Consider the following 72,089-nt stretch of genomic DNA (forward strand, 5'->3'; position numbering starts at 1 on the left):
ACCACATCTGAGAGGACACCCACTCTGTAAAATCTCGAACCCTCTCATTGTTCCTCTTTCATTTCTTTTCTGCTGTCTTCTCCCTCTTCTCTATTTTTTGTCTCTTCCCCCTCCCAGCTAAAAGCTTTTTTGCCTCAGTCTTTTTCTTTGTCTTTCACTGTATTCCCTTGTTCGCTCTGTATGTTTGTTGTGATTATTTGGGCAGCAGTAATTCACAAACACAGAGGAGATTGGTGCTAAGACCCCTGCTCTGCTGTAATGCTCCTTTTCACATAGTTTTGTAGATTCTCTATCAAATTCTGTCAGGTTTCCTAAGACCCTGGTTCGCCGCACTGCAGATGTGCTTATCACAGGCCTGATCCTGACAGTCATGTGCATTCACTAATTACTACATGCACTTGACCAGGACCAACTTTACTTCTGAAATGTTTTAGTGGCAAGCAAAGATGAAGTGTTGTGCACGTAAAAGAGCTTTTAGCAGGCAAGAAAGTAGCAACATACACACAGTGAGTTGAGAAGGAAGGAGAATGTTAGACATTACAGTTACTAATCCTTTTATATGCACAACACTTTTCAGCCTATTAGACCAATACCAGATCCACTGTCTGCTATACTACACATGTCTTGATCATTCTTTGCTCACTAAATATGGATGACCATTGTTGGTCCCTCCAAGAGGTCCTGAAATTCTTAACTGCCTCTGTGTTTTTTTGCTTATTTTTTCTTGAATAAAACATATTTCTTTTTAAAATAAATTTCTTTTTTAAAGAACCTTTATTTAAACTCATTTCTATTTTACTACTAGTGCTGTTTGATTTCCACTGACAGCTGCATGTTTGCAGTCTTTGCTGAAAACGTATCTTCAGCAAAGTCTTGTCTTTAACAGAAACAGCAGCATTTATTAGACAGTTTGAGGTGACTGAACTGCACCAAGGAGCCTGTTTACTTTCTTCCCGCATGATGGTGTTAATTGTCATAATTAAGTGTAAAGGAGGAGTGTGCCCCACTTTGTAATCTAATGTGGAGTGCCTAGATGTGTCTGAAAAGGAGAGCACTTGATTAAATGTCTCTAATTACCTGAGCATGCAGCCTTATTACCATCTGTAAACAAAAAGATTGCTTAAGATTCCACTGTCTCCGTCGCATGGAGGCCCGAGGTTAGAGCTGCTATTAGTAGGCTTGGTGTTCTATTTACTAGTGGTGAAAATGAGAAAACATCCCTACATGAGTAAATACTTTTAGGCTGCCTATCACTGGTTCAAATGGTCTCTCCTATGTCCCTCAAGATCTCCTCCCTCTACCACCCATCCCCCATAACGCAGCATCCGTTCCTCCATCTTAACCCTAATGAGCTTGCTCCATCTGAGCTCAAAAAGAGACCCGACCGAGTCATATCAAGGAGCCAATTTAAATTAACTGTTTGTGTTTCAATAGGTAGTCAATGGAATGCAAGCCTCCACATTATGAGCCTCCACAGGGTGGTCCTCCTGCCCCTTGAGATTCACTTTAGGGGTCCGACTGGGGCAATGGGGCAGAGGGGGTTGTGGAGTTGTGGAGACTGGTAGTTTAGGGTGAACTCTGAGGCAATTGTCCAGGCTGTCCCTCTTACGTCTAACCACAAGCCAAGGGTAAATTTATCAAATATTGGGCCTGGGGGCTTTTCTTTTTTTTTTTTTTTTTTTTAGCTAACCACAATACCTGGTCTAGAACTTGGAGGAATGTCAGCATCTCTCCCACCCTTGTGTTAAGAAATAAGGGGATTTCGGAAAGCAAAGTGGCATTGCTAATTGCCCCCGCCAGATAGAGCCTGGGAAAGCTGGGATGAAAGGCCGCTCTGTGGTGCTGGTCATTGTATGTACCTGCTTTTGTGATTTAAAGATTTTTTTTTTTGTACGATATTACTAGCTTGCCTTCATTACGTAGCTTGTCTGTTTCTACCAGACAATGAATATTCAGTCACCTAGGTCAACATAAAATTACTTACTAATGGTCATGTGTTGTGAATAGTGTCAGCACGCTGTGTAAAACCTGTCTTATACACAGACACATAACTGCATACACAAACTCACGCATGCTATCACACATGTAAACAGACATTTACATACAAACGCTGCCAAGCAAGTGTAGAGGTATAATGAAACCTCAAATTCAACTTCCCAGGGTGCAGTGCCAAAAAATGAAGCGATTTGCATGTCTGATCTGAAATTCCTAGAGTATGTTTATTCCAAGGCTTAAATATTTTACCGTGCATCGAGAGCACACCCAGATAAAAAGTATCAAAACAGGATACTCTCTAAACCATAGTTTCATATGCAGCTGACGCTTTGTGTTATTGTTGTTGTTGTTGTTGTTGTTTCTTCAGTTGCTATTCAGAGTACAGATTTTCATCTGTTATTCTTCTTTATATGGTTAAAATCACCCCAGTATCGCTGTTCATATCGCAGCACAGTGTACAGAGTGAATCATGGTTCTGCTATTTTCTTATCAAATATGAATGCCTTCAGTGACACTTCAGAATGTACATATAAGGTTTAATATTAACATCAAAAATGATTTAGCACTTAACACAGGATGATTGTCCATTAAAACATCACTCATTCATCCACAACTATTCAGGCAGTATTTGCCAACCCACATAAGCATACATATTTATTCAATAAAAAAGTCTTCTTTTATTCACGGTTCCTCCAGGCTGAAAGGTACAGTGAATGTAGTGATGACATTGAATTCTTTTGTAGGTTTTTTTTTTTTTTAAGCAGCTTGATTTACCACGTTGCACATACACACAAGGTTGTGCAGAAGATGATGTGAACACCATTCTGTGTAATACGCAGCACATCCCGCGACAGGACTGCCAGTAAGAGACATCTGTGGAATTTGCAAAAGCCACCCACTTTGCCAAGGCCTTTCACGCAGTCGCTCTCTCAGTTCTCCTTCAGGTTTTGTGCACGGTGCTGCCGTTCCCTAACTGAGAGGCCCAGGGGAAAGGTACCATTCAGCTCCTAATGAACTACTGAAATTAGGCAAACCACCTCATTAACGGAGTAGGGGTAGGAGGCAGACTCATTTGGAAATACAGTACACATCCTCATTCTTTACCACTCTATTTGCTAAGACAGCCTATCAAATAGTGAAGAGATACAAGGAAATGTCTCAAGATTGTAGTTGGAACAAAGTGATGATTTGGAGAAATGCCAACCTGTTGTGATTTTCCCACAATTATTGACATGACAATTAAAATTCATTTTCTTGTTATCAAAAAAATCTTGCTAGTTGCTATTTTCATATGCCCCATAGTCCTAAATGAAATGCACATGAAATTAAGTGAATGGATTAAATGGAATTAAGCAGGTTAATCATTGTTCTTTGACGGACAGATGTAAGGAAAGGCTGAATAAAACGATTCAGTTTCAAGTTTCAAGTTTTATTGTCATTTACTAGATAACAATGTGGACATCATTATCAGTAATGAAATTCTTGGGCTTGGGCCCAGCTGAACTTGCACAATGTAGTAAGGTAAGTAGATAATAATAAAAGAACAATAAAAGGTAAATATAAAGGTAATATAAAGAGATATATATAAAAAGGAATATATATATATATATATATATATATATATATATATATATATACACATGTGCAATAGATAGAGGAAAGAAATGTAGAAATATAAAAATATAAGAGTATAAGAATATAAGAATGTGTAGTGGATGTACAGTCCCTGAGTGAAACAATTTTAAAGTGCATGTGCAACAGCATGTGCAACAGCATAGACAGTTGTGGTGTACACAGTAGCGAATAGAGTAGATGAACAGTGCAGTATTGAGTGGGTATGCAGTGCAATGTAATGTATACAGTTATTAGTCTAAGGGTCCAAGCAGTGTGTGCATGTGTAGTGTCAGCGGTTCAGAAGTCTGATTGCTTGGGGGAAAAAGCTGTCTCTGAACCTGCTGGTACGGGTCCCGATGCTCCTGTACCATTTGCCAGATGGCAGGAGCATGAATAGTCTATGGCATGGATGGCTGGGGTCAGCGAGGATCCGCTGTGCCTTCCTCCTGCAGCACTGGCTGTAGAGGTCCTGGATGGCTGGCAGCTCAGTCCTGGTGATGCGCTGTGCTGATCTGACCACCCTCTGCAGAGCTTTGCGGTCGTGAGCAGTGCAGCTGCCATACCAGGCTTGGATGCTACCAGTCAGGATACTCTCTATGGTACACCTGCAGAAGTTGGTGAGTATCCTGGGGTCCATCCCGAACCTTCTCAGTCATCGGAGGAAGAAGAGCCGCTGTCTTGCTGCTTTCACGACCACTCCTGTATGGTGTAACCAGCTTAGATCCTTGCTGATGTTAATCCCCAGGAATCTGAAGCTGCTGACCCTCTCCACTGCTGTTCCCCCGATGTGGATGGAGGTGTGTCCCTCTCCCTGCAGTCTCCTGTAGTCCACGATCAGCTCCTTGGTCTTGCTGACATTGAGCAGGAGGTTGTTGTCCTAACACCACGATGTCAGGGCTCTCACCTCAGCTCTGTAAGCAGACTCATCACCGCCAGTGATGCAGCCGATGATGGTGGTGTCATCTGCGAACTTGATGACAGTGTTGGAGCTTTGTGAGGCCGTGCAGTCGTGGGTGAACAGGGAGAACAGCAGGGGGCTGAGCACATATCCCTGGGGGGCACCTATGCTGAGTGTTAATGTGGAGGAGGTGACGCTGCCGATCCTTACTGCCTGAGGTCTGCCTGTCAGGAAGTCCATGATCCAGCTGCACAGGGAGGGGCTGATGCGCAGGTCTTGGAGCTTGGTGACGAGTCTGGAGGGCACTACAGTGTTGAAGGCGGAGCTGTAGTCAATGAATAGCATCCACATGTAGGTGTTTTTTCGATCCAGGTGTGAGAGGGTGGTGTGCAGTGTGAGTGCTAACGCATCATCTGTGGACCTGTTTGGTCTGTAGGCAAACTGGAGTGAGTGCTATTGGGCGGTGGACGTTAAGGCAACTCACGTTTGTTTTCTTTGGGAGCTCTCAGCACATACACAGCTTCAAATTCTTTGATTTTTTGTATAGAAACTGCATTTCAAGTAGCTAAGTTTATTAGAGGAATGATATCATTTTTAATGGTTTTACATGAGGAAAGGGATCTTGCAAAAGGAGGATGCAAAAGGAGTCTGAGCTGATGAACTGCATGGTTATCTAGTTAGCGTATCTCTGATTACATTTAACTCACATACCATAAAAGACTTACATTAAATGTACATGGACAAAGACTGATACAACAAATGCCTATTGCCTCTTTGCATCTTTAAATAAAATAAGAATATTTCATTAACTAACAAGATTCCTATTTTGGTTAGCAACTTGTTACAGAGAATGACTTTACAAATACATACATTAGTGTGATTTATAGAAATGATGAATGACCATTATAAATGAGCTTTATACGTACTTTACCACGGTGATAAAAGACTAAACTATTAAAATATTTAAAAAGAGCAAAGTAGTCTATTCACAGTTTAAGATTCTTTGCTTTTCTCTGGATTGTAATCTGAGAAACTGATCATTTAGATGATTTAGTCAATGGCATATCGCCCATGTTGATGCTTGAACATCATTATATGAATGAACTATATGAATAAATATCTTTCCCCATCCAAAGGATCCTGTTCCATGAAAATTCTCTGTTCCACATGATTGAATACACCATGCAGGGTGAGGCTAGTTCTCCTGTAACTTGAATTAATAGCCTGCTAAATAGGTTCAGTTCTCTGACCCTTGTCAAACCAGATATCAGAAGAGAGAAAGAGAGAGACTGAAGCCTGTTCACATAGCATATTACGGTGAAATAGTGAGCAGGAGATTTCATCTGCCCACTCATTCTTTCAGACCGTTACCCGTCAGGAAATGACAAGCAGGTGTCTCATAAAACACAGGTCCAACCAGTAGGACAAGGATGCCAAAGCAACACTAATTAGACTTCATAAAGAGTCTACGTGGGTGATGGAGTCGTCATACTGTTTCACACTGGCGGGCTGCTGTTACTACAGGATAATTCCTCCCACGGGAAATTTCAGTGCTTGTGCATGCAAAAGCCATACGATTTTCTGCTGTAGGAAACTGACTCAGGAAACCCAAGACACAAATCCTTAGTTTTACATTCTCTGTCTCAAAACTTTATACTCTAGAAGCTTCCACGAGGGCAGTGAGCAACGAAAGCAGCAGTGAGTCTCATTAGGGGCTCTACACAAGACCCCTCTGTTTGCTTTCTTCCACTGGACCACCTTTCAGCTCTTACCTGTAGCACTATTTTAACAAGGCTCTAGTAAACAATACAATAAATTTCACACTTACAGGCTACAAACATGACTGAATTGTCTCTTTATGTATTATACTGATTTTGAAGTAAAGTCTGAAGTCATTGTATTGCATTTGAAATATGATTATTCAATTTCATCACAAAATGTCACTAATACTTTTGTGCATTCATGTAGCAACCACAGTACAATAAAGCATGTATGCTATTAGATACTAAACATTGCACATACATATTTACATACACAAATGTTCTCTATGCGCCTAGCAACGGATGTTTACCCTGTATTATGGAGTACACCATAACAAAATCAACCCTGTACACAACTTGTACTTCACTTAGATTAAGTATTGGTGAAATTGTAACAGCAAGTCTAAAAGCAAAACCCACAAGGTTTTGCATTTATTGGCCTCCAAGCTTTTTTTTTTTTTTTTAAACTTTGCGGCAATAGGGCAATAGCTCAAACACATTTATTGCATGTATAATGAAGAAATACACCCATAGAGATAATCCCATTACCCAGGTTTTTATCTGTGAAGCCAAGGCCCAGCCCTGAAGCTCCTTGGGAAGTTGAGCGATAAAGGCTCTTCTCAGTAATATATTTTCCACTGAAAAGAAGGCGGGTCTTTAACTGACCCAAATATTTAAAACGCCATCACTGACACAATATTTACTTGTCACTCTTGAGTTTCACAGCATGAAACTATTCCAGTTGGTGACAGTGAGTTGATTTAACTTCAATTATTTACCTTGGAATAGAATCCCTCATTCACTCTTGTGAACAGTGTATGCTCAGTGATACTCTGACATTTAATACCGGTAACTGTAAACAGAACAAGATAAGAAGAGACTATTTTATGCTAATGGTCAAAGCCTCTCTAGGTTGGAAATTCAGCCCAGTATCCTTCTGCACAGACCACATGCGATGGGTTATATTTATGGTCATTTAACTGCTCTTTCCTGTAAGAAGCTGCTTTAAACCCCCTTCAGAAGGAGAGGGAGAGGAAGATGCTTGTGGCTCTCTCTGTAGCTAACTGCATAGTTTCTCAAAAGTGTCACTCTTTCACTACACAGCAATTTTTCATACCGAGGGTAGATAAAACAAGTAAGTTCTTAGTTTCCATGAGTGTATATGAGTCAAGGAAGGTAGTGTGGTTAGTCTTCAGTGAAATGCTGCTGCTTGTAATGTTCCAAGGCAGTTGCTGCACGTGCACTCTATGTGGTCACTGTTTCTTGCTCTAATTGGACAGAGACTAGCCAATGGGAGAGGTCCATTCTGCAGCCATTCATGAAAAACTTTGTGAGCTACAGAATGAGTGACTGAGCAAACAGGATGTACAATGAACGTGAAGGCTATCGCATCCCAGCACGACTTCCTCCACAGGCATTTCATTCAGCTCCTCAGTGCTGGGCTTCCTAGTGTCTCCTGCACAACTTCTGACAGCTTTTCCTTAAGTTTCTTTTTATCTCAGCGTTAAACCAAAAGCAGACAGGCTTCTGTATTTCTCTCTCTCTCTCTCTCTCTCTCTCTCTCTCTCACTTTCTCTCTCACATTCACATAAACTAACGCTTTCTCTCTCCCTCTCTCTCTCTCTCCTTTCTTGTCTTAGCCACAGTGAAGTAATTTTCGCTTCTGATTAAAATCGTCTGTTCACAGCTCCTTGACAAATTAATTGAATTTTTTTTTCTGTTTTATTAGTCTAGGGAGTGGGGTTGTGACTGTTGAACTAGGCTCTGTCTATTTTTCTGCTCTCTCTCTCTCTCTCTCTCTCTCTCTCTCTCTCTCTCTCAGAACTTAATTTAATTTTTTGGGGGTTTGAAAGGAATTTGGATTCCCCTTTAGCTGACTGAATGTAGGCATTTGTTCCACTGATAGCATTCTTTTTTTCTCAGAAAACATTGTGAGACGATTGACATTTGCTCGCATCTTCCACGCTGGTCAGTGCTCCCCATCCTTAGCATACATCTTGGCAAATTTGGAAAAAAAAAAAAAAAACACTATAAGGTGCTTTAAGGATAAAGTAAACTCATATCAGATTTGATAACCTTTGCTTTAGCATGAATCGTGTGGTCATTATTTTCATGTTTTTGAGGACAGATAATTATTTTATTTTAGTATGGAATATAACAGGCCAAAATGTTTTTCTTATTTCTGTTTCTTCATTTTTAACATATAGTTTTCTGCAATGAGGTATTCTGATAGGAGTATTCCAAGAAAAAATTAGCATCAGGTCTATCCAAGAGAGGATTGTGGATATTAATAAACTGGTATAAAGAAATACTCTCTTTCTTTTATTTGTGGTTGGACAAAAATGTCACAGAACATGCCTCTGGAGTCATGAGATTAAAACACGTTCCAGTCTTGGAGGGGGAAAATATTCCAGCTTTATTCAATGACTCAGTTGTCGTATTGAAATCCGGAAATATCTTGTGACTAATATAACATTTCCTATCCGGTATGCACTGATTGCATGTTTGTTATTGTCTTTGTACTCTTCATGACTGTTTATACTTTTCATTTGTGAAGGTTTTCCTTGTTTAGCATTTTATTTCTATTAGCTCCTTTTGCTCCGTCCCACCCATGGAAATCCTGGAGACGTGCAATGGAGGGCAGGACATGGGTTTTATTGAGACTCTATACAAATGTTGTCTGTATGGCTAAAATGACTAATTGTCACCCTTATAAAAACAGATGGAGAAGTCAGAAGGCAGTTTCCTGTAGATAAGATATTCAGTGTGGGGATGTAGCTGTTGGATGTGTGTGGTGTTTTCTAAATGTTGCATGGGCACAAGACATGAAATCTTGTCATGTATTCATGTCAACTCATTGTGTAAATGAAACTACACAGATCTACACCTTTGTGTTTTGTGCCTGGAGTTCATTTGTAATTACTTAGTTAAAGTTTAAAAATGTACTTTTATAATCTGTTTCTTTTTATCCTTGCTCTGTGTTTTCATTGTACTGTGTTTTGATTACAATAGTGTTGGACTCTTACTCTTGCCTGGGTTTGTAAATGGGACAGTTTCGGTATTTGTCAGATCTACACCCTTTTGTGTCATAACCATCAACAAATTATTGCTTCCAGATGGTGCACAAACAGACATTCTTCCGTCTCCTTTTTGAGACCGTGTACGAGATTGAGGAGGCCCAGCATTGTTTAAAAAGATGCAAACATTGTGTTGCATGAAAGAGTGGAAACAGTCTCTCACACTGCTCCTCACTGTTCAGACATAATCAGGCATTAAGTGGATCAATAGAACACCTCCACTGGTCTAACTGTCAGGTCCCAGCATATGACCTAAGAAAGAGGAGCCTCGCCCAAACTGTCCTCATTAACCCTCCCCAACTCCCCCAACCACACAAACTCTTCAGGCCTGTCTGCACCTCCTCAGAACAAGCAACTGGTTGTCTCAGAGAGACGGCATTGCTGCTCACAGCTCAAGTGCTCATTAGGAAGGCTGGCCAGTGACATGGCCACACAGACATGGTTGGCATCCACCTGTCAGTCTGTGTCATTGCACAGCCAGGCTGATGGCAGGAGCGTCGTTCGGTGAGGCAGGGGTCCAGGCATGGAGGGGGGGGGGGTACTCTGAGGAAGACAAGAGGTCAAATTTGGCATTGGGGGATGAATACGAGCGGTCTTCACATGCCGAATGACCTCTTCCCATCTTAGGTGGGGGAGCATGTGCAATATGCTCCTCGATCCATAAATTTTAGATCCTTGTCTATTGTTCGTGAACTAGGTCAAGGGCCTATGCTATCAAAACCAATTTGGGCTGTGGATTGTTTGAAAGGGGGGTTAGACAAATAGGCGGCTGATCACACTCAGAAATAAGAGTCTGAAAATCCCTAGTTGCCATGGATAATCTGCACCATCTCCTCTGTGTGCAGGGCTGTAATTAGTGATGCTGGGCATATGGAGCTGATTATTATGTAACTGTATGGTAACCCCTAGGAAACAATATGGATTTGCCTCAAAACTGCTGTAGATGATACTGATGGTAACTCCCAAAGTGTTGCATGCACAATTTTGTTCTGATTTATGAAAAGGAGATATGAAACAGCAAATCATCAGAGAAAACTGCATGAGGCATGAGTCTAGTGACATGTTTCTATTGCCCTGTATGATGAAATGGTTTCATGCCCTATGTGATTTTAACTTATGGAAGGTGCTGTTTACAAGTGCTCTTCTGAGCCCTTTTTTTCTTTTTTTAAAATTGCTTTTATTCAACAAATTTATATGCACATATATTTTCGGCATGTCAACTGCATATGACAAGGGCCCCTTCCCACCCTCCTCACCCCTTATCCCTTCCTGACCTTCATATTAAACTACATTACATTTTATCTTAAGCCTTGTCAGTTTGTTTCCTCACCTCACCCCATGGACCCCAATTACTTTGACCGAAATCAGGAGTGCGTCCCGCCAGGATATTTGCCAGCTAATTGATAGATGTGTGATAATCAATAGGTGTAGCATCTGTGGTTTAAGGATTAGTTTTAGGGGCCACATTGTAATGATATGGATTACAGTGAGCCAGTTTATGCTTCTGAGCTCCAGTTGATGACAAGTATGGTGATATTTCTAATTAAAAAATCAATGTTACCCTCACAGCCGTGGAGCCTGTGGTGAAATACTTTAATCTCTCCTGCTGAGGACATTAATGGGATTTAATTGATTCCCGCCAATTGACAATTAATTAATCCATGGGTTTTCAGGGAAGCAAAGATAACATTGTTTACCTTCAAGAGATCTACCAACTCATTAAGAAAGAGGGGAATGGTCAGTATTTTAAAAAGGTGCAAAGTTAGGTTTAATGTGTCAGAATATTATAAAATTTCAAAGACTGATTGCTCCACAACTTGCAACAAAAGCTAATGGTTTTGAAAAACAAGCGCTTCCGTTTCACCCATGATTTATATATATATATATATATATATATATATATATATATATATATATATATATATATAACTCAGAAATAATCAAAACGTATCCATCTTTGTTTTTTGTTAACATACAATATTATGTCCTTAATTGTTTTTCCTTTTTTCTACAAACAATGACATACTACTTCGGCATAATCATTGTATTATAAGAATTGTCTGCTGCTACCATTGTTGCACTGTTTAAAAATTAATTAGGATTTGAAATATCTGTATGGCAATAAAGTTTGCCTGCCCTGAGATGATAAAAATAGCCACACAATAGGCCTGAAGTCATAATATTTCAAAACTGGTCTCTGAGTGTTACTGAGAATATATGACTCACTTCAGGTCATGCTGTATACAGTTAATGTTGGTAAAAGTTTTATTGTTGGAAGTATTCTATGGAGTGTAAGCTCGTAGTCTAGTACCAGTAATTTATCTGAACACACCAGTGGTAGCTACCAACACGTTTTCAATTGCTACATTTGTAAAACATGGTTTTGCAAAGTGAGATGTGACTTCCACATGAACAGGTCAGATAAAACATCAGATAAAAAAACACACAGAGCTGTAGGACAGAAGATCAGAACATGGACTAGAGCAAATATTACTTTCTGTGGCTCAAAACATTCTACTCTCAGAGCCACCTGTGTAAACCATAAATGAAGAGAGGAAGCCAAGGGATAAGATCTTTACCCTTCCTTTGATTGTCATCCTCAGGGACCTTGGGTTTTCGTAATGTCAAAAGCACAGGTTCCTCCATAGAGGAGTTAAATTATTGAAACCACAAGGCACTCTGGTCCAGATGACCTCTGGCACTTACATAAGATCTGATGCCATTACATCACCTTCAAGACTGCGATGATTGCTCATGGAGAACTTTTTCCTGGACCGTTACATTGCTGAGTGATCAGAATGGCAGGCACCCATAAAATACAGGTGTATTTTGGAATGCATTTTGGAATTTTCATCTACAAATTTGGTATTTAACGACATAGTTTGCATTGCCTAATTCGTTGTGTAATGGAAATGCAGTCCTTGGGCATTACATTCTGCAATGCTTCCTGTCTCTATGATTTGCTAAGCTGTGATGTGATACAGATGACAGTTGGTAATAACTGACGCACAGCAGTTTTGATTCTTAACATTTACGACATTCTATCGATATGACAGAGGTCTCTCATCACTCTGTCCATGTTCTTGATGAAATGTTCTTTTGCAAATTCCTTCCTGCTGAGTGTATGGTGTCATCATTAACGCAGACTACTCCATTGATGACCACAGCAATTGGGTCTGTAAAAAAGCCATGCATTGTTCGCTCTGGGTGGGGTATGGGAGAAAGGAATGTGGGCTGAACGTGAGTCGCGCAAGGCTGCAGAGAGAGACACCATTGTCCCCTAAGCTACCCCCTCATCCAGAAGAGGAGAACTGAGGCATGGGGTCAACTCCTGCCTCATGGAAGTGCACAAAACTCCCCCGCATAGTCATAAAGTATCCAATGCATATGTCCATTGCCTTGGTACAGGCTGTAGTTTTATCAGTTTATGGTGGTTTCTCTGGTCCAGCAGCCCACACTTTACACAAGCGAAGTGAGATCTCTTAATACCAAAAATTCAGTTTTGGATGACAGTTTAGATATTTCCATTTCTGTCTCTCACTATGAGAAAATAAACCACCACTAGTTATTTTTGAAATGGGATTTATTTGTAATCATTGTTTGTTCAGATGAAAGGACTGTTTAACAATTTGGCTCAAAAGAACTATTTTTTTTTAAATAGTGGTGTTACAATGGACACCTTTGGGACCTAGGAGCAATAACATTGTTGAGTGCAGTTCTTCAAACCGTGAAGCATGTTTGAGTGATAAAAAAGACAGTGCAGGGAGGGAGATGTTTGTTAAGAAAACATCCTCTTAGATACTGTCAGAGAAAAACTGGTCAAACATCCTACCAAGGATCTTGTTATGCCCCAAATATTTGCTTTCAGAAGCATATGCCAGTCTGCATGAGTAATTCATAGACCCTTGCCTTCTATTGTCCCTGGACTGACTAACCTGCTCACATTTTGTATTTGTTTATATTTTGCCCTCATATCCATGTCATGTTTTGTTTTAGTTTTTGCCCCATTTTGATAGTGGGTCTTTGTAAGCGTGGCTTGTGGAAATATGGAAACCCCTGAGGTGGGCTGGCTGCTCTGGGAAACAAGAGAAGGGGGGAAAAAGGAAAAACAGACTGGTGCTTCCATTCTCTTTTATCATCTTCTAGTGGGAAAATATGTGATAAAGAGCAGTGCTAGTTCAGAGGCACTCTGACTATAAACACTGGTCACGGGTACAAAGAGGGAGAGGGTCAGGGGCCACATAGCAGCAGGGCAAAAAAAAAAAAAAGCGTGAAGAAGGAACTTCTAACAATGGCCAGGGATGCAGCTTGACTGACACACTTAGAAAGAAAGACCACATCCATTGCTAACTTTACAATACTCACTCCACATTTTTCCTGACTCTCATACTTTGTTCCTCTCTCACATCACATCTAAAATCAAATTCTGTTCCAGTTATTCATGATATGGATTTTGAATGGTTATGTGACATTCCAAATGATTTAGAGCTGTGCCTTTAACTGTGAGTCCAGGGTAGACATTGATGCTAAAGAGCCCCTTGTAAGGATAAAGACCGCATTTGGCCATACATGTGAATCTAATTTTTAAGGCAGACTTTAAGTGCTAGCTTTCTACAAGTTAGAAACCAGGCCAGAGTCTTTTCAAGCAAAAGTTTATCAGCTTTTCTGACATCAATAAGTATATGGATAATATGTAGATGTTACATGTTAACGGGTTTTGAAAATAATATTCAGTATGTGTGCATCAGTTTAAGTACAATCTTAGAGGAAGAACAGCCTAAGTAAAAATGTCTCGTCACAAATATGACTTGAGTTTAAGTCTTAAATTGCCAGTTCTTAAATGCACCTATTACCAAAAGCAAATCTATGTAACAGCTATTCTCTCATATTAAAATGAAGCCACAAAGCAGGCATGAGGGCATGAGCATTACTTAGCCTACATACGTTAGCTAGCTAGGCTGGAGCATGGTAAGGTTACACTCACTTCAGCGTGCTTTCTGAACTGTTATGGTAATTTTTTTAATGTACATAAAAAGTAGACCCATGGGGGCTAAATTATGTGTGCATCTCTTGTTTTATGACCATTTTGCTCTCTATGCACAGCCAGTGTCTGGCTCTTGAACTTGACCTAATGACCCATTTGACACAAAATATATACATCGCTTACAGACCAAATCTGATTAATCCCATAATTATTTTTCCACAGATTTATACTCTGAGTAACATTAAGCACTGTGTAGCAGAAACTGGGAAAGGTTTGTACCAAATCCGTTTGCGGGAAAGAAATACTTTTATTTTATTCTAGGGTTAGGGTTATGGTTATTAAAATTAAAATGTCTTTACAGAACTAATATGCAACGCACTGATACTGATAATAATATTCAAGTAAAGCAGTAGGCGATTTTCCATCCCTGACTGACACCAAATAATGTATGATGTGTTAAATGTAATGCCTGTTTAAATATTTACTCTCTTTCATTATTTTCATTAGAACAGGTTTGGTCAGTTATTGACAGGTTGAGTAATATTTCAGTGTTCACGTGCTCTCGACACACAAGGAGGATTAACCGAATTGATATATACTACACTCCCCAGATGGTGAGGATAGAGGGGCCAGTCTGAGCTTTTTAGGAAGGGAGGGAGCAGGGTAACCGGTTAATCCACCTGGTGATCTCACCTCAAAAGTAGAGAAGAAATAATGGAAATTAAATCCTGGATCATCAAGTACGGGATTGTATATTGTCCATACCAATCCTCAGAGCAGCAGACATGTTTTCTCGTGTTCACACACATGCAAACACACACACACACACACACACACACACACACACACACTTCCAAGATTTGACACTCACCATCTCCTTTCTTAATCCCCTGTGGGCAGTTCAGACCACAGAGAGAGAGAGGCAGATGGACCGGGTTGGCGCGCTGAAGGCTGAGGACGAAGCACTAATGCCAGAATAAATTTCCTCTGCTGACCTTTGGGTTTGATCCTATTAGGAGCTGGATGGGAAGATGGACATTGGAGTGACAAGAGCCCAGCTCCTCTCACATCCTACCGGTGCTGGGACACTCTGAGGCCTCCGGTTCAGGAGTTGTGGCTGGATGTTGGCCCTGCAGGCCTGTCCCCTCTGACCTTCTTCATTAGCTCCACATATGTTGCCCTGAACCACATGTTGCTCCATATCCCTACATACATCAGCACTATTCACTCATCTGTGTTTGTCTCACCTTTCTCCCATAAACTCAAGAGATTCATCTCATTCCAGAGTTCAGACTGATAATTACACATATTTAAAATTATCTCTAGAGTTTTTCAAAAGCTAAATACATTACGTAGTCACCTAAGCGACACATCTTACATAAAACAAAATATTCCTGTGAATGTGAATATATCATCTCAGGTACTGACTGCCAAAGACAGTTGGGAATACAATACATGATTCACTTACTTACACTACCAGTATGGACTGATTATTGTGCATTGTTTACGTGTACAATAGGAGTCTTTTATTATGACAATTAGTTTTCAACACATGCTGATAATTCAACATTCAGGGTAATACTCCAGATGTTGTTCCCAAACATTAAATATTAATTACTCATCTGATTAATAATTTACACATAAAATTTGAAATTTGTGAAGTCTGACAGTAAATACATACTCCCCTGATCTTTAGCTGCAGGGTTTAACATCCCACAGATTTCCTTGTCTCAGTCCTATCATTCTCTTTTCTCTCTTTTTTGTTCCTTACACACAGACACACACACACATACACAGGAAGGATGAGAGAAAGAAAGAAGCCATTGGACACTCTACATCTGCAGGCCTCGTTTTCACTGCCTGTCTGCTCCTTTGGAGTGTGTGTGTGTGTGTGTGTGTGTGTGTGTGTGTGTGTGTGTGTGTGTGTGCTTGTCTGCATGTGTGTGTAAGAGAGAGAGAGAGAGAGAGTGGGACAGAGAGGTTGGTGTGGAGGGGGTAGGAGTGTGAGTGAGAGTGATGTCACTAGGTCTGACTGCCAAATCTGAGAGTGTGTGTTAGAGGAGCGTGGCGGCTGGCTGGCCCCCCAAGCAGGCTGGGCTGCTGGAAGCAGAACACAAACCTCATTTCCAAAAGAAGGAGAAAAAAAGCAAAAACACACAAGCCTCTCTGATTAGGGCATGAACACAGATGAAAGGCAGCAGGGCCAATCAGTGATGAGTTAGGGGCACCCAGGGAGGAAGTGGGCCCGCCACAGGCATTCTGGGCCGTCTAGATGTTACTATTGAAACAGCTCCCAGAAACAGAAACAAATCATAAAAAATGGAGGGTGGTGATGGTGGGAGGAGAGGAGGAACAGTGCACATTGTGGGAAATGTTATTATAATCAACTCGGCTTTCTTATACTTTAGTCTCTGTGAGGAGCTCAGGGAGATGAGAACTGTTTCTCTTTCTTTCTCAGAGGGCTCAGATCTCTGCAACAGAACAGTTTTCTGTATGATTTGTCTAGATTCTCAAGGCTATTAAGGAAGGTTTCTACACATATATTTCAGTTGCTTGGAACTCAGGCTGGTTATGGGTTTCCAAAATGTCTCAAGCTCAGCAAGTAACATATCAAATGGCTTTTGTGTGAAAGGTAACGCGTTGTCTATATAGTCAACGCAAATTATCCTGAGATGTTGAAAATTATGCAATGCACAACACACTGTGCATTGATCCATTTGACTTATGTCTGTAGAACGAAAAACAGCTAAAAGACGCAGGATTGTTCTTGATGAATTTTAACCGTATATCTGTCTAATTGCTTGCAAAACACTTTCACTTACTAGACAGCTGAGATATGCTCATGAACACTGGCCAGGTATTGTTAGCCTATGTACCTTAACAGGCTAACTGTTAGCTGATATGTGGCCTGTATCCCAGGGACCTCCTCACTGTCCTCTTATTTGTTTGTATGAAGTTGTTTTAGTGAAGAGGACAGTCCAGCAGCATGTAAACACACTCTTGGTTGTTGCAGTGCTCTTGATGTGGTGAGAGCAGAGCAGAGTCAGTTGAATACAGGATAACACACAGACACCAACTCTCCCTCTCACCCGGGCCAGCGCAGGGGAGAGGAAACACAAGTGAAAGAGACACTTTGAACTGTTGCCACCACATAGTTGTGGACGAGTCAGCGGTGCCACTCGTGCTGTTGGATGGAGATGACAAGCTTGGGCTATTATGTTTTCCACTCCTTGGCTTTGCCCGTCTTTCTTAGCCCTCCTTTTTCCCCCACCACCAACCCTGCAATACACTGAGCCGCAGCTGTCTGTTTCGCATTCTGCCACCCTCCCTCTTAAAGCAAGCTCTTAGACCGCCAGTAAAAGCTGAGGATGAAAACTGTGTGAGGCAAATCGTTTTATAGTCAGGGCCCCCCCTCTCTCTTGTCTCTCTCTCTCTCTCTCTCTATCTATCTGTCTCAACCACACTGAACACATAGGCACAGACAGCATGCATAAAACATACACCTCCAAAGAAGCATACCCTGTCCTCTTTCATCTGCTGGTGTTTATTTTTCCTTTTAGGGTGGTAGAAATGGCAGACGAATGATAAGAGGCCTCCATCTGTAAACGTGCTCATTTTGGAGTGGAGAGCCAGGGAAGTCGATATGGATCATGATTCTATGGTTTTTGGTCTAAAGCTATTTGGTCAATAAGAGAAATTGTTACTATCCATACCAACATCAACAGAGAATCAGTGAAGTTCTGCGAACAGAAGGGACCTTGGATTGGTTTGTTATATGTACGTTATATTATGAATTATACATACCTTTCTCTGACTTTATCATAGCAGTTTACAGGAGGTAATGAGGTAAAGAATATCCTTTATGTTCAGTTCTGCTGGGCACAAACACAGAGATCAATGACCTGCCCTGTCCTGTCTTTGCAGTCAATGTTCGCCAGACAAATTTAAGTCAAAGACAATCAATAAGGACAAAGTGACAGCCCCAATTATCCTGATTATGGCTTTGTCTGTGAAGGCAAGGGGCAGCCATGTGCAGATTTGGGGAGACTGCTCTGATAGGCACTGCATGATTACAGATCAATAATGAGTAGACCCAAACATGCAAATGCCATCTGACAGCCAAAACCGTGCTCCCTCCCTCCTTGGGATGGGATGAAACACTTCAACTCTTGCGTTCAAATTGCCCTCCTCCGCCAGTATCTGTTTGCAAGGTATAGATTACATAGGAGACTTTAACATCAAACATATGAGTATCTGTTTGCAATCCAGATGTTTTGATTTGAAAACATGCCATTGCAATTTTTGATAAGCAAACCTATAGCGGCAGCTCCTATTTCACTTGGCCTTGACTCCCCTTTTACTAAATATCTAGTTCAAATGTTATCCACTACCAGGCTGTTTCATTGTGTGGCATCTTCAGGCAGTCATATACACGCTGCATTTAAGGTACCAAATAATATTGTTCAATCAAATCTGCATTTTGTTAAATCTAGAGTGGTTTATGTGAAAACAGGGCAAGCAATACCTCATTACCTCCACTACATCAACTCTATCTCAACCCCCTTAAAGATAATGGAAGTTCAAAGCCAAAGAGCACTCTTGGCAGAGACCCTGTGTGACTGAAGCAGTAACACATGGATATGAGTAGGAGAGCTGACACAGAAGTCTCTGTCTGGGATCCTTAAAGCTTGAACAAAAAGACAGAGGACAGGCCATAGAGAGTGCAGCAGAGCTAAATATGGTCATGTGACATGTGACTTAACTTCACTGCAGCAGTAGCTGCCACACCTCTGCTTCCTGACGACCTGACACACAACATTCAACTGAAGCTCCCTAAGGACAGAAACGCACTGAAACACCGCATTCACTCCCACGGGAAATGAGTGAACGTGATGTCAAATTCACACAGGACAGTGAGATTTTTGTGAGTAGGCAAAGTAGACCAGAAATGTCTACAGAATGTGGGAAAGATAAATTAGTACCAATTGATTTGGGAGAGCTAACTATTTACATACCCCCAGTTGAGCCAAAAACGTCTCTATGTCAAAGAGAGACTGAGATGAACTGAAAAAGACCAGAGTGATGTGTAATACTTAAGTATCATCCTTCCATAATTGCTGACTGGGTTGAAATAATGTAGCTGTAATTGGTTAAGGAGGGCCAAAGCATGGAGTCACAATCTGTGCCATTGAGCCTAATTGGACTCTGCTGGCTGGCACAAATGCTGGCACGAGGTCAAACAGGCTCATTTGGAGTGCATAATGCAAGCTGGAGAAAGTAAGGATGGGTCAGTAGTTCTCTAACCACTTGTCAATGAAAAGCTTATTTGTGCGAGTGTGTGTAGATGTGTGAGTGAGTGAGTAAGGAAGGGAGTGAGTGAGAGAGAGAGACAGAGAGAGAGACAGAGAGAGAGAGAGACAGAGAGACAAAGAGAGGGTGAGAGAGAGTCAGAGACAAAGACCTCAGGCATGTGCAGATGGGCCTCTTCATCATATGCACAACAAATTTCATTACATATGGTGTTGAGTACCTGCAGCCACAAACGGGCGCTGAGTGTATGATAAACACTGAAGCACATTAAAACACTCAGTCGATCTCAGTTCAAGTAAAGGAGTTTGGTGCCGACCAGAACTTTTTCCCCATAAATCAAACCACCAAACTTGAACGAGATTGTGCCCTACACAAGGCGCAGGATCTGAAACCACTTAGAGGGGCTCCAGACAGGACTGAGTGAGTGTGAGAGTGGAGGGGGGAAAGAGAGGGAGAGAGGTTTCCTGAAAATTATAAAAGTCACACTCCCGTCATTAGAAAACCATCAGACTTGGCAGGGGCCATGCGTTTTTGGGGAGTTAGGGGTTCTCGCTACTTTTGCCCCCCATTTGATGTCTTGCAAGGATATTGTAAGATTAATAGTGGCAGCCAAAAATAACAGCATCCCGTTACTCTGGAGATCAGCAACTGTTTGTGCTCACTTCTGAGAGTTCTCCACGTTGATGTCATTGATCTCATTTCAAACACATGAGCGAAAAATGAGAGATGTCTTGCAGACAAGAACACTAGTGAGATCTGGTGTGTGTGTGTGTGCGCGTGTTTGTGTCTGTGTGTGCCTGTGTGTGCCTGTGTGAGTGAGTGAGCGAGCATATATTTGGGACTGCATGTATAGTAGCTACAAGAACTAACCACATGTGCACATATGGATTGAACCAGTGAAAGAGAGAGGGATCTTTTTGTGTTGTCTTCAGAGTTTGGGGTTTTATTGTTAACTGAGTTGGAGTAGTAAAGGTGGCCCATACTCTGAGTTCACAGTAGCCCTGCATAGATGTCCCTGCGGGCCAACATAATCAGAACTTGGGGCCCCTACAGCCGGTGTGCTGTGACCCTCCCCCAGTCACAGCCCAGCTCCTGCCTGTGTGGCATCCGGAGGTCATTCGTCCAAACTCAGACATTTTTGGCAACAGCCCTCCTTCTCGAGGGCCCTTTTCTGGGGAACACCAAGAACACTGGGATAGATCCTCACTAGTGCAGCAACTTTGAAGTTTTAAAGTTTAAAAGGATTTTGAAAGTAGAGTATATGAAAATGCTTGTTTTGAGAGGCAGGCAGACCTTGGCCAAAGGCATTGTGATCGCTATGTCCATCACTCCAGAGTGACTGTACAGCTGTATGTGTACCTTTAGCTGTTTTTTTTTCTTTGTGTGTGTGTGTGTGTGTGTGTGTGTGTACGCTTACTTTTGCAATATGGAGAGCTTATCTCAGCCACAGCATTCCCACTGATTCAGTAAACGAGTAGGTACAGTGCCCTAAATGATTTGTAGTGGGCAAAGGAAAACAACACACCTGATCATGATCAGTTAAAATTACATACATCAAATGCTATCTAGAGGTTACGCTAAAGATTAAATACAGTCATTCTGAGCTTTTCGGTACTCACATATACATGTTTGTTTTTTGCTGGATCGCTGTTACAAATCATATATAGCCTATGATTAATGTCTTGCTCTAAATGAGGCCAAAGCACATAATTAGTGTAATCCGAGGTCATGACAGACTGACCACTGAAGAAAATGTAGATGTTTTCTCTACTGAAAGAACAGTAGACAGGTTGACACAGCAGGGAAATCAAGATCCTGTTTGGGCAATGTGAACCATAGACATAGCCAATCAGGGGAGCTGAAGTGACACGTATCCCAAACCTTCATCATAAAATTTTGGAATGAATAGTGTGCAGCATATTTAATAAAGGTGAAAAAATGTATGTTCTGAGAGTGTATTCAGATGCATTGGGAGGGTAAGAGTATAATTTGTATACAGTCAGTCTAGGATAACTCTTGGACATTACTTGGTGTGCAGTCAAGATCATATAATCCTAGGTTGATAAGAAACATTCATGTGTTGCAACACATGAAGAAGTGTGTTAACTTTGTGCTAGCTTCAGCTGTACTTATTTTGCAAAGAGGTGGTACACACCCGCCTGTCACATTAAAAGTGACCTGGACGACCAGATAGTTTTAGTCCTCATTGTGGTGTGTAAATTTTAGACCATTCAGAATACATGATGAAACAGTAGAGAGTTAAACATTGAATAGTTTACAGTCGAGCTAGATAGCCTGAGAGTCCCTGAGCCACACCAAACTACGCAGAATTACAGGGAACTAATTGAAAAAACTTAAACATACATCCCCCCTTGATTTTTTTTCTCCTACCCACCCTAATGTTTATGGCATCTCAACATCCACAGAGTTTTAGTATTAACTCTATAGTGTTAAGCAGTGACTGGCAGACCGCGGGGTGGACACAAAAAGCGTTCGGGACAGCTTTTTGCCTATGAAAATTTTTTTGCTTTGCAACATGAAAGTGATTAGACCATTCTCGTCCCATGTCTCTGCTGTGGGAGATACTGTAGATTGGTGGTGGGGTGGAGAAAGCTGCAAGCTCATTTCTGTGGGCTCTGGACAGGGTGGAAACCCTCTCCTGGACTCAGATAACATTCACACACCCTTCTGTGGTTTAGATCTGAATGGCAGTGTGCACGTTTCTCTCGTACAAAGGAGAGTGTTACAGTATGTAACAGACATCAGATAGACTATATCAATGCAACGGCGAGAGTCAGACAAAGCGTAACAGCAGGCTTTTTGATTTCAGCAACAATATTACATGACATAGATTTGTTTGATAGTTTACAACAGTAGCGGGTTGCGTTTCACTTGTTTATACATTTAGTATGGAATGTATTCATGTCTTTTTCTGTTTAGTGGCATTGGGATACAGATTGAATAAGAAAAATAGTTATTAAGAACCATTTACGCCTGTCGAATAATATCCTTACCTACTGACTTCCGTCTTAGCTGACTGACTCACAGAAAACTGCAATATTTCTTATTGTAAGAGTTTAATGGTACTGGGTTGCACTGTACATCTACCAACCAATACAAAGTTAAAACTCCAGGTGATTTGAGATTTGCTGCAGGCCAAGGCAAGAATTCTTTCATTATGATTCATCAGTCACACTATGTTTATGAAGACACCGCCTGCTAGACAGCTAGTGGCAAACCTCTGACTGTTTCAGAGAGAGGTGGGACAAGGTGGTTGAAATTGTTTTTCATTCCTGCTGCCCAAGATTTCATGTGAGTGTCTGAGGTTGAAGGCCACAAGAACGACGGCCTTGGTCGGGCCATGATGGTTTTAGCTGCTGGTCTGCCGAGGCTGTTGGTATTGTAACTGTTTGACAGTGTTAACTGTAAAAAAAAACAGCCTGGGGATACAGCTTTGAACACAGGACCTTCTAACACAGGTCAGACTTGGCAGCCTCAATCCAATGGTTTCTCTCAGTCCAGTGCAATGCTCTCTCTAGAAGTTTATTCTTTTCATCAAACTATAAAAAAAGTGAATATGAAACAAAGGGAATACCAAAGGCTGTCTGAGTCATTAAGAGTTTTGCATTTCTTTTTCCCATATATGAACCCTACACTATAATGATACACTTGCATACATGAAGTTTTACCATGAGCTTGTTCTAATGTATTTTCTCTTTTTTTTTTTTTTTAAATGTGGTTAATAAAGAGATTAGAATGTGGTTTCCATGACGGAGAAGCAGGTCACAATGATTGTGATTTCACTTTCACATACAATTTTCACACAGCAAGGCCCACATTCAGTTCCTCCTTTTCTCTGCCCGATCATGCTTATGAATATTAATAAATTTTAGATTATGCAGGTGAGGTACTTATCCAGTAATTCTTACTTAATTCTGTGATTTCTTATGTTAAAAAGTCCTTACAATTGGGGTCAGGTGGTTTTAATGTCCTCCCCTTGAGCTTGTTTTCACTGTCTTTGCATCTGTATGTGAATGACAGTGGAGTCTCATACAGAGTGTCAATAGTCCCCATTAAAGAAGAAAAAGGAAAACAAACAAACAAGCTTTTCATTTGCAAGAGATTTTCTGACACGTCCTGAACCACTGGTCATCCAGTCTTGTTGAATATCAATTACTCTGCATTGCCAATACATCACCCATTGCTTTGTCTGACTCACATGTAAAATGAGTTCTAATGAGAAAGCTAGGCGCACTTTCTGGACTGAGCCTAGGGGTCACTGGTCAGACTGTCCAAAAGAATGATCTGAGAAATGACTTTCAACTGATGCTGACAGTTTCATTTTATATGTGCTGTATAGAGGTATTGAGGTGTTATGGGAGAAGCGCAGGTCCTGGCTTGTGTTTTTATGTATAACTTTAAAGTAGAGTTGAAATGAAAGCTTCATAGATAAAGTTTGTACAAGTCACAGTCATGGGTCATCTTCCCTGTCCATAGGCAGAAATTCATGATAAGTATAATTAGTATTGCTAATAGATGTGAATAGAATTAATAAGCATAATTATTTAGATGTATAAGGATTTAATGACATGTAGCCACTCTAGCTAACGCTGACACAAACAGAAGCATGTACACAAGCACAAAACTCTGAAGTGATAGAACTAGGAGTGTGATGGAGGTCTTTTTCACCTTCTACAAAGCACAATACAGTAAATCAAAAAAAAAAAGACTCTTAAAGGCTATCTATTTTTTTCATCTCATTTTTTTATGCAAATTTTGTTTTAATGTGTAATGTTTTGTGTCTGTTTTGAAAAACAAGATAATTGTTTTGGCTCATACCCATCATCACCGAGTCCATGTTTGAAAGATTTACTTTAAAGAGTAAAGCACAAAACCTGTTTGTCAGCGTTCTGAAATTATTAACATAATTGAGTGTACTGGCGATAAAACCTTCCTCCACTTGCTATTTAATAAACACATTGTGCATGTTATTTGGGGGCATAAAAAAGAAATAGGGCTTTGGAAACCCTGTGGAGCCAAAACGCACATCTCTCCCATTGGAGAAGCCTATAGGCTGCATCACACTGAACAGCACTAACCTGATTAGTGGCACACATTGATCCTCTGCTTTGTGTGTTTGCGCTCCGTTTTGTTCCTGACCTAGGCAGGAGTTCAAATGGGATTAGGGCTCCATGAACAGAGGGAACCACGAGAGTGTGTTCAATGGATCTGCAGCCAATGCACAACGACACCAGAATGAGATAGGAGAGAGAATGAGGGAGAACAGTGCACAAATGCACCACATAATAAAGCCTGTCCGATGTGCTTCTGGTTTTCCTGAAGATGCTCAAACGGACAGGAGCATAGGCTCACAGAGTGGGAACTGATCAGCAGAGAGAGAGAGAGAGAGAGAGAGAGAGAGAGAGAGATTGAAAAAAAGAGGAGAGCAAGCCAAATTCACACATCTAATTCAGTAAAGACTCTCTGATAAAGAAAGAGATCAAACTTTCATGCCCCATTACACCACATAAAAGAGCACATTACAGGAAGGCCATAGCCAGTGCCTGCTTGATTGTCTGTGATGTGCTGTTGATGAGCCTCCAACTCTTTATTATAATGAAGAGTGAAGAAACACTTTCCCATGCCAAACAATGCTGACACCCCCCCAACACAGCCAAGCTCCCAACTCACCACTGTCAGCTCATTTTATTACATAACATTTACCACAACCAGACAGTTAACAGATCTATGCATCGCTCACATGTGCATATGCTACTCATGAACAATGACTTTGCTAGAATTTTAGACTGGCAGATTAGATAAAGCTTGGTTAGTATGTGTGACTGAGTCAAAGCCTGTGTTTTAGCGTGTATACTGTATAGTAGCACAAAACAGGTCTTTTGCTAACCTTTTTGAAATCACTATTATAAAGTGAGATTGTCATTCTTCAAGTCAACATGAGAGATGTACCACCATAGTACTTAAATACACAAAGCAGTCATTCTATTACACATTCATTTGTGATGACAAGCATGCTGAACACAAGATGTGAAAATCAAATGTCTGTCCTTCTTTCACAGACAACCTCATAGATGGTACACTTTCACTGATATGATTCAATAAAAAGAAGTGCTTCATAAAGATCAATAAGTTTGCATTATCTCAAGTTCAACCAGTACATTTAGTTATTTGACTGTGAGATCAATTTTCATTGAATGCAATTGATTTTAAAGGTGAATAGTCATAACTTTCTTCTGCCGTGAGTTCTACTGTGGTTTTATTTCTTGCGCAGATCTTCTCTGACTACTTGAACAACACAAAAAAAATGATCAAAAGGAAGAAAAGGAAGTTTTGACTTGATCGTTATCATTTATTTGGAGTTACTGAGAGGATCTAGTTTTGTTTTGTTTTGTTTTTACATCACAGAATGTGTACATCTATCAAATATGTAAAGAGGATTTAGGATTGCGAGAAGTTTGTTCAAACTGTTTCAGGTTGCATGTTTAACTTGTGTTAGCTTACCACACACACACTGTGCTCTGCGTAATAGACCAACCCATGAGAGCCATTGCCTCAGGTATGCCTCTGCAAAGTTCATAACAGACCACAGGATCCTGTTAGGAAGAAAAATGTATCCCTTATCCTTTCACATCCAGTGTTCAGGCAGAGAGAAGTGGAAGTATGAGTCACAATGTATATTAGCTATTGCTCTCTCTTATCAAGGACACCTGTTCTTGACATATGAGTTATGTGGCTTCAAGCGAAAAACCAATAAAGCTGTTGTCAATAGTTTTAATCTTGGATGGTACAATAGAGGACAGGGTATTTACAACATGCAATGCCTTTTGGTTTATATATATATATAAAAAAAAGAAGTTTTCCTTTGACACTATCCAGGTGGGCACACAGACAATCCTGAACATATACCACATTGTTTTCTATTTATTTTCTATTTATTTCACTTTCACCCTCCAACAAGGAAGCAACGCGGCTTCCAACTCAGGTCCAGAAGGAAATTATACATTGTAATAAGATCATTATTTAAACAGCTATTGTATGTCGTTCACAAGAAGAGGGACGTATCAAATTAGAGCAAATATTTGTCTCTTGCCATTCACAATGAATATTTTTTTAATGTAACCCAGGGTATCCATAGCGATCTTGCGCTGCTTGTGTCTGAGACTAGTTATAGATGATTACATGACACACAAACAGATCATATGTAAAATGAGGCACACATGGTTAGAGAGTGGGATTCCCGGTACTTTTCCAGGTAATTCCCGTGATTATTCCTCAAACATTTGTTATCTGTAAGGGAACAAGCTGCCTTCTCCTCAGAGAGCCAAGGCAAAACTCATGCAAAGTTATGCAAATGACTTGTCTGGAACGTGCCACAACGACATCAACATTTTCATGAGGGGTCAAACAAAAGCCTCGCATGAACATACCGCCCTCTTTTCCCCTTTGCTTTCGTTATGCCTGGGGCATGCCTACTGTATTGCATTTCCCGAGCCACACACTGAAATCCATGCTTAACTGAATCATTACGAGAGAGGCCTATGTTTCATTTGAAGCACTCTCTGTCTGGCCATGTGCTTCCCATGTGAGTTTCTGTGTAAGTTCTTTCAAACCTGCCCACCTAGAACAATAATTCTTAAAAAGCAGTTATAAGAGCTACCTTCTTCCTCCACAGCAAGGTGTTGAGAGCATTCTAGAATATTTAGTGAGGTAGGTTTCTCCAGGTTTCTCTAGACCTATCCAGTCAAAGTACTGAAAGTGCATTATGCAGTAAAATCATTTTATCTCCTGTTGATTTTATTACCAAACCAGCAGGCACCAATAGGTATGCAAGTTTACCATGCAGACAGAGAGGCAAGCATGATATGGGAGACACGCAGACAGAGAGAGTTTTAAAGATTTATCAGGTGACCTAAGGCACAGAGAGAGGTCTGAAAAGGATGGTCAAAAGATTCTGAAGAAAAGGTGCTAGTGATAACATAGCAACTGTCTTCTACCCTCACCCCAAAAAATACACACACAGAAACACAGGCAGTGTGTGTGTGTGTGTGTGTGTGTGTGTGTGTGTGCGTGCTCTTTGTATTTGAATAGTTCAATATAAAATGGGCTGTTAAAGGGGCATTCAGAGGCTAATGAGTTGGGAACTTTTGCAGTTCATCAGAGAAAAAGAAAGACTTCAGGCAGACATCAAAATACATTTGCTCTTAACTTTATATGAAAATGCTGAACCAGTGCACTACAACGTATTGTGTTAATTCAAGTATATATTGCTGTGATCAAGTAAAGTATTGAGGAATTCAGGTTCAGCACAACAGAATTTCAATAATAGTTGGCACAAAGGGAAACCATATTATAACAAGTCAAGGAATGTAAGAAATACTCAGATGGAGTTTTGAGAAAGATGATTTGAGAAAGTAAACAGTAACAGATATTTTTACATCACTCATTACTTTTTGCATAATCAATTTCTCTTTATATTTGAAATAGATTAATATAATGGAAGGGTTTCTTTGCCACGACTCATAAAACCAGTGTGACATCCTTATTTTACAAATTGCAATTCATTTGAGTCTGTGAATGCAAATAAGATTTATTCTATTTAACCCCACCATCTCATTGTCATGATGACTGGAAAACAAGATGGATGAAGGCATTCCTCCATTGTAATTGGCTTTGAATGTTCTAATTCTCCATCTGTCCCTTTCTTTGATGACAGCGTAAACAACATTCCTGAAGGAGAGTGAACAGTGGCACCCCTGCCCAAGAGAAAGGAGCTGCCTTATCAATCAGCCAGCATAGGGCCTTTTCAGCACATGTGTAAATATGGTGTGTGTGTGTGTGTGTGTGTGTGTGTGTGTGTGTGTGTTGCGTGTGTGCGCTTGTATGCACGCATGCATTAATGAATGATATTTTTAACCCATTATACATTTCTCTGTCTTCCATCGGTCCAGCATGGTCAGGGAGTCTGAGTCTACCTAGGAGGTGTTTTCCCCTCCATCCTTTTGGTCCCCTTTTGATCCTCAGTGGCCAGACTCTTCTGACACTATGGGTCTGTGGTTCTGTTGCTTCACTCCAGAAGACCTCCGTTGTGCTCAGGATCTCTTGCTCTCATCAGTGTCCTTGGCCCATCACTGCACCCCCACTCATCAGCAGATTCAGTGAAGGCCTGATCCAGGCCACCCTTGCATAGTGGTGGAACCCTGTCTCTCTCAGTTTGCGGATCACTAAGCAGGACAATCGCTCTATCCATCTTTTCAGGGGCCATTGTGGTGCCACCCTGGCTTGAGAAAAAGGTCTCATTCAGTGAGAAAACTGTCTCTCCCTCTCTCCCTCTCTCTCTCTCTCTCTCTCTCTTTCTCTCTCTCTCTCTATCCCTCTCTCCTCTGTCTCTGCAAAGGTTCTGTGTGTGTGTGTGTGTGTGTGTGTGTGTGTGTGTGTGTGTGTGTGTGTGTGTGTGTGTGTGTGTGTGTTCGCGCGCTCCTCTTTTTGATGGGTTTTGGGGAAGGGGGGTATAAGTTGTGGTAGAGTGTGAAAGAAAAAGCCCCCTGCAAACTTTGTGTCTGTTATTGCAAGCCCCTCTCCCATTTTTTCACACATATCAGGGTTACGAAGAGAAGTCAGCACTTCAAAGCTATGGACATTGTTTGAGAGTAGCCTCCCCTTAACTGAGGGGGCAACACTGGATGGCTGACTGTGCTTAGATACAGAAACAGTTATATTCATATTGTTGCTGTACTTACATTCAGGCAACTTGCGCTGTTTCACTCCAAATAATATGAAGCATGACTCTAACAGTTACTGTACGAGATCAATGGACACATCACTTAAATGTGAATGGAACTGACATTTAACCAAAACTGAAGCATCATTACAATTAAAAAAAAATTGTATGAGTCTCGATTTTAGCATGGCCATTGTTTAATCTCTAAAAATAAAAAAATCATACATATGTGACTAACAGACCTTGAAAACACAAAATCATACTTAATAACTTGACGACTTAAAGACTGCAAAGACACTAAGCGGCAACACTCAATATTTGTTTCATGCAAGCTCAGGTAGACAGATTTGACTGGAAATACAAATCAAACCTGCTGTTACAATAAACAAAAGAGATTAACTTCTCCATTTGAAAAGCAATTGAACGTAATTATGCTTAATAAACAAGTTTCTCAGATGAGGATCAAGACCGTCCTGGAGCATATTCCCTCACGAGTTTTCCAGTTCAAAGTGAAATATCATCTCAAGCTTAGAGTACCTTGACTGTGATTTGTCCATTTACACAGCTTCTTATATTGTTAAATTAGAGCAGAATGTACCAAAACCATCAGTGATGGTTTGTACCTGTAAAACTATACTGACTTTTCACATTCCTGGTACGGTCAAAGTACACTGTCCTCTTTGGTTCAGGACATAATGTAATCCAAGGTTCATTGCTAATTTTTGGTTCGACATGTTTTTTGTAAGCAAAGGCTCTCGGAACTTGAGTGGAAATAACCTTTAAAATTAACTACAGTGTTGCCTGTGTCCTGGCTCTCTGATTAGATAAAAGAGGATAGCCGAAGCAAGATTATGCAAATATTGGCAATTACAGGCAATTACATAAAATTTTAAAATAAATCAATGACCAGCCTGCATTAATGACTAGCCTCATGTTTACGGACGGTATAAGTCTTTTTAGACTTTTCCTCCTTTTAGCATTAGTGAAAGAGCTTTATTTACAAGCAAACTTGCAGCAATCCGCTGAGAAAGCTTGTGCTTGCTGTAAACCTTTTTAGATGTTTATAAAATTGTCTCATGATGCATGCAACAAAGTTGAAGTTGTTTTGTAGCAGAGTTTCCTTGTCAGGTTCCCTTACTGATCCTTGTCAAGGACCCTAGCAGCATGCTATTACCAATAAGCACAATGAAAGATATGGAATATGATACTTTTCCACTGTCCTTTACTCCAATCTAGTACATTTCTAGACATCCAAAGACAGTGTGTAGTCACATTTATATGAGCTGTAAATAACATACAAACAAATATAATATGAATCTAGTCCATAGACCTCTGAGACTCATGCAGAAAAATGAAATTGTGAAATTGTCTAACTGTTTACAAGCAATATGCAATTGATCAGCAATTTGACAGTAGTGTACTGTAAAAATGTTTAGCTTTCCAGAGGCTTGCTTCTAACAAAGAACTGCCAGAGAGGACAACCAAAAAATATATATATTATCCAATGTCCCATCTCATGGCTGAGAACTGAGCAGTGCAAAGCAACTTATAAAGCAGGACGACCCTCTTATTTCCTGTCACATCCACCACCAAAAATGAAAATCATGACTGAAGACTCATGATCAGCTGAGCGTGACCTTGATTGCAGAGCAAGACTGTGTATTGGAAATGTATTTGCGTTTGTATTTTCATATACTACCATGGTCAAAATGCTGTTTATAAATGAGAGTGTTTTGTCCTGAATTCACTTCTTATAGAGTAGTGACTTTATGACCCTTGTGCTATACGGTCAGTCTTGGACAGCTCTATGCCTTTATTAGTAGCTCCATGTGTGGAAGATGCTTTTTTTGTGATTCACAGGAAAGGGGAGAGAGAGAGAGAGAGAGAGAGAGAGAGACATGAACACACGAACACAGCAGTCCACCTCATCTTCATTTGTCTTGGCTGAAAGTGAGGGGCCTGATGTTGGGCCTCCTGTGAGTCACCACAGTTGTCACCACATTCATCTTCATCACCATGTGTGGAAAAAAGGTGATCATGGGGAGAGAGGGCAATGGCTACGGGAGCCATGCACAGATGAGTCTCAGAACAAAGAGGGTGTGAAAAGCAGAGGGTCCTAAAAAATCTCCCTCATACCTGAAGAGACATAGCCCCTGAAAACAACCTGATTTTGTTTCACATGGCATGGAGTGTTCAGAGTTCAGAACAGTCAAAAAGAACACAAGTGTAGTGTATTACCACAATCACCATCCCCTCTGAACCAATCACAAAAATGCACATATTCTCTCTGAGATCCCTATAATATCTTTCTTCTCAACATAAACTCCTCTTAAGATTCCACAGCTTAAGGTAAAATTTGACTTTAATGAAGTTGTGGTCATCTTTGATTATCCATGCTGTTGGCCTGTGCGTTTGATTTAAACTGAGGTTGGACAGGGGCTGGTCAGAGTCACTGCTGAAACACTGTGAGGCTGTCCATTAATCTTCAATACCTGTTACACGGTGCTTTACCACTCTCTGTGTAGTTGGTTCCCCATTATAGCCCTGTGATTTATCATGGCAACAGGAGGGGCCTCGGCAACCGCTGGCAAAGGGCTGGGATTGCTTACTTCAGAAACATTACATAAGCAGTTGAGCCAAAACCGCTAACACCGCTCTGCTTCTGTTTCATGCGCAGAATATCATAATGTGACCCTGCAACCAAAGACTGATCACTTTAGAGGGTGCCCTTCCTTGAGAGTTTGAAGCTTTTAACAAGGAAATAGGGTTAGTTTTATTTGTTCTAAATTTCTGATTGTGGTAGCTTTACATCCCAAATGTGAAATCTGTGTCCTACACACACAAACCATGAAGTTATGGTAAGGACTTTTGCTTAAGTTAGAATCTCCCGTTTCAGCTACTTCAGTTACAAATGGTGAGATGGTGCTGGAGGGACAAAATCATACTCAGTATACCTGAGGCTATAGTCTGCACAATAGGAGACTGATGAGTATCAACATATAATAGAAAGGGACAAAGATGGGTGGTGAAGAAGGGGCATGAGGGTAAGGTGGTAAGGCAGTGGGTTTAGTTAGGGTGACTGATGATCTGTAATCCCCTCATTAGATAGCCATTAAGTCTACAGCAACACAGGATTAGGATAGTAGACAGTTATGTCTCCCTGTAGCTGATTTACATAGCTGTTTGCATACCACTGTGAGACTGCCACTTCCTCAGGGAACAAGGGTGGGGGGTCGGCGGTGCATCTAGTTCATGCCAAACATGCAAAGGGCAAGTTTTATTAAAGAAAGCTTTTGTACTAAACATTAATATAACACATTTTGGCTTTATCACACATCTGTGCATAACTAAAAAAAAACACTTCAGTGGCCTACGCTCATGTGATGACCATGAATGCAGATGACATTCCTCTAACACTTGTGCTGCAGGCACAAAATTATATCATCTCCACCTTATTTAAGACAATGACACATACATCAGACCTGACAAGAACTCCCTGTTGAAGATTGCCACGTTCACTAGGTCACTAGTGACCGTAAGTTCATTGAAAATAACTGCATTTATCATACTGTACATTTATGGACAGTCGGCATTTTTTTTTCCTTGATTTAACCACAGTTATACAGCAACAGGAAGATGACACTGCAAAAGCTGGAATGGTGGAAGCAAAACAGCACTGGGGAGGTCCACTCTGTGGTAATTAAGCCAACACCCTAACTGAAGCCCTACTCAAGAGCTGTCTAATTTCACCTCATACCTTGTATTTAGTGCTATTGTACTCTGGGCATCCAAGGAGTTATTTATTGTTCCCTTATGTATCTATACATATTCAGACCAAAGGAGGGAAACATATAGTAACTCCTTGCCTCAAGGACAACAAATCAGGGCCAGGGTCTCCCTTATGCTCCTTCCTGACTCCACTGAACCCAACACGTTTTAAATCTCACTGACAATCTACACAACATCAATAGGGAATAACTTCAGAATGATCACCTAGAATTAGAGTATCTGTGGAGTCAACTGTAATAAATGTAGTTTATCACAGTACCACAATAACATTTTTTTTCATCATGAGATAATGAATGTATTACAATACCATGTGCTATGGTTTATATGTTTTTTAAATCAGTATGTTCTACAGAGGTCATGAGTGGTTTTATTTGTGATTTAAGTACCTGCATGGAATACCATAAGCCAGTGCGGACAAAAGAAGCATACAGCAACGCGGAATAATCAAACTATCAAAAAAAAAAAAAAAAAAAAAAAAAAACCTGGAACAACGCACGGAGATATAAAATCATGTAATGCTTACGCCTTTCACCCTTTTCTATTGTATAAGTCGCTGGACTGTACTCGACTCATCCAACAACTTTAGCTATGAAATAAATAGGCTACATTCTACTCCTCTCTCAAGAACCTCTACTGATAAATGAAGTTCGTCAGAGAAATCAGGCTACAAGCGCATAAACACGTCAGTGACTGAAAAACTTATTTTCTCCTCAGTTGTATGTTTTAAGGCAGGGATCGCTGTAGCACAGAAACTTTTGCACAGGCCCTCGGACATGTGCGGTTGAGCTCGAAACCATGCCATTTGAGAACCTGCTGATAACAGTTTATCTCATGGACTGACAAACTTTCAAGGTCTTCATTGCTACGACATAATACTGTCTCGTAATAACCTACACTAGGCTCTCTCGAACACCGAGAAGCATGTCACAGTCTGCACTCTATTAGGTCTTTCCCACTGGATATACCCACTTCCAACTTCCTAGTTCCTTTACCGTAGTAACCCTATCAGTGGGTAAGCCAAAAATGCTCAGTGATCTGCGAAACTATCTAGCAGATGAAATAACGTTGTGATGAACTAAGGGACTCGTACATTTGTAATATTAATGAAGACTGAAAACAACATATTGCGTCAAACAATGTCTCCCAATTCCTTTTAAATCTTACACTTGACACAACGTTTGGATATAAGCTAATTTTTAGGTTGGCCTATGTGAGATTCACCTCAAAATCACGATACATTTAAAACAAATAAATCTTCTACCACCTAAAAATAGTTTGATACAGTGGTGTCCCTATATTAAAACGCAAGAATAAGTTTGATTCCCTAACTGGTTAATTCGTAATAGTGTTAACCTTTACACAACTGGAGTTCAGTAGGCTTTCCATTGCTGCGAAGAAGGGTTGTTTCTTTCAGTGGGTTTTAAAATGTCCATTGTACTTTTTCAGCCAAGAGGAGTACAAACTTTGACGAAACTACATGTTTAAATTCTGTTTTAGAGAAAACAAGCTATAGCTATCCTTTACTCTCCATTATTCTCAGATTAGGTGGTATACATGGAAGTCCTGAAAATCTGCAGTTTTTATATGTATGATTTTATAATGTATGATTCAGAATCAGCTGCTCTAACTGAAGTGTACTGAATTTCAATCTACTGATCATTCAGACACAACAATGCTACAAAACCAGTCGCTGTGTTTTAAACTGCATGTTCAGCGTTCCCTGAATGCAACTCTTGGTGCAACCTATGAACCAGGTCTGTTAGAAAACTTCCTCTAATAAAATAAAAGCGTATTACCTGCATTTAGCATAGGCTATTGCTTGTTTTACGGTACTGGATAGTGCATTCGAGACAGGAATGCAAGGAATTTGAAAGGCTCCAATTCATCCTAAAGCGACAGCAGCCAGGTCTTTAAAGTGAGAGCGCCCCTATTTGAGCAAAACTCTAAAGCGTTTTGGAAGAGGCAGCTGCTAAAACCTAACATTGTGAACAAAGCGTGTCGTTTAACTTATTCATGTGTAATACCTATTATATTTCACCTGACGTATTATTCAACGACTCAAAAAAGTAAGCTAGAAGTCAGTTAATTTCGTTAATGTTTTGTTTAGAACTACGTCATCGTGGCGTAGTTTGTGTGCTGCTTGTTCTTTAGAAAAGATGGTATGTCTGTTTATTATTGTTAACATAAGATTCCTGCATAACTCATCCGTTCTTGGTATAGCCTAAATGCCCCCACTTCTCACTCGCAGTTAATTTTCTTTGTTTGTGTGATTTTTTAGTTTGAAACGTTCCTTTGAAGAACGTCCCACAGAGGAACAGATGAAAGCTCGTACCGCAGTTCTGCCTGGTAACAGAGGATCCCCTCATTGGTTTGAGCTAATTTCTGTTTCCTCCTTTTTTGCAGTACAACAAATACTCTACGTTCAAAACGACGAGGATCTGTATAAGTGGTAAAATACTTTCAAAATTGGAATCTGAAGTGTCTAAACTAAAATATATAGGCTAGTATTCGTCCAATCAACCAGCCGCCAATGTCCGTGACAGTGAAAATTGGTAATTTTGAGTGTATCGTGTTCGGGGAGAATAGGCGATATCTATCCAAATACACGCTTTGTGTGTTTAGGTTTTCTTTTATCTTTCCCGTTTTATCACTTTTCCATTTTTCCCATGCTTAATAACTGCAAGAACAGTTCTTAACGGTTACACACATCGAAATATTAGAAATATGAACTCTACATAAAGTATCCAATTATTAAAGGTCCTTTTCATGGATGTTAAAGGACATTGTATCAAAACTGGTTTGTAACAATGTGCAGTAAGCACCGAGACAGACTACAGAAATATTGGATAGACAATTTTGTGAAACAGGCTATTATACCGCCCCCTACCAAAACTTCACCAATACACATTTATCCTACTCATACCCACACCGCCAGCAACCCCCCACAAGAAACACACAGACCCCTCGCCCCTCCTCTGTACCCTACCCCCTGCTGACTCGCCTTGGTCACTCGTCACCCAAAGTAAAAAGACCTCCCATTTCCATATACTGGCGGCAATAGGAAGGACCACAACTTATGAGAGGATTGTTCTTTAAGAATTATCCTCCGCGCTGAGTAGACTGCCTCTTCCACACTCCTGTTCGCTCACAGGCTCGCTGTTGCTTTGATCTTCCCCTTAACAACAGTTAACGTCATACTGCTCTGAAGGGAGTTTTGTCAAGCAGAGCAGCGAGGGACTTTTCAGAGGGCTCGCTCAGCGGTAACAGCTAGCAGCATCCACGGAACTCTATCCTTGCTAAAAGCACATTGTCCAACTTATTCAGCGCCGAAGTTCAGGCAACACCGCATAAAACATGGAGCACCAGCTGTTTTGCTGTGAAGTGGATACCATTAGAAGGGCTTACCAAGATGCCAACTTGTTGAATGACCGAGTTTTACAGACATTGCTCAAAGCAGAGGAAAATTACCTTCCATCACCAAACTATTTCAAGTGTGTTCAAAAAGAAATTATACCTAAAATGAGGAAAATCGTTGCTACATGGATGCTGGAGGTTTGTATTTTAAGTGGTCTGTTTTTTACTGTACAAGTTTGTCTTCGGACGAGTCTCACTATGCTCTTTGGACCCAATTTACTGAATTAGAAGTGAGAGCATGTTTTATTCAGGGTTGTCCTATTACTAGTACGTATTATCATAGTATATATATATCTGCAATCATGAACAATGCCCGAAAGGTTTTTAATTCTGCAGTTTTAATTCGCAGCTGTATGAAGATTTCATCTCCCTCCTCTGTCATCTTGATTGAAATGTAATCCACATTTTGCCCCTTGAATGCTTCGTTTCATTTTCTGAAAAGCAAAGAAGTATAAATTACCGAAGCTACTTGAATTTATTTTTAATTAATATCAATGTACACGTATGCAATCCTTCTCGTGCCAGTAGCCTATTATGCGCCATCTTTGTTGTCGTGTGGTTAAAATTTTCAATATCCTAAAAATTATAAATTAATGAAAGTATTGACATTACCTCAACGAATGAACTTAAAAGTAAACCTTTAAGACATATGTGTAATATAATCGCAATTCTAATGAGTAAGCGTGATGTTAATGTTTTAAAAGTTTTTGTTTCAGTTCACCAGTCGTACTTCATGCTTAAGGTATCTGAAGGTCGCTGTAAAAAAAATTACTTTTTTGTCCGGTAATTGTTCAAATCGTGGTATAAATAGTCGGAATATGTACTAAAGCACTCTATCTAGATTTACAAGTGGTTAATGTCAGGTTTAGGCCTTTTGTATATTTTATATTAATTTTTGAATAAAGATCCAGTAAATGTCGCATGGCCAACTCCAACATGCAGTGCCTTAGCAATTAAATTCATTTCATTACGTTTTCGTGCTTTGATTCGGAAGTTTCTTTGTTAGACTAATAAAGTATATCCTAAGGAACATTTACATGTTTGTTAGAAACGTCGGAACAATTTTAATATATTTTTAAATATTTTTTGAAAATATGACGAACTATAAAATCGTTTCCCGGACCTAGCATTGGACGCCACCTTTGTGTCTTACAATGAAATGACCATTAGCATCAGCAGCAAAATTCTAGGTTTCTTATGATTTTGCAACTATTTATTCTTCTGTTCTTTAGTCTACATAACATTGTTTTCGAGTTCATCTCTCATTAACCATTTCGATGATAGGCTTAACCCGTCACGCCACGTGGGAAACTCGATATAACATTTTGACCAAAGGCGTATATATGTTATGAAATATATACTTTTCTCCTATTTAATTCGTTTATTTCATCAACGTTGATCATTATTTGGTGTTTTATTTGTTGATTATGATTTGAGTAAAATGTTTGCTTTGGATATTGTTCTTTAAGGTCTGTGAGGAACAGAAATGCGAAGAGGAGGTTTTCCCCTTGGCTATGAACTACTTGGACAGATTTTTGTCAGTGGAACCGATAAAGAAGACCAGGTTACAACTACTGGGTGCTACCTGCATGTTTTTGGCCTCTAAAATGAAGGAGACGGTTCCACTAACAGCCGAAAAGTTATGCATATACACCGACAATTCTATCCGGCCATGCGAACTATTGGTAATTACATAACATTTCCGTTCACTGATGATAGTATCATTATACTTGATCCTTTTGTAGGGTCTGAATAGATTCAGCTGAGTAGGTAATACACCATTTGTGTAGATAATGTCATATGAATGACATAGAGTTTTGCATTTAGAATGTAGGTCTATATTTTTTATTTTTTTCTGCATTACAATATCATGATCGATGTATTAGCCTTTAAGATTTCTGTGTAATTTCTTGAACTGACCCATCGACTGTTTGCATCGACTTTTCTTTTTACGGCAAACCTAGTAAAGCAAAGCGTTATGAGATCAATTAAACGACACCTCCATCTAGTGGCCAGAGTCTGAATAGTAGTCTATAGGTTTCGTGTGTAAGCAGCCTCTTGGTAGCCCTGACTCAAACAACTGGTTAGGGTTCATGCTATGTAGTCAAAAGAAACCTTTTTGATAAAACACAGTTTTCCCCAGAAAATCACCAGAGAAATGTTGCTTACTGCTTACTTTTTTCATCAGATAATTTATTTGACTGACTACGGTCCTTTTGTCTCACTTTGCGCCTTTTCACGTTTCACAGCAAATGGAACTACTGGCACTGAACAAACTGAAGTGGGATCTAGCCTCTGTGACGCCACATGATTTCATTGAACACTTCCTGGCCAAACTTCCAATCCACACAAACACCAAGCAGATATTGCGCAAGCATGCTCAGACATTTGTGGCTCTCTGTGCAACAGGTATGCATGAGACTCGCCTGTTTGTCCAATGGCACACCTTTCAACTTATTTTTTACTGCTGTCCTGGTTGAATGTGGCAGGTTACTGCTCAGCAGAGCTTTAGTAAACATATGAATGTGTCTAATGCACTGATTCTGCTGAGACCTTTGTCCCAACAAGAGTGTGAAAGTTTTGGCCATGCTGAATAGTTTGGTCTTATTTACATTATGCGTAATTATAGTTACCAATGATTACTGCTCATGTCTTGCCCGTTTTTGTGGACCAGAGCGTTTTCAAACTAAACATTTAGCAGATTTATTTGCATTTAAATGAGTTCCTCTGAGACTGCTGGATGGAGTTGGATGTTTGCCCCTGATATTGAAATCAATTTTGCTGAGAAATGCCTGCAAGTGTCAATTCAAATCCTAATAAATAGAGGTTTGTCATAACATAATACCTAGAAACAGTTTATGTTTTTGAATGTTTCTTAGCTTTGATTATGATATGTGGTCACAGAGAGCCAGTCACCCCTCTTCTCAGTTCTTCCTTTGAGATGATTAACATGAGGAATCCCTACTGTCTTATGTGATTTGAATGGGTCTAGTTGGTTGCTCCACTGCTTTTGTGTTCAGTTTGTCTTAATGATTACTCTTTTGTTACCTGAAGATCAACTACAAGCAGGGCCACTGTAGCACTGTATATCGTTACGTGGCATTTCAAGAATTTTGCTTTTTTTTTTGTCATATGGTTCTAACAATTTAGATATACAGCACATTCTGCACCTCAGTATGTTTAGGTCCTTTATTAAGGTTTTATGAACATTTCTACCCAGCAGAAAATCAGTTGAATCATCAGCCTGTGTATTACACATATTCCAATGACTGGTTTCAGTACTGGTCTTATATTTGATGAAAGGGCTAACTTTTGATCTTCTGCCTTTGGAGTGTTGGGTTATAGCTCTAGGAATGAGAGAGTTGTAGTGTGAGGGTTGGGGACCTACAGCAGAGACCCTACCCCCAATTCTCCATGTCTCAGGAGTCCCACCTCAGCATGGTGTAACCCATGAATGTCACAGACCGTCCTCTAGCCCTCTTGCTCTCATTATTGTTTAGTCATGCTACGCTTCATTATGGCCACCTCTATCACTTGTTCTTTGTACCCGCCAGCCCCCCCCCCCCCCCCCCCCACCCCCGCAGAACCCCCTTTCTCAGAGCCTCAATTTCAACAGCTCGTTTTTTCCACATCAAGTCTTTTGAAACCGAGTCAGAGAAATTGCCGTTTTCTATTTGTTTTTGGCTCTGAGGTCTAACAGTTTGGTCCTCTCTCCTTTTTTCCTTTAACAGATGTCAACTTCATTGCAAACCCTCCCTCAATGATTGCAGCAGGCAGTGTGGCTGCAGCAGTCCAGGGACTCTACCTGAAGAGTAGTGACAGCTTCCTTTCCTCACAGAACCTCACCAACTTCCTGTCACAAGTTATCCGAAGTGACCCGGTATGTCTACCACCACATGGTGCTGACTCATATCCTGTGGGGACCAGAGCAAGTTATTTTAAAGACAGCTACAGACTCCTGTTTGTCTTTACTTATGTTTTGTTTTGGTTCTAATTTTATTTCCCTTTTTTTCTCTCTTTTCCCACAGGACTGTCTGCGGTCATGTCAGGAACAGATCGAGTCCTTGCTGGAGTCCAGTCTCCGACAGGCCCAACAGCACACGGTCTCCACGGAGACCAAAAGAATCGAGGAGGACGTGGATCTCTCGTGCACTCCCACAGACGTGAGGGACATAAACATTTGAGTGGGACCCCTCTTCATCTCTAGAAATTTCTTCAGTGGGGCATGCGACTTGACAGCAGGCTTTTGTGGGGTAAGAGGACACAGGGGGAAACAAGCCGCATCCCTGGCAACAACCTCGACCAATCACAACCTGTCCCCACCCCCAGCATGCTACCACAACAGACATTGTGTGGCACCTGCAGTGGCCTCTAATGGTATGGCCTCTGTCCTCTAGGATGACCGATGGGAAAGGAGGAAGAGACAAACACCTTACTTTCCAGATGTTGCTCATCACACTTTCTTTCGGTCCCTCTCCACTTATCTCGTTCAGAGCATTACAATTTGAGTCAACAACAACAACAACAAAGACACAAAAATGGCATAGATAAAGAAATGCATAGTTAAATGTGTGTGAATAAGCCACAAACATAGACTAATGATCATCTAGGATTTTTAAATTACATAAACTGCTATGTATGTAGTTTTGTCTTGTCTGACCTTATCTCTGTGGAAGTGATGGGGTGTTTTTATTTCTAGTGTGCTCAAAACTATTTTTGAAAGAGAAGAGGCATTATTTGTTTGAATTCATTCTGTGTTAGGTAGTCCAATGTTACACTTGCCAACTGAATTCCCCTGGCATTTTTGCAGTCTAGGCGTGTGTATGTATTTCTGCTTGCTTATGCCTTTAGTCACTTTATTATATTGTCTAGACGTCTAAAAGATCTTGCTAACATGGCTCTCTTCTCTTTCAAATGGTTTATGTAACCATAGTGTATTTTGTTTTCCATATATTACTCTGTGTTATGATTTAGAGCTCTGTGGATTGGATGAACTGAGGCTCGTACGTGAAGCTAGCTAACCATACATTGAACGTACACAAGAGCAGATGATCTAGTCATTGCTTTTTTGTTCGTTTTCAATGTTATAAGCGTATGTTCTGCCTCCATGACCTGTGACACAATAAGCTGATGTCTTACACACCCCTTTGTTTGGCTCATGGTAAAATTACAGTCTTTTTGTGTGTGTTTATTATCAAAAACCATTCCATTTAAAAAAAAAAAAAAAAAGAAAAAAAGAAAAAAGAAAAAAAAGCACTTTCAGTCCGTCTTGTAAGGCTGACTCACATGGAAAAAAAAATCACGATATTTGTAAAACAAAATTAACAAACAAACAAACAAACAAAAAAAAACGATATGGAATGGTATAGGAGTCTATAGTGGGCTTGTACCCACAGCCTGGAGCAGGTCTCTTAATCTATGGTGGTAATGTTGCAAATGAGAGAGGCATAGAGAGGATGTGCACTCTTGGGAATTAGAGAGGAACAGTTTTTCATGGCTACCATTAAATCCCTGCCTGAAATGTACTTTTGCTTTGGGGATGTTGGTGTGTAGTACTGATGAGAGCTGCCAGTGCATGTGTTGGCTTGTTTTAACCACCTGCACCCCAGAAGTTAAGAGGCATTTAAAGCATTACAACACTACAGTATCAAGCATTGCTATTATCAAAGCTTATGGAGTATTTATTTTGTTATATTCCCCTCTTAAGGCCAGTATGGATTGCAAAATGGGTGGCTAAGTGTATACTTGGATTTCAAGTGGGCTTTATGCACAACTTTTTGCAAACATGTAATAGTGTTCACACAGTGCAAGAAACAAACAAACAACATCAACAACAACAAAATAACAACAAAGAAAGACATTTATCTTGTTTTGAAAAATCTACTGGAGCAACCATGAGACACCGTAGTTTAAGTATTGTTGAGAGTTGAGGTGTATTCTGAGGAGGATATTGACTAAAAGGAATTTATTGTGGCTTATAGAAGATTTTGCACAAACCCTGAAATGTATTTCTTTTGTTTCTCAGCTCTATGGAGAGGAGAGGGGAGAATGAGGGATGTTAGAAGTGGCTGAGGGAGACAAAAAAAAGATGATGGCTGGACATCACTAAGTAACTGCAGGTGTTTGTACAATGAGAAAAGAGAGAGAGAGAGAGAGAGAGAGAAGAGAGCATTGGAGAGCACACTCCTCATATTGAGCTGCTATGGAGGGATTTCCAGCAAGTATGAAACTGTCAAATGAAAAACAACAACAACAAAAAAAAAAGAAAAAAAAAAGAAAAAGACATGCTTCTTTCTCTTGTCTTGTGTTGCTGCTATTCTTGGTTTTGTTTTTATATATAATGTCAATATACTGCCATGTAATAGGTTTTAATTTTCTCATAGAAAATTATGATATTATTGACATCTTTTTTTTTTCTTTTGGTAGATTTTTTTTATGTGATCAGTTTTTATAAATGTGATTTTGCGCTATTCCAAAAAAAAAAGGAGAAAAAAAAAGAAAAACATAGACAAAGGTTCCTGTATCACCCACAATACCTCATATTGCAGTCAAGACTTGTCATTGATTTAGCCTGGGATTTTTTTAACTGTTTAAATTCTGTTCTGTTTTTGTTTTGGGTTTTTTTGCTTTTTTTTTTTTTGACTTGTTCATTCAGTGCCTGTTAGTTCTGTCTTGAAGTGAAAATGGACATGCATTAATGATCATCCCACTGGGTCCTGAAGTGAGCAGGTAGAGAGCATTGAATGAAATTAGTGCCATAAACAACTTGATTATATAACTCTTTTGAGTTTTTAGCTGTTTCATTAAAAGAGACTGTATGCCCCCCTTTAGGCCTCTGATGGGCCACCTTAATGTATTTATAAAGCTTTTGTTCAAATTGAAAGCAGGTATGAGTTTGTGAATGGCATGTCCACTTACAAAGCCATAGTTTTTGTCTTATGGTAGTGATTTAACACACAGCTCAGACAATAATGTATCAGCTGCTGGGTATCTTGTTTCCCCCACAGGAGGCTGGGTATGTTTTCATCACTTGTGTCATTTACACAATAAATGGAAAGTAGATACAATCAACAGCAGTGCCTCTCTTGTTCATAATTACATCAGCATTAGACTCCACTGTTGGAGTCAGTTAAATCACAGTTATCATATAAGGCATTCTATAAACCTTTACACCTGTGGATTTGCACACACTTCACTCTGTCACCTGCCAACAGATGTTCTCTTAACCATTGATATGGTGTTGCTGCTATACGTACAAAACTCAGACTGGAGAGAGTAGTTGCAAAGGTCTAAGAGGAAGTGCAGCTATATGTTAGAATTTGGAGCTACTGGCTAACCCAGGACCCAGGAGGACCTAAATACATTGTCATCTTTAGAGAACCAGGAATGTTTGTTTTCTCGAGAGAAAAAAAAAAGAAAGAAAGAAAGAAAGAAAGAAAGAAAGAAAGAAAAAAAGTCAAACATTTAATGAAACCTGAACTTGTGTGATGTATTGGATCAGATAATACTGGCATGTGTTGACTGACTTTTTAAAAGACAAAATTAAGATGTTGTGAACCTCAATGTTGTTGTTTTTTGTTTTTTTACATACGCTAAGACGATACTAATCCTGATCCTCCCATCCTCCCATTGCCCCCTTTGCCTTAAAATCCTTAGTCTCATGTGTTGGTTCTGTTGTAAACAAGGGCAGCTGCGTTTACAGTCTTATAGTCCTGGATGATATTCAGTTTAAAGGATAAAAAAACAAAAACAAGAACAGCTGAGGATACACAAACTATGGTCAGGACCATAAAGATTAAATGTCTTCTTCATCAAGTCATGCTTGTATACCAGTCACTGTTCTTCACCTGCAGTCCGACCCTAGATTTGGTTTTCAATAGAATTAAAACTGAAACTTCAACAAAAAACAATTCTGTTGTCTAGACTATTCTTTACTTTTATTCTTTACATGCACAGCAGCTCTCAAGCATTTTCAAGTGCTTACCATATTAATGATCACACTAAGACCAGTCTCTCTGTTAGAATGGTATTCCCTTAACAAATATTCACCCTACTGCATCTGGATGATCGTTGTACACTCCCTTTATGCTTGTTTGTTCTAGTGTCATTTTACAGAATCAGTCCCAGAAAGATAAATGGTACATCACATACCTCTCCTACATTGTTCAATGTTATGAAACAACATTCAGATGATATAGAAATCAGAGTAGATTAATGAGAATTACCATGCATCACTTATTAAACAGAAAAGACATTATTTAACTGAAAAACTTCATAGAAATGAAAGCCTACCTCTCATAAATACTCTCTTTGTGAAACTTTCGGACATTTCACCTCTGACATTATTACATACGTGACAAACATAATTTGTGAGTACTTCTAAGTACTCAGTCCTCCATTATGACAGTATGATTACCCGAGAACAAACTACACTCACAGACCCACATTTCTCATGAGAGAGACAGGCCTCTTTCTTGAGCTATAGGTTGTCTTTGATGTTTTATTGGAGTGTGCTTCAAGGTGAGTGGAAAGCTCGAGAGAGCACAGTGGAATGGAGGAAGGAGTTTGGACTATTTCTCACGCCCTTGTCAGTAAACAAGGCTGGCATTAAGACTTCGTCTTTGGCTTTTGACATACCAGCGTCTGTGGCTTCAGAGTAAGAAGCAATACTGCCCTGTTCATGCCCGTTCTGCATTGAGTTAGAGGAAAGAGGGGAAGTTCAGCATTTACTCTGTAAGACTTTCCAAGCTTTAGACTGACATTTGTATCCTTAGCTCAAAACCACTGATTTAAATGCTCACTTCAAATGACCTACCAACACAGCAAAGCTTCAAATGACCCTACTTAATGAACAAAGTCTAAAAATAATACTCTAAAGACGTGAAGACATGAAAGTGGTACAAAACAGTGTGTTTCATTTCAGTTTCAGATGCCTTGCATTAAACAGAACACCTGTAGACACCAACAAGAAGATCAGAAATATTTCAGGTTCACTGTCTGACTAGCTCCTTTAAGAAACCTGGAGCCATCTTTAACCTTCTTCTCATAAACTGTAGTGCTGGTAACAGTCAAGATATACAAACTGACAACATAAGCACAGCTGAATCAGCTTTCTGAGATGCTCTGAACAGGTCAAACTTTTAGGTTTTGGTTATATGAAAATGATTCTGGTTATTGATCACCAGCATAAAATCTAAATAATATTACAAATTAACACTCTGCAGCATTGAAGAGCTGCGCACGCACACACACGTGTGTGTGTGTGTGTGTGTGTATATATATATATATATATATATATATATATATATATATATGTATGTATGTATGTATGTATACACATACATACGCATACACGCCTACATACACACGACACTGACCGACTACACCTACCTGGCCCTCGCTACATCATTATTAGCGAAGCACCACTCTGAAAACAGCCTCACTCAATGCCACTCGGCCCCCCTCATATCAATGAAATGGCCAGACCTTGCATGCCTGTGTGCTGAATTGGAACTGCGCATTTATCATCCACATCATGACCCATGTGAGTGCGTACCTCAATACGGAGACTCTGCAGCTTGTGTGTGGGAGAGGGTGGGGTGGGCCGGGGGTGTGTGAGGCACCAAGGCAAAAAGGGAGATACTATGCCACCATTCAGCTAGGAGCCTTTTTTTTTTTTTTTTTTTTTTTCCTGGAGTGCCCGTCGGTTGCATTTGTCACGTCCTCCTTTCATGTCACCACTCGCCACCTGCTCCTGAAATTCCTGAACATTTTCTGAAACGTTCTAGCGTCCTCCTTCATTTTCTCGGCCACCCTCCCTTTTGCTGGCCCCATCCACTCGGCTCAGCCAGCTGAAAGGAAACCAAAGGAACATTGCTCCTCCAACTTTCTTTCACAAGCATGCCCTCTTTCCCAGTCGCCCCCTCTCATGTTCATGTTCTACTATTCTGCATTTTGAATTAGTCTCTCTCTCACTCACTCACTCACACACACACACACACACACACACACACACACACACACACACAGTTTTGATGGAAAAAAAAAAAGAATGCTTACAAAAACGTCCATTTTTTTTTTAATTCAGGCAATGTTAATATGTGAGCAAAAGATGGAAACAGCTGTTAATATTGGACAGGACTTAGTCTGAGTTTGTGTCAGTTCATCATGGGTAAATACTGCTTATAGCTCAGCTCTGTTAGTCTCAATTCACATCAACATAAGCACTTCATAAAACCATATTAACCAGAGCTGAGAAAGTAGAGACAGTGTCAGTGGGAGAATCCACAATGCTGTACACATACATAATCTCACACACACACACACACACACACACACACACACACACACACACACACACACAGAGAAGAAGGTTAAGGAGAGCAAAATGAGTGTTAGGGTGGCAGTGGTTTTGTCCGGCTGATCGGGGGCCTTTGGGGAAGAGCAGGGTTTTATCTGTCCATCCTCAGACAGAGCCGCCATCAGAGCCAGTGTTCACCTGCTGCTGCACAGAGCGTAGACCAGCTGCCACCGCCGCCCAACCACCTCTAACACCACCCTCTCATACCCTGCCAAGTCCTGTCTCACTGAATTTTGATCTGCACCTCTGACTGAAAGTGTGAGGAGAACAGAACAAAACCGCTGTTCGTCTCACAGCCCTCGCCATCTTGCGTGGGCCCCACTATGTCATTGTTGTGACTACAGAGGCCGTCTACACACAGGGCCCAGGAGAGAGGCCAAATGCTATCTGTCAGGAGACTTTGCTGACCACCCGTGAAATGGCATTCAGAGACCCAGCAGAGGAATTTCATGGGGCCCAAAGTTGGTTAACTAAAACTAACAAAAGGTGACTGGGATTCGTGCCAACAGAAGGTGTAAGTACGCACAGGCTAAATTCACCCTCATTCAGGAGGAAAGAAGCTCACTAATGTGACTGTTTTCACTGTATCACATGTGACAATAAGAGAAAGATACTGAGCACTGCGGAGCTTGTAGTTGTAATGGAAAGACATATTACCTTTATCAGAGTGGAATGAGATCACAAAGGAATAAATCAGGATATAGAAGTCATATTAGGAACAAAAACACAGATACATCATGCACTTGAGGTATGGACACTTTTTTTCAGTTTTTAATGTGAAATATGCTATTATTATGGTTCACATACATTTTCTTAATATTCTCAAGTTCATAGGCCAATGTCACTAACAACAGTGCTAATTTTTCACCATAATTGGCTTTTTGTGGCCAATAATAAAAAATAACTGTAACAAGTTGTTTTCAAACCAGCACTCATAATTTGGCAAGCTACATTCTGGCTTAAAAATGAGTCACAAATCCATTTGGTTCAAAAGTGACTTCTGCTTAAAAAAAAGGTCAAGTTTCCATAAATAGTGGAACATCCATTAAGACTGTTATTACCTGATTCTATCAGTTCCTTTTCTGATTCATTTTCAAGTAGCATGGAAAACTTGGGAAAAAAAATAAACGATGTAAATAAATCCCATCATTAAATAATACACACAGTAGCCAAAAATCAGATCAAATCTCTGGCTTGCAGAGAAAAAGCAAACAAAGAAAAAAAAACTGAATTTGTAATGGTCTCATAGGCTGATTTACTAAGGCAAAAACAACACATCTTTCATTCCCCCAGGACCAATAGGCCAAAATGTTGAAAGATATTATATTGAGCCTGAGTTCAACAACAGTTCAAGCTTACTCCACCAGAGGGAATCCTTGACCTATTTAACACTACCCCTTTCAACCACAAGATGGTAATAACAGTTCACACAGATGACCTAACTCCTTAAGGAACCTTGACTTCAAGCTTTCAAGTTCATTTCTCTACATCAAATATTTTTCTATTTTTTCCCAAAAGGGGTTGACAAATTAGTGGAAATACCAAAAAGTATAAATCCTGTATATGAAATGAACTGTTAATCTTACCAAGCAATTTCCAAGTATTTTTTTTTATCACTTCATATATTCTTGAATGGGCTAACTTGTGTCCCTAAAACAGCTTCACTCATCTTGGAGTACCATTACCGTTTTGATCTGTTCCAAGCTGGACACTGGGATATTATTAATGAAGAAAAGCATTCAGTTCCTCAACAGATTAAATATGTATTCTCATGATCAGGAAGTGATGCTTAGTTCTGGTGATGGGGTGACCAAGTATGTAGATAAAATCCTTCCTGGTATTTATAATAAATCTCTTGAATTTGTTTACCAGTGTGTATAGATGTATTAACAATCTTGGAATATGGGAACACCTTGACAAAACAAAGTTTGCATGTTTGCCCTACAGGATGTGCTTGGTTGCCAAAAATATCTTTATATTACTTAGCTGTAACCCTATAACCCTTTGCCTCACATAGTATAGCTGTCCACAGCACAGTAGATCTACCTGTATGCTGGACAATTGGGAACAGTCAGTCAGTTTGGTTTGAAAGATACCTTTGTGTCCATCTGCACTTGTTGGTGAGCTTCCATCTGTAACGACAGTTATTCTTCAGTGATGTGTGTTCGAGTGTTTGCTGTCAGGATTTACCACTGCTTCCCTTAACACACCTGATTATTCTGAGACTTCCATGAGTGACTGACCCACAGCTGAAGCACTAACAGTCTGACCTTGTTCAACATATTTAGATCTTTTATTCGATCTATTATATTAAATATACAATCAGATCTAATATATTAAATAACTGATATTTCGACATATTTCAGAGCAGAAACATTCTGGTAGTTAGTACTGCAAGTCATGTGAAAACACATCAATAAAATAATATTATTACAACAATTTAATTGCTTTTTAATTCTGTGTTTCCATTTTTTGTTTATATCCTGTATGTGCAAGACAATATCTTTATGTTTTTGAAAAACTTAATAAAGACATTTTTCTTTCCTTTCTATTTCACAGCATATGGGTTTCATAGAAAAAATATAAATAGATCCCATTAGAGAGGCAGGCTTTTTCCAGGGCGGTTCAAACGGCACAAAGCTGACGAATGCTTTTCTTTGTGAGTGTTCTCTATTTCACAGTGTCATCATTGAGAACCCATTTTGTGGCTCAAGCTCTTGTTTTTTCACACTGCACACAGACGTTTTTACTGTTACCTCCAGTTACCGCAATCAGTTAAAAACACAAGGAAACATCCTGTAACAGCAAACTACCACTCTATTCCTCTGCAGTATTCCACACCGTTCCAACACAAAATCCCTCATACACCGTCACTCTCATATTGTGCTCAACAGCTCAGTCTAGTTGAACACACCACTAGTAATTACCTTCCACTGAGGTGTCTGGAACTTCAACCAGGTCTTCAACAAGAGAAGCCAATGTCTGAGCAAGTCAGACATATCTGGTACAACCAAAGAGATCCTTCTTTTCATCTCTCAGAAAGACATTGTGGCTGATCCACTAACATAATCACGGAAGTCTGCTGTCACATTAAGTAGAGAGCACACCTGTGGAAGAGACAGTTTCAGTAAAAGTGGTGAAAGCAAATATAGAGGACCTATGTACATACAGACGCAAAAAGCTACATCTCTGATATTGATCCACCAATCACAATGCTATTATTGCTGGTAAATCCCATGAGGACTGCTTCACATACCTGTCTGAACTTGGCTCTAACTCTCTCCGTGTCTTCCTGAAGGTTCTCATATTGTGAGTCCTCAAATGGAAATTTACTTATCAATCCAATTAGTGATTCTACAGCTTTGAGCCTTTTTCTGGACAGGAAATTGAACAGACAATTGAAAATCTGCAGTGTATCCCCCATGTTATTATACCAAAAAGGAATCATTATTCAACTCACTTTGATTTGGCATCCACATTAGTTTGTAGTAAATATTTCCATGTCACTGCAAAGCCATGGTAAAATGACAACTGTAACACAAAGAGAAAACAAATAAAATCAGTGTTTTAGTCAATAAGCGATCATGCCTAAGCAAACTCATATATCATGCAATTTCTTCAGAAATGTAGAACAATTCATGCCACAGAAGAGCTGTTCATATTTAGAAGACAGCATTGAACTCTATAATTTGTAACTGGCAACTTATTTCTCTCCAATCCCAGTGTTAGCCGACTTCACTACACTACCAAATAAAAGCACAGGGTTCAGTTATTTAAGCAGTAATTTACGTGTTCATACTCACGCAAATTAATTACAACTGCAAACACATGTTCTGGGTATTCATATAGTTTAGACAAAATTACCTCTGCGGAGAGTCTGGCACCGTGAACCATCCCATGGTTCCGACCCTCAAGCAATCCTTCACGGGTTCCCTCCTCGTAACCTTCTCTGTAACCCTCCACATGAAACCTAGCACCAAATACACTTTCTCATTAACATCACTAAAGAAACCAGACAAAGAATGAAAATCATGGGCCTGGGTAATGTTACTAAAGAGCAACATAAGTAACTCAGCTAGATCAATAACGTCACCCCTAATTTTCTAAAAAGTTACCGAAATCCGACTGTGAGCTAGAGTTGGTTACAAAATGCTGCTAGCTGCTTGCTATCTGACACACTACTGTACCAGGTCATTAACAGCTGTTGTTACCTGTCATCCGCCATGAGAATGCAATCAAATAAATCATCACTTTCCGACACTGACGCCATTTCTATGTATATAATTCGTCTTTTATACCAAGAGTAGGTTAGCTGAAAACCCAAAGGTCTCTTATTAACACAAGTTGAACAGCAGCGTGGAGCCAAGAACTTCCGGGTTGTCAGAGCATCTAGATCCAATCAGGCTCCGGGTTAGAAATTGCCTTTCTACGCTGATTTAGGAACAGCATCCCCTACCCACCTGTAACCAGCACAGCACAAACGGTACAACGCATGTCAAATTAACTTAAAAGGGAAACTTCTAGAAATTCACCAGCCCCTTACCTGACGGGATGCCTGTATGAGTTACTGTTTGCGTTTCGGTTGTGGTTATTTCACACTTTTCTCATTTAAATTTCTAAAATGTCTTGTTTTTACATATACACAAGAACTACTCTTTTCTGTCTTTTCTACGATCAACAAATCTCATTTTATTTAAGACAGTCCTGTTTCAAATAACAGACTTCCTGTTGTTGGCAATGATAGTCTTATTTAATAATCAGGCGTAGCTGTATTTGACAAATTTAGATTTTTTTTCTTTTTCTTTCTTTTTTTTTTTATTTGAAACGCACTTTAAATTAGCCTACAGATTAACTTTAGCGTCAAAATAAATATTGTGCCATGCAGTAATGAAAACATTGCCAAATGATGTAGGCTCACAATGCAATAAGATACATCAAGCAGTAGAGGGAGCCATATGATAACTGAAGATTTCTCGGTATTTTCTACGACGGAGGAATCCTTATGATTCCCAAAGTAGTCTACACACCGGGGCTGCTTCCGGGATAACTGACAAAATAATTAAATGCTGGAGTACATTAAATAGCCTGTATTGTACGTGTGTTGTTCACATGAGACTTCAGTTCAAGAATAAAACGGCTTGGCTCGCATGGTTGCCTCTTTCTTCCTTTTGGCCACCATGCGAGAAGGAAAAGAACTTGATGGCTTTAAATACAGGTTAGACCTAATTGAAATACATTTGTGCAGAACTTTAAGAAACGGTTCACATTCCTGATTCTTCAACATTTATAAACGTGACTGGGCTGTCCGTGTTTATTTCAGCTGCTACTGCAGGTATTAGACTGTCAACTGAGATTAAAAGATTAAACCTATGTCCCATTCACACATAAAATAGAGCATAGTTCAGAATTGTACTCCAAAATTATGTTATTGTTACGGCACTGTTACATGAAGATTATCAGAAATGTCTCTGATTGTGGTCTCCGTACCTTCTTTTTGTCAGTGTCATGGCCTGGACAGCCCCCCTAAACCGGTGAACTGACGAAAAGGACAAAGAACTCAAGTGATAGGTCAGACGATCAGGGCCGTCAGCTAATGTGATTCAGCATGATAAGATGCGCAGTTTGGCAAACGTATTAATGAGAGGAGCTAACCAGTCGCGGTCTTTCGTCCCAAAAATCAGTTATCGTCGCATGGGAACAAAAGAGTATACATTATCATGGAATATGCACATTTATTACACTTAAAGTGGTGAAAAAACGCATGGTCGTTGGTATAATTTGCAATGGAAATACTTTTATGGTCAGATGAGTCATCTTTCCCCGTGTTCTCAAACGGTGGATGAGTGCACATATAGCGCAAGCCAAAAGAGACCTACAAGCCCGAGCTCTTGTCATGGGTTCTGACGGATCTGTTAGGACGATAAGTGCCAAGGAGTAGTGAGCCACTCTGAGCGATCGCTTTCATCCTGTAGTGAAGTATCCCTAACCTGATGGGAGTGCCGTTTTCAGGGTAACAATGCCCATTCGACAGGGTAAGATTTAGTCAATGAACGGCTTAACGTTCATGAAAACAATGTAAACTGTAAGTCATGGTCATCTACATAGGCCTATAAGATTTCACCATATTTCATAGCCTCACCAAATTAGAAACGTACTGAAGATTCTGGCGCAGCTCCTGGCAATGTTTTTTCCATCGTCATCAGTAAACACCAAATGCTGGCATTTCTTGTGCAAGATTAGTGGCAGAAATAAAGAAATTTAGTTAAAGAAAGAAAGAAGAAAGAGAGAACAGCATTCACTAATATCTATTTCAGTGTTTAAAATAATAAGTGTTTTTTTCTCCTCATTCTTCTTGATTATTCCACATTCTTCTTAATTATTCCTCATAATATCAGTGGCTTAAACAGTTACAACTTTGTGGCTAGCTCTGTTCACCCAAAAGACATTCAACTGTGCTGCATTTTGTTTTGTTCTATTTTCTTTTATATGTTAATGTTTGATACTAGCTATTTAGTAAAATAATAATAATAATAATAATAATAATAAATAGAAATCTTGATTATATCTAAATCAAATATGGACTTTTCCATTGTAATACATGTGGAGTGCAAAGAGATTGGATTCATTTTGAAGTGGTTAAAATACCTGGGTTAAAACAGAATATAACAAAAGTTTTTGTCCTCAATTTTTTTAAAATCTCATTTTATTTAAAATATAGTAGATACAATTATTTATGTATACCACAACACATAGAGATATTCCTGTTTTTGCAACTAACCTAGTGAACTCAACTTAGACCACATTATTCTTCACTTAATGTTATTTAATAATATAAAACAATATAATGAACATCAGTTGAGTAAACTGAGTAAACAACTGCAATTTCGATTTCTTTTCACCAAGTTTATGTGTATGACCAAGTTCATGATGGCTGTTATTTGCTGATGGTACAATGAGCCTCATGTAGTTTTTACCTTCTTATTTATTTGTTTGTTCAATGATATTTTGTCTCATTTTCTTTGAGAGCCTACAGTGTGTATCTTTTATACATTACGTTTGAACAGAAAACATTGGGCTCTCACTACATAGTTGGCAAATAACTATCCACATGTTCTCTGTTCAATATACTACTATGTTTTGTGAGTGTTATGTTGCTGTGTCATTGATTATGAATACCTTTGAATAAATTAGCTTTTGATATTCTCTCATTTTAAATTTTCAAGAAGACACATATGTATTGGATTTGACATGCTATGATCATAGTTTCTAAGTTCGTATTCAGTATTACATCAGTAGAGTTCAAAGAGTGGTAAAACACCAGATGCTTCATTTTGGAAAGGTCACACTTTAAACAGATAGCACATTTTTATTAGTGTTGTCATTTCATAACAATTTCCTCTTATCATTCTCGGTGTTAAGATGCACCTATTATGTAATAGTACTAAATATTTCTGCTGTCAACTTGTAAGACAAGTAAAACATATTGATAAATAACTTCTTCAGCATAAAAAAAAAAATGCTTCACCTGAAGCTTCATTTAAATGTTCTTCACAAGCCTTGACATTTGGAGTGCTTTAGTATCTTTTTGAAGCATTCACTTCCTCTAAATAACCACTGCTTGTGTCTCCATCTAGGAATGTATGTCTTGGACACAAGCCTCCTGCCAGTGTGTGTAATGTCTCACGGAGAGACTTCCTTTATGCTCGAGGTTCATGGTAGGGCCGATCTCTTCTGCCTCACATGTGTAGATTTGAAATGGTGCTTCATACTTCCCCTTCTGGAAATGACTGAGATGATCCTTCTGATCAACATCTCATCATCTCATCTTTTGTTGAAACTAGGGCTTTGAATAACTATTTGGGAGACTTTTCTGAAGGGATCCATGTTGTCTAATTCCAGGCCAGACTGAAGATTTTGCTGTTGCTCAATTCGTATGTCCAGATCCCCTAAATATTTGTCCATGGTCTCCAGTGACAGTGTACTTGTCATGGGCAGAAACTGAGAGAAAGCACCTAGGTCTTTCCTTTGGGTCTTGTTCCTGATTCCATTCAAACTTACAAGGGTCCCATGCTTGTGTGAGATGTAGATGTTGTAGCCATCTGGTAGAATTTGCTCTACAAAACAGCAGTCATCTTTCATGTAGATGGACTAAAAAGAAATATAGACTAGAGTGAGATGGAATTTAAAAACCTCTCTTGGAGAATATCATAACAGCACATGTCTGCCACACATTTTTCTTTTTTTACCACAGTTTATGCAGCCAGCTTTAAGTTCTTCGATGGCTGTTTGCACAGTGCACAGAGAGGCCAAGGTTGTTATTGCCGTTTCTTTTCATTGAGGTTTTGGCAACGCAAACATTCTGGGCAAAGGTTGCTGCTGTGAAATTACTCAGATCAGCATATTGCAGACTTTTTTTGTTTCTTTTAATTATTTTTTATTTTAACAATGAAAATGGCCCGCCTCAACCTGCTGTTAGCAGGTGCTTACTATCATTTCAGGTTTGAAAGGTTTAAATATATCTTTCTCTCATTGGATCAAAACCATTTCTTCTCTTAAATCTCATACAGAGGGCGGACTTTTCAGAGACAATGGTACCACAGCAAGCATCTATGTCATTTGTTTTTACTTTAAAATACTTCTGCTCTTCCATGGTAGCACTGTTCCTGAATGGATAAACTTATAGCCAGTAGCCTACTTAAATCAGAAGCTCTAATTAAGTGAAATCCCTTGTCTACAAATGAGTATGTGAATATGTGAATAAGAATACCGACATGGACAAACTAAACTGTTAATGCAGTTTCCACCTTGATGTCCGCCCCATGATAAACGTGTCTGAGTCAAATCAACCGATTGTGCAAAAAGCTCATTATGTTCACTGTTCTTTTACATCTTCCAATATGATGATCTTGGCTCTGGCATAGGGAGGAATGAACCCCCGGCCAGAGCAACATGTTGACAAGCCCAAATAACCTACTTTATATAGCCTACGACGTTTTCCGTAAGACTACGAACAAAATCCTAAACTAATGCATTTAATAGTCCTACAAAAGTATGTGCTATACGTAATTTAATATAGTTTAAGGACAAACACACGTATTTGCCTCAGGACACATCTTGATACGTACCGATCCGTATAATTTCCCATTCCGTTCCATGCACAGATAAAGGGAACTTGCAACTCCTCTGATGGCGACAAAACCCACGTCGACGGGAGTAATTTCCACCAAACCTTGAAAAATATTTGTCAGTGTTATTTATGTTCAGTTGAAAGACGGCCGGCAAGGAAAGTCCACTTTGCTCGATTTGTAAGCTAAATTTGCACAATGTCATGATTACAGTGCATTACTTTACATCACAGACAGTATGTCTCAAAGAGGAACAATTCATTAAGCGTGCTTAAGCTTCCACTTACAAGTTGTTCCTTTCTTAGCAAAGGATGCTATACAATGCGCAACAAAACCGCACTGAGTGAAGACACGCAAGAGAACAATATGCCAAAATGTAACTATGCTAACACTCACTGTTCTTAATCATTCATCGCGCCATGGGCTGAAGGCATTATCTTGACCTTCATAGCCCACAGTTAAAAAATAGTCGATCGGTGATTTTATGAAAGTAAATGAGTGCCGTTTCATGAGTTCTATAGCCACCAACCAAATGCAGGGGTTACAGCAGTCAATGTCTGCACGGTATAAGTAACCAGTTCTTGTATTTTGGTTCTTACTTACTGTAAGGATTTTGTAGGGGCGATCCTTCTATCTTGCCGTCCTTGCCTATCAACAGATGAAGCCCTCGTCTGGCTGCGTAAAGGTGTCTTAGTCGCACTGACTGGCCCCAGTCATTGGCTATAAGGGGCCCAGAGTCGGGTAACGGGAGACTGCCCACCCCAGTAATAAATAAGCAATTAGTACCACAGAATGCGAGGAAGACGATGAGAAACATCGCGGTGTATTCCTGAGGAAAGACGCAGATGCGAAGTGTTTAACTTAAAAGCGGGGTTTGCAAATTCAGATTGTCCTCTGCAACTGACTTTTAAATGTTCCCCTTATCAGTTCAATCGATAATGCTTTCCTCTCTGCCAGTTCTGAGAACGGCATCATAACACACCCCACTTGACATCCAACAGATAGTCAACAGGGGAGGAGGGTGTGTGTGTATGTGTGTGTGTGTGTGTGTGATGAGGGGTTGCGCGACAGACTTCAATCATTTCCAATTATGAAACATCAACTAAATAGATTTTGGACTCAGTCTAGCTCCAAAAATGACAAAGGCCTATGGTAGTTTCTGGCAGACAAAATTGTAGAGGTTAATTTAGGTCAATAACTCAATCATGATACATTATTCGTGTTGATTTTTATGGCTGATCAGTCGTGGCTGTTCTACAGCTTAAATGCTGGTGGGCGAATTTTCCAATTAAGTTTTTCTAAAAACACCTTAGCATGTAACCAAGAAATGTAGGCTGTGAAGCTCATTGAGTGAATTTTGGTACCACTTACGCAGCCTATCCATAGGCTACGCGACAGTTTCGTGAGTACACGTTATTAGATTTAGCCTACTTCCCGTAATTACCTAGATGCGAGATCTCTGAATGAAAGACGTCTAGCCTGCTTGTTCCTGTTACTCACAGTTGTGGCTGATATGGCTGTGGCTTAGCCCACTTTAGGTGTCGGGAGTTCGTTCTTAGCAACATCAGTAAACGAGATAGCTTCAGTTAAGGGTAACACGCTAGTATAGAGAAGGAAACTGAAGGTCTTGCAAAGCTGCAGTTTTTGTCCGGCTAGGTCAAATGTATCAAATAACACAACAGTTTCCACTGTTATTTACTTTTCACGTCGTACGCATCTTTTTGAACCACTGGATCCAATGGAGGGCCGTTCAATTTACATTGTAGTTAAAGAGTAATGCTGAGTAAATATTCTCATTCATGAAAATGCAACCTCTGTGGAGGTCTACGTTTCAGGGTGATGTGCGCCACTCAGTGTAAATACACAGGCCTACGGTCTCTTCTGTGTCCAGTTCACGGGAACATTATTGGGGGGCTAGGGAATCTTAAACTGTGAAATTCCATTTACTTACTTATCATGCACTAGTACATATTTCAAACTCTGTGGCATTTTTCTTTTGAATAGTTTCTGGTGTCAAATTGTTCGTCGGACGCTCTAAAAATAACGCACAAACTAAAGGCTGCGGACACCGATCAGTAGATGGCGCTCCTTAATCATTTTCAGAAGCACTCGTATCGATTCCTTCCTTTGATGAAAAATCTGTTTACTTGCATAAAGAACACAAGAGTGTCCAGGAATACGTAGGAGTAGGCTTTTTAAGGGCTAAATTACTATTTGTTAAACCGAATATATTTAGAGCCTCATAATTCTTGGATGACAATAATTCAGTCAAAGTCCTATGCGGTCTGTCAATTCAATCCATCTATTAATCTGTTAGAAAAACTGCAGCCCTGTTTGCACTAAACAAACAAAAAGAAAAAAAACAAAAACAAATAGCGAACAGTGAAATAACAAAATTGTAACTATGAATTATACTTCATATAATTGTGAAATATTTACGATTAGAGTTAGGCTATTTGAAACCATTTAGATGTACATTTGCTGTATGTGAGAGAGTGCTTTTATTGGGTGTCACACCTGATGAGCACATCTAAAGCCAAATGTAGACAGTAATCTTTGGACACTGTATATTGATTATAAACGTCTTGGCTCTGTTCCTGTGTTTAGACAGGACTAAGCAGGACTAAGGTGCATTTCACTATTTGGACAATTCATTTGAAGAGCTTTGTAAAAGTAAAGGTGGTTACTTCTTTCAAGAGACAGAGATGGGAAAGAAGGAGAGAGATGAGAGACAGAGAGATGCCTGGGTCTTTTGCTATTTGGGAGCTTAATAACAATTAATACAAATTAAACAAGTAATACAATTAAATAATACAGATCTTGTCTGTATTAAATACCAGTTAATAAAAAATAATAAAATAATAACAACAATAATAATAATAATAGTAATAATAATATTAAAAAAAACACAACAATCTGATTCTTTAATATTATCTCTTGTAATATCTCTTGTAATAAGCTACAATTTTACTTTTTTCTAACTCTGTTAATCTTAAATGGGTTTGCTTACATATCATATTAAACATTTGATCATTCTCAACTGTTTTTGGGTTATGGTCGATTCATACACAAATTGCTGCAAAAAAGATTTCACAACAGGTTGCATAGAATTAATTTGTATGGACGATTATACATTTGGCCTTGTAAGAGTCTTAATGGGCTGATACTGTTTTGCAGGTGTAATGGATTTGAAGTTCTGCATGTTATGGAGAACTGGTAACTGGCACAAAAAAAGAAAGAAAGAAAGAAAAGAAGAGAAAAAAGAAAAAGAAAGAAAAAAAAGATTTACCAGTGCAAGTGACCCTGCAAATATTTTTGTTAATAATGAAATAATGGAGATGTAGATATCTTGATAAAATTTGTAGATTAAACACATTCAGTTTAAGGGAAATTACCTAACCAACCAGCTCAGCGGATAGAGCGGGACTCTAAATTATAATAAATGTCAGTCTGTTAACACATGTATGTGGGTAGGGTGTCTGCCTGATTTGTATGTCCAGAAGTGAAAAAAAAAACTTATTTGAAATTTGGTTTGGTTTGTGAAAAAAGTGATGTCATGCTTCACAAAATCTTGATTACACACTGTCACGTTGTTCGTACATTTTTAGGAAGTGATGTTGGTGAATCACTGACCAGTGCTGACTTATGTGATCATCTCAATTTACCCCAAAAGTGCCCCAGTTCAGCTGAAATCTCCAGAGAAGAACAAATGTTCTTTCATTCATTCATTCATTCATTGACTGAACAAGAGATGAGTTCATTGGTCAGTCCGTGTTCGCTCATGACCTTATTTTCATTCATGAAAAAAAAAGACATTTTCTTCTCACCAATCATACTAGGCCATGTATCACCATTTAGTTATTTGGACCTGATTATGCAATAACGGCTTCAACAGTTCAAAGGTCCGTCATTTTGTAAGTGCTTCTCAAACACGTTAAACTAAATTTGTCTAACTCATTTTATCTAAGGTATTGCTGCTGATAGCATGCTTGCACTATTATGTGAATTGTAGGGAAATACAGTTTCTCTACCATGCTGTGTGCTCTCCCCTTTTCTCAGTTCATTGAAAAAAAGGTTCTATTGATTTAGTTACGCCAAGGGATCTCCAGTAAAGTAAATAAGGATATCCATATGTCATGTTAGCTTTGGGGTCGATATTTACTTCTTCAGAGATTAGCCAATGCAATATGACGCACAGAAGAAGAGAAAAAGTAAAATTTCCCCATTGTTTGCACAGTTTCAGCCTACTGGTCAAGACTGTTACATTAGAACTGAAAGAAAAACCTTAAGCTGATTTTTAACCTGCAGTTTCATTACCTATTTACATATGTACGCATGTATGTAGGTATTTATTTATTTAAAATTATGTTTTGCCAAACATACAAATTCATTCACATATAAAGACATACAGACAACGTTGGTAGATGCAAGGTAATTTGCACACATAGGTTAATATGCATACCTAAAAAAAAAAAAAAAAACACCGAAAAATGTAGAAGAAGAGACAAGGATATTGGGAGGATGAAAGAAAGAAAGAAAGAAAGAAAGAAAGAAAGAAAGAAAGAAGGAAAGAAAGAAAGAAATATGGGCAGAGACAGCAACAAGGAGGGAGGGAGGGAGGAGTATCAGGGGAATGGAGCTGGGGGGTGTGTTGGGAGGGGCCTGTAACAGTGCGGTGGGAGTGTCTATGGTTGTAACTAGTGCTTACCAATGCTACATGCTTGTATGTAAGGTGTAACCTAAGTGAACAACATTGGGAAGACCAAAGATGTGGTGAACTGCTGACTCTAATTTAGGGAGAGTTCAGGTGTTGGTGATGGTGGTGGTGATGGTGGTTTTGTGTGTGTGTGTGTGCGCGTGTGTGCACATGTGTGTGTGTCCAGCTCTCTGACAAGAAGTTAATGAATGGAAACCAAGAGTTGAGATGTCAGTTAAGTTAAGCCACTGCTCTACTGTTTTTTGGTCTGTCCAGTTCAACAAAATCAACTTTTCTTGCCATTGCTAATGAGATAAGAATGAAGTTCTTGCATTGTGGATAAATTATTAGGTGAGCATAGAGTACATTTACCTGATTCAGTGTCACCCATAAGGTAAAGTTTGAGTTTGATAAAGTGGGTTCTATGCAGTATCTTGTACTGAATCATCTGTCATGTAGTGTTCTGTGACACACTGAAAGTATTCTTACAAATATTTTGACACAGTAGATTGTTGGTGTTGAGATTTAGGTCAGTGAGCCATTTGCTAGTTGGTATGGTATTATGTGTATTTGAATCCATTTTGGATGTCAAATTCTTGCTTTCCAGAATTTGTAGTTCGTGAAATAGTGATATTTCATCTCAAGCTGACATGGTGACATCTTTTCTGCTCCTCTTCACTTAATCCCAATTTTATAGCAATGAGAGGAGTGAACAGAAAGTAAACTTGTTCAGTCTGCATTCTTGTCTTCTTGTCCTTGTGTCCTTGTTCTTCTCTTCTTGTTCTTGTTCTTCTCTTCTTATTGTTGTTGTTGTTGCTCTTCTTCTTCTTCTTCTTTTTTCATGTGAAACCAAAAGTTTAGGCAGTCTATAGGTATTATGGTTACAGCGTCTGAGATTGAATGTTAGATTTTAGCTTGTGAAAAAACACTGATATCGACATTGAGTACATATTCAGACCTATATTGGTAATCTTCATGTAATGCATAATCTTTGTTTAATTAACTTCAAATGAGAGAGGGATTGTGCCTTGTCAACCAACCAAGTCTATGGGGATTCCCAGGTGTAGACAGCAAATGTGGCACTGTTGGGATTTGAAGCTTGAATTGTAGATTCAGTTCCATGTTGTGTGCCTCACTTGGGAGGTCATGTTTTTAATTTTTGGTCAACTAATTACATTTTATTTCTCAAGATAAAGCAAATCAGTCAAAAATAAATTAACTGTGATCCATATGCAAACCCAGGTGATTATTTTCATTCTGCTGTGTTTAAAACTGAATAAGTGACTGATGTGCTTATATATACTGCCCAATGTCTCATCAGCACTGTATATGCAGGCGCTCACAAACCACTTTGAAGCTCTGAAAGTTTGTTTTGACTATGGTGTGTCTTGTTCCTTGCTCTGACTTGATCCACTTAGATGGTGTTTCTTAGATTAAAACCATGTGAATTCTCCTATTACTCTTTCAAGACCGATTCTCATGGTTTAGTTAATTATTGCTAAAAATCATAAAGCTCTGTCACTTGCTCTATTTCTCTCTTTATCGCTTAATTCAAACATTCTGTAACACTTTTTCATGGTTGTGCCCACCCAGTTTGTATAAATCCATGTGTTAGTCGGTGTGCTTTCTTTTGTCATGCAGAAGTTAATGAGTGTTTTACTAAACTGTTCTCCTGCATGTGCATATCAGATTGTTCTGTTCTGCAGTACCAGGAGAGCGTAGGTGCTCTGTGTGTGGTGGTCTACCACTAGAAATATGTGACCCAACAGCACCGGTCACATGTCACTTTTTCTTGAGTTTCTTCTTTGCTCATTCCTATGGTGGGTTTAAGACTTCTGGATCTGGGATTGACTTATTGGTCAACACAAAATGGTGTTTCATTTTCTGAGAGTACCTTGGTGTCAAGCACTGTTAAGCCTTAAAGAGGAATACAGTTGACTCATCCATGGCTAATTTATCATCCTGTCTCTGAAATTGGTGGCATTATTTGTAGGAATGGCAGTGTAAGTTGGTATTGTGTAGACCTGCACGATATGAGGAAAATCTGCAATGTGTGATAACTGTACAATACTGCAATGACGATATGACTGGCGCTATAAACAAATATTGAAGTGTGCATATTAGGTCTAGCTATAGGCACACTGCTAACATAGACCCCAAACATTGAACAGCCTTGTCCCACTGAATAAAGAAATTAAATAAATTATTTCATACAATGGAATATTAGGGCCACATTGAGAGGAAAAAATTCTGAGATTTCAAGAATATGGTCGTGATTTTACAAGAAAAATCACAATATTACGAAATTAAGTCGTAGTTTTATGTGAAAAAGTCATAATTTTACAAGAATAAATTCGTAATTTTAAACTTCATGTTATTTTAGGGGGGAAATATCAGAAGAGCAGCCTGTCGCCTTGTTTAATTACACTTTAGTATAGGTTTCACAAATAATTAAATACTTAATCTTTTGGCACTATCAGAGATTGAATCTAGTTTTGATGTGGTTTGGGATAGTTGTGCTCACTCCTGGGCATCCGGCAAGAATGCAGACGTGTCCAATTTCCACTTGGTTTCTTTTATTCACATGAGTGTGTGTGTGTGTGTGTGTGGTGCTGCACTCACTGGTTTGAACATTAATGATTCAGCTTAAGCAGAAGGGATAAAGTTTAACAATAACATACAAAACAACTACTGAGTGTTATTGCTTCGACAGAACAACGTTATATCAGCGGCGTGTTGATCACGTATTGGCACCGTCTCTCTGTAATGACGTTTCTCTGTAATGCATTAGTAACACACGCTGCTCCATCTTATGGCTGGTAACTGGCTTATTTATGTGGCCGACCTAGCGTTTGAACACACATAAACATATATAACAATAGCGATTCAGTCTAGTACTACAGCATGTTACTAATGAGAATACTCGTTTCCATAATTGACCTAGGTAACAGCTTCGGTGCCCAAGATATGCTTCACGCCGCTACGATGACTCAGCATTGCAATATGGGGTGCCGTAACATTAAAAGCTTTCGTCTTAAATTAACCACAATTTATTCTAATGAATTAACGATAATACTTTTACAAATCTGAACAGGACTCCTTACAGTTTTAAGGAACGCACACGCACATGTTCATAAACCGTTACAACACGTAGAGCCTACTTCGTACAGAGCACCGCTAAACATTTTTCCGACAATTTAATTTGGGGGCGGACGTTTCTTTATAGAACGTCCATAAAGTCTTCTCTTACCCAATAAGAATAAAGTAAGACCCAATAAGAATGTGAATAAACAGGGAAACTCTGCTGAGCCTTTGTAACAGGCACATCAGTACCACATTATCAGAAGTATCAGGAATTTGAAAAGAAATTGTACAAGAAACTGTGATCGTGCAACAGTGCAAGAGACAAACAGGAGTTGCCAGAAGCAGGCTCTAGCTGCCATTGACTGTCCTCTCGCCTGTTTTGTTGGTTGCAGGCAATATAATTTTCCTAAAAACGATTTTATTCTCGTAAATTACGACTTTATTCTCGTAATATTACGACTTTTCCTTGAAATATTATTACTTTATTCTCGTTAAATTACGACTTTATTCTCGTAATATTATAACTTTTTCTCAATTACGACTTGTAATATTGCGACCTTGTTCTCGAAATCTCAGAATTTATTTTCCCTCAGTGTGGCCCTAATACTCCGTAGTAATTTCGAACATGCTTTTATTGAACAAATTGTTCGGCATGTTTTGCAGTACCTATGTTTGTAACACGTCGTCTCTCCTGAATCCAAAATAAGTCCATATAGCAGAAGCGCTATTCTTTATCACCACAGGGTCTTCGTCAGCCACATTTGCTGTGCTCTTCTCTCCCTCCTCAGCCATCATGCTAGCTAGCTTCGCAGTAGCTAACAAATTGATACCAATTAATCTGAGGGTAGTTCATCTGATTGGCCAAATGGTTTGAATGTATGGCTCATGTATCCAGGGCTCCCTCTGATAGGTCAATTGTTCGCATGCAGAGTGTGAATGCATGGCGCGTGTAAACAAAATGATTTTTCTTATTCATCTCAGGCAGTCTTTTGCCATGTGTTTATCGCGCATGTTCATATCGCGATGACAATGAAACGATACGATTTATTCGTCAGCACTAGTACTGTGTGTCAATCAATATGACTTACTGTCCCCATTGTATTAATATTCAAATATCTACCTGAAGGGGAGTCAAAACAGTGCCAGTTTGGATACCTTGAATTATAAAAGATAGCCGTGAGCTGACTTAGCTGCTCTGAGGAAAACATCGCTGTTAATGAGGAGTATAGGAATCAGAGAGAGCCGAAGAAAGCATTTAATATTTAAATGCTTATTACTATAACTAATATTTCCTCAAGTATTAGTTACTAATATTATAAAAGAGAATACCAATTATTGCACAAATGAGTAATTACAAGTGTTTTCATTATAAAACAATTAGTAATGAACTATCATTAAATGAGAAATATGCTTTTGCTCTGACCTCCATAGAGGGATTAATTTAATGCAAATGATTTTGCTTGCAACAAAAATGAAATCTCTCTAATAAACTTGTTATATGTATGTGGCACATCAGTTCAGTTTGTTAATTCAACTTTACTTGGTGGAATGCCCTCTTCATATGATAAAAATAAAAGAACAGAAGCTTGCAAATGTGAACTTTTTTATTTATTGTTGTGTATGGTTGTCTGATAACATTGTATTTTGCCTCACAGCTGAACCAGCAACTGGTGGGATGTGTATGAAACAAAACTGATGATATTTACAAATGTAAATGTTCTATTAGTTAAAACATTTCAGAGTCAAGTTCAAATTCCCAAGGAAAGGCTGAAACTGGAAGATTCTGGGAGTTTCAGGGTTCCACCTTAGAGCCAGAGACACTGTATGGAAAGTGACTGAAGGCCTGCCTGCCCTCCGCCCATTAAACAACAGCCAACCAACTTCATGATTACAGGACAACGGCCTGTGTCATTTCCTCTAAATGCCCCAGCATATACCTCCAAATACGGTGGAAGCAGAGGGGGATGGGATGTTGTTCACAGTTGTTTGAAGTACCTTGTCTTTATGAGAAAACATCTGGAGTATTCCTAGCAGACACCTCACAGCTGGCTCTACAAAGGGAATGCGAGGCACAAACATTCTATCTAAATACACCCCTTAGGCTTGGTCCCTGTGGAATTAGACTCCATTTACCTTCCTCCACAACAACATGCAAAAACACATCTCATAGCAAATATCAGCAAACTGCCTCCATTTAACCTCTAAGTAAAGTGTAAACATAACAGTCACAAATTAATGCAGGCACAGACAAAAACTGTATGTTTCTCGAATCTGAATACACTTGGCTTGGCTGTTGTTTTGCTGACTCGTTGAGGTTTTAAAAATAGTGCTATTCAGTGACAACTTGGCAACAGAGTTCAATTTTTTTTTAACAGACTTAACAACTGTTTAAAGTGGAACAGCTCTTTGAAACAAAAAAAAAAATCATTGCAAGAATGTTCACTGTTTTACAATCTTATTGCATGAACTCCTTGCTAATAACGCTTAATTGAAATACTTTCTGAAATTGAACACTTTTTCTTGACATGTGAAGATAAGACAAGATGCATCATGGTCTTAATTAGTCTGTTTCCTTTGAACTGAATTCACTTACCAATATACAATGTCCCAGTTACTCAGAAGAGAAAACAAGGTGGGTAAGTGCACTCACGTGTGTATTTATGGACACTGTGTATGTACATACAGAGGAAGGGACTCTGTAGTTGTCTATCGAGTTTGTGTCAGGTCAGAGCAGGTGCTCAGTAGAGAATTCCCTTTGACAAAGGCCAGGTGCTGGAATTTGAATGTTTGTGTGTGAAGCTCATTTGCTTCACCCAACAACCCATCGCTTGTTGTGCTGATTTATTAATAGCTGTGCTGTCCACTTTCTGTTGCTCCAAATCTAATTAAAATTTCTGATACTTTTTTAGTATAAGATGCATCAAAATGAGCATAAAACTACAAAATTGTGTAGTCACGTCCTAGTTTTCTGTAATGAGTTTTACTAAATGTTTTCTAAATGTGTGCTATTTTTGCCATTGAACTAAAATGATGTAAACCAATCCTGTAATTGTACCTACACACAGGATGATGCCCAGACCTTGTGTTCAGTGCACCCACCCTCTTTCTACTCACCACCTTGAAAGGGATAGACTAACTTGTACTTAGATTTTGACTCTAAAAATGCATTAAGAAAAAAGGAACATTGCGTGTATGCTCAGACACTACTCCTCTATTTAACTCTGTTGAATTTCACATAATGCTATACCCAGAGCAGGAGCTTAACCTCTTTGAATGTTACATCTAATCTGGTGTTCCACAAAGTATGTTTAAGTTTGCCCATCCTTGTTGAGAGATCCTATTGAACCCAGTTCTTTATTTGGCTTATAAAAGGCCTTGATATTAGTGCCATTCACTGGACCTTTGATGTACTCCCCTGCCTTTTATACCTGAGCAGCAGGCAGATAAATGTTTCAACACATCTGTGAAATTGTTGCGTACAGACTCTCTGGTTCCTCATCACCCCTCCTCCACCCTCTATTCCAGGGCAATGTGTCACATTTGTCACAGCAAAGAACAGGGAGGTTTACTACATGATCTCTCCACCAGAATTTCTCTTCCTTTGTCCTTCTTCCCATGTCCTATTCCTCTCCATCTGGCTCGCCTGTTTGTCTAGCGCACCCACACGCAGCCAGTCAATTGCTCCCCAGTACACTTTCTGTTAGTGAACGCATCGTTGTGACCTGTAAGGTTGTCTGAAGGCCCTGTGAAGTCTTTGTACTCTTCAGAACTTGAAAGGCCCATTATGAAAAAAAAGATTGTTTTGGGGCCAAACAGTTTAATGGCACACAGGCACATGAGAGAAAGATAAATCTTTATTTGGTTGACAGACAATGACACTGACGCAGATAGGTGGAGCAGGAGGACTATTTTTAGGTGGGTCTTAAAAACTCTCCTGCATTCTAGCCTGAGTTTATTGGACCAGAAAGCTGTCATTCTTTCAGGCACTGCCATGGCTCCATTTAGCCTAAACTCATGGTCAGAAATACTTGACCACACCTGTCTAACGTAGTCAGTCCTTTTTGCATTTTTAAATTTGTTTTATTTTTACTTTTCTGAGATGTTTTTTTAGCTGTTCTGTAATCATGTACGTCATCTGGACAACAAAAGAGTTTAGTTTTTTTTTTTTTTTTCAGAAATAAAAGTGAAAGCCAGACAATGCCCTGATTCTCTTTCTCTATACCTTTGTATCACGCCTTTCAGTTAGCACTAGATCATACGAGATGGTTCAGTCAGATCTACTTAGTAAAATTTACTTTACCATCACCTGAACTTGGTTAGTATGTCAAGACCAAAATTGGTCTGTGAGTATGTTCAGTTGTGCTAAATTGGACACATAAAGTGTCCTAGTAAATTATTGCAGGTTTCCATTTGACCTCTATACATGCACGTAAATCTAATTTATAGCAAAACATGTCTGATTTGTGGCACAGTTGCGCTGTGGAAATCAAAGCAGAGCAAATAAATAATATTGAAAATGAATATTGAAATACTTGTATAATTCACATTAGTTGGTTTGTCCTAAAGTGATTTTCTCAGTTTATTATCAGTTATGTAAAATACTGCTCTAAGAAATATCCTTATTAACTGCTGCTCCCAGCAAAGCTGCTAACCAGTTTAAACAGGACCTTGGTGGAGAAGGAAAGATCTACAGCTCCAACCAGCCTCTCAGACACATGGTTAATGATAACTGACCTCAGTGGGTAAGAGGGCTCTACTCATAGTGGCCACTTGTCCTGCATAGTGATAGGAACAGCTCTGTCTGTCAAAGACCGGAAAGGCAGGACAATGGTTTAACAGTCACGTCCTTATGGAAATAACAGCCATTGTGCCACAGCATAACTCATACATGTGACAAATTCACAGTATCAGTGTGGCACATTTTTAGGCTTGTCTAAGAAAAGTATTTTCAGGACTTTGATTTTCATCACATTTTACTATTACATCCTGAGGAAAGACAAAAATAAACTGTGTAATTGTGACAGGGTCTGTCTCCCATATTTACCCAACATTTTCCTCCGTGTCACAGGAGGAATGAACATTAAATTGATGAAGTTTGCTTTATTAACTTTTATTTAAGTTAGGATTGAATCATGTGCATAGCACATACATCACAATATTTAACAAAAACCTGTATAAAACTACAGACAATTTCTGGTAAATATATGCATGATTCAGAGTGCACCACCACAGAATTCAGTCTCAGTCATTCTACAAATGTACAGTCTCACCACAAATGCAAAAAAGTGTCCAGCAACAGGACAGATGGATACCCAAAAGGAATTGACAGAGATGTCGTTGGTTGTTTATGCTGATATTGTTTAAGTTTTGAAGTACACCTCCAAGTATGGACAAGGTTGTCACTGCTATAAAGCATTGTTTTTTCATAGGGTGGTTATATGATGATGCATTTCTGTTTTGGTTGATCTGTCTGCCATCAGACTGTGCTTCTATATGTGTTCATACTGCGCTTGAAGGTTAAACAAATGCAGCATTGTGATTGGTGTCAGATCTACATTGTAATGCAGGTCGAAGAAGGTATTTGCCTTCAGTGACCATAGAGTCTATTGTAAACAATACCCATGCTGATGCAAAACAGCTCCATTAGACAGTTTGGCACAGCTGTTGAAAAGGGAGAAGAAAAGACAACAACAAAGTTGCATCAACCCCATCCTCATCTTTGTTTTAACAATGTCATCCCTGAATCATAATTATCATTGATTTGTGTTCATTGGCATTTGTAATTTGTGAGAACAAAAATGGTTCTTAAAAATCAAACTCAAACTTTACATCATGTCCTGAGGTTAGATGGTTTGCCATTGTCTCCTGTACTTGAATCAATGTAGCTAGCATGATTCTAACATGTCAGTTAAAGCATTATGATTCATTTAATTAAAACTATTTGTCATGTGATTTGATAGAATTAGAACACAGGTTTTAATTTTAAGCAAATTCTGTATACTTGGACCTGTGCAGAGTATTACAGTTGCAATAAGGAATGTTTAAATTGAGATTATATCTCTCAAATACAATTATTAAAAACATGCAGAGTCCCCAAGAGGGATCATGCACTCTTTTTTTATTCTCTCCTTACGATGCCTGTCCCCTTAATGTTTGCCACGATAGATTACTAAACTTGAGAGCACCTTCTCTGTATTCCGCTGATTACACGAAGTTAAATTTACGAAATATATAAATTAAAATATAGGGTTACTGGTAGAGCATATAGTGCAGCCTAACAGCTGTCTGTAAATATTTCCACCATGATTATCCTTTCTAAAAGTAAATCACAGGGTAAAGATAGCTCAAACGTGACAAGGCGCAACTAGGACGCAATGGCCGACAGTTCAGCATGTGGTAGTGCGTTCCAAAGAGACGAATTCAGAAGGGAGTGAAGTAAGCCGACTAAGGACAACTAAAACTAACTTAAAACATTCACGGTCAGCAATAATGACAATAACATGAGGTTATCTATGATATGAGGTAGAAATGAACACGAGGGAACTAAGCGTCCCCTCGCGACGTGGTAGTTTCATGTGATTGGGTTTCATTTAAGGTTACCTGCGGAGTAACAAAGCTTCGTGTTCTGTTTTGTTTCTTCATGTTTACACCTCTAAACCCCACGGGAATATTGATGCTGGATTCATACGATCATCTTTGACAACACAGTGATACATGTATCTGTGTCTGTTCCAGAGCAGATGGACAAGAACTTTGCATTGTAAAATATGTATTTTTAAAGAGACTGGGGGTTAGGTATCTGCATTGCATGTCAACGCGCGTCCAGGCTTTAAACTGAATTCTTGCCTTGTATAACGTCAAGAAGATGCCTTTCTCTATCCGGAGCCTTATAGATCTGACAAAGATCGACTGCAGAAAAGTTCAAAGTTCACCCCCGGCTGAGCTAAAAACAGATTTGAGGGGTAGGACTTCAACGCTGTACTTTCAGTAACCAGAAGTAAGCCGATACTGTTTCAGTTGGACCCCAGTGCCGCACAAAGGAGGTCAGACACTGGACAATTGCACCAGTGCGTAATACCATTGGGGTTGATTCAGTCTCACGAGTAAGAGGCTTGATCTAAGACTTAAAAATTGTCTTTTAGGAAGAAAACATATTTCCCTCTCAATGCGGTCGTTGTAGAACGGTATAGCCTAGACAGTGCAAAACATATTATTCAATGAAGGAATTTCACTTATTCAGAACCTTTGTAGCAGCAAACTTGATAAATTAACAAATAATAAGTTAATTGGTTATTTCCCCGTAGCAATTATTATAAATACACTTATATATACATATATACTCGAAAGCCTATATTTACTTGTTTCATATACGATGCAATGAATCTTGTTTGTAACATCACTGAAAGTGCATCGTTTGATGTCCACACGGGCTTCGCGACCTTGAGCTGAGTCTCGTATCCTTCCAGATTTGCTTAAATTCTGGGCAAGAAATGTGTCACCGTCATTGTTGTGGAAACTCGGTTTCCTTTTTTTGTTTTACCAGTCTTACTTAGTCCGATGTACATCCCAGGATATGACATGGATTCGTACGCATTGTAGTTATTTGCCAGAAGTTTTTCTTTGAACTTGCACTCGCTGGTGAAAAGAACCTGGGTTGAAAGGAAAAATGACATATTAATTGCCTGTCGTTACTTCCCTTTTGAAATAATTGGAATCATTTCAAATGTGCACAGATAGACATAACAATTCCACCGTTCTCTGCCGATTGCCTCGTTTCTATTTGGCTACAACTGCTTGGCTGTTGAATTTAAAAACTTTTGACACAGAAATATGATTCGATTTGTAACTTTCACAGCGCTCATCATCATCATCATCATCAGCAGCAGCAGCAGCAGCAATATCACAGACAGCTACATAAACAACAACTAAAGAAAACTGAAGAAAAGTGGATGGGGGATGAAGTCCTTCTGCCAAAATGGAATTGAAGCTCAATTGTGCTGGACCATGGTAACCGTGTTTAACGGTAGTTGACACGTTACATACCTGTTAAACATAATTGGTGTCAACACCAAATTCCACGAATCAAGCTGTGTGTGCGTGTGTGTGTGTGTGTGTGTGTGTTGGGAGAGAGGGGACGACAGTACACAGTGTGGGTGTGTGGGTGGTCCTTTTTGGCCAGTTCATCTTTACTCTGGGAAGGACAGTAGGTGCATGTGTTGGCTGGCAATGCAAAGAATGGAATGC

The 72,089-nt window shown here is 39.4% G+C and overlaps 4 protein-coding genes across 4 annotated transcripts in view; 1 reads left to right on the top strand and 3 right to left on the bottom strand.

Annotated features, from left to right (window-relative positions):
- The first annotated feature begins 36,233 nt into the window (after positions 1-36,233).
- Positions 36,234-41,782, top strand: ccnd1 (cyclin D1). Its single transcript, XM_030764937.1, has 5 exons — positions 36,234-36,718; positions 38,050-38,265; positions 38,830-38,989; positions 40,312-40,460; positions 40,609-41,782. Exons 1-5 carry the CDS (start codon positions 36,521-36,523, stop codon positions 40,762-40,764), a joined length of 879 nt encoding a protein of 292 aa, XP_030620797.1. The 5' UTR covers positions 36,234-36,520; the 3' UTR covers positions 40,765-41,782.
- A 7,726-nt stretch (positions 41,783-49,508) lies between these two features.
- Positions 49,509-51,269, bottom strand: lto1 (LTO1 maturation factor of ABCE1). Its single transcript, XM_030766559.1, has 5 exons — positions 51,152-51,269; positions 50,805-50,910; positions 50,401-50,471; positions 50,197-50,314; positions 49,509-50,047 (listed from the first exon to the last, which is right to left on the bottom strand). The coding sequence occupies exons 1-5, from the start codon at positions 51,208-51,210 to the stop codon at positions 49,976-49,978; spliced, it is 426 nt and encodes a 141-aa protein (XP_030622419.1). The 5' UTR covers positions 51,211-51,269; the 3' UTR covers positions 49,509-49,975.
- A 2,467-nt stretch (positions 51,270-53,736) lies between these two features.
- fgf19 (fibroblast growth factor 19) lies at positions 53,737-56,937 on the bottom strand. Its single transcript, XM_030766765.1, has 3 exons — positions 56,669-56,937; positions 56,066-56,169; positions 53,737-55,088 (listed from the first exon to the last, which is right to left on the bottom strand). The coding sequence occupies exons 1-3, from the start codon at positions 56,880-56,882 to the stop codon at positions 54,762-54,764; spliced, it is 645 nt and encodes a 214-aa protein (XP_030622625.1). The 5' UTR covers positions 56,883-56,937; the 3' UTR covers positions 53,737-54,761.
- Positions 56,938-71,317: 14,380 nt separating this feature from the next.
- Positions 71,318-72,089, bottom strand: part of fgf4 (fibroblast growth factor 4) — a 2,498-nt gene continuing 1,726 nt past the window's right edge. Inside the window, exon 3 of the mRNA XM_030766607.1 lies at positions 71,318-71,494. Coding sequence (XP_030622467.1) covers positions 71,318-71,494 — 177 coding nt within the window. The remainder of the gene's footprint in view (positions 71,495-72,089) is intronic.

Source organism: Chanos chanos, chromosome 2 (genome assembly GCF_902362185.1).
Source record: "Chanos chanos chromosome 2, fChaCha1.1, whole genome shotgun sequence".
NCBI lineage: Eukaryota > Metazoa > Chordata > Actinopteri > Gonorynchiformes > Chanidae > Chanos > Chanos chanos.

Bases quoted from the DNA above. Each gene is read 5' to 3' on its own strand.
- ccnd1 (XM_030764937.1), top strand. From the start codon at position 36,521: ATGGAGCACCAGCTGTTTTGCTGTGAAGTGGATACCATTAGAAGGGCT. The intron at 36,719-38,049 runs GTTTGTATTTTA...TTGTTCTTTAAG, and splicing joins TTGCTACATGGATGCTGGAG to GTCTGTGAGGAACAGAAATG. The intron at 38,266-38,829 runs GTAATTACATAA...CACGTTTCACAG, and splicing joins TCCGGCCATGCGAACTATTG to CAAATGGAACTACTGGCACT.
- lto1 (XM_030766559.1), bottom strand. From the start codon at position 51,210: ATGGCGTCAGTGTCGGAAAGTGATGATTTATTTGATTGCATTCTCATG. The intron at 50,472-50,804 runs GTAATTTTGTCT...TTTGTGTTACAG, and splicing joins GTGCCAGACTCTCCGCAGAG to TTGTCATTTTACCATGGCTT. The intron at 50,315-50,400 runs GTGAGTTGAATA...TTTCCTGTCCAG, and splicing joins AATGTGGATGCCAAATCAAA to AAAAAGGCTCAAAGCTGTAG.
- fgf19 (XM_030766765.1), bottom strand. From the start codon at position 56,882: ATGTTTCTCATCGTCTTCCTCGCATTCTGTGGTACTAATTGCTTATTT. The intron at 56,170-56,668 runs GTAAGTAAGAAC...ATATTTTTCAAG, and splicing joins GCCCCTACAAAATCCTTACA to GTTTGGTGGAAATTACTCCC. The intron at 55,089-56,065 runs GTACGTATCAAG...ATTTCTTTTTAG, and splicing joins ATGGGAAATTATACGGATCG to TCCATCTACATGAAAGATGA.